Raw genomic sequence first — 72089 nt, forward strand, 5'->3', positions numbered from 1 at the left:
CCATAAGTAAACACTGAGTCTTAAATTTTGGGTATTTGTGGTAGATGAGAAGGCACTGAACAGGCGAAACAATAGTGTGTTGCCTGAGAGCTGGAGGGCCATCTGTACTGATTTATGACTCACGTGGAGCAGGCTCAGAGTCCATCCATTCCTTTGCTGAGCTGTACTGAGGTCAGATGAGTTTACCCTGCAAGGCAAGTTCGGGGGAAATCTGGAAGCAATGTCTTGCCATAGCTGGTAGTGTTGGATAGAATCTATTAAGAGATCTGAATTTTTCATGAGTTTTCACACACACACACACACACACACACACACACAAATAGATTTGAAATTGAGATTTAAAACTATTAGAAAATTTTATCAAGGAAGCCAAATGAAAACTTAGATCTTTTTCTGGTGCTGAAAGAGAGTTTTTACTGGAACCCAAGAGACAATTTCGAAAGACAGGAAGATAGTCCTCTAAAAAACTGAAAATTCATAACGTCTAGCACATCCTGATAGATGTTCTTATTTATTGTACATTTTAAGGTTAATTTTCCATCTCCTATAGTCACCTCGGATCAGCCTAGAGAGGAGGGAGTGGTGCCATACACATCCCTGCTCTTTTGCCTCCCATCTTTCATGCCTCTGTCACTAACAGAGCCAAGTGGCCAGTCCCCAAGCAAAGCAGTTCCAGGTGTTGAGTGGAAGGGAATAACTCCAAGTCTGAAATTTAGTATTCACTCACAGGTAATACAATATTTCAAATCACCACATTGCTGATCTTTGGATAATGTCTACTTATGAGATTTTGTGGGATTTTTTTATATAAAAGAAACAGTATTTTTGAAAGCTATAATATATACTCTGCAGATTTTATGTGCAATTTACCTGTCATTTTATTTCTCGTGTTATTCAAGTGCTTTATACATTTCTTGATATTTGGAAAGAAATTCCTTTCTAAGAAAGATTACCAATATTTATCGAAAGCATGATCATTTTGAAAATAAAATAGAAACAGATACTGTAAACCGTTAAGTTGTTTTAGTACTTTTAATATACTATGCTGACAAATGGAAAACTAATCCTACTGAACAAATTGAACCACTTAGGTGAGGAATATGAAAAAAGATGATTCCAGTTATATTATCAATATATTTTGTAACTATATATAATACATTGTATTATACTTTTATATCCTCACCTTTCACTAGTCATGCTCTTTTGACAGTACTACTCAGTAGAAATAAAATGAGAAAAATAGAGGTAATTTAAACTTTTCATTAAATCACATTACAGAAGAACCAACTAAATTAACTTTAATGTATATTACTTATGTCAACGTATCAAAACTTATATTTCACTACAATCCAAAAACTATGAGTGAAACAAATTGCATAGTTTTATTTCTCCTATGTCATTCTGAGCCCTTCCCTAAATCAGAATTAGCTACATCTTGTAGCTCATAGGAACAGGAAGCTGGAGGCTACCTATGAAAAAAACCAGATATAAATCATAATCACCATTCATTTCCAGTTCAATATGATTTATCAACTTTCCTAAGCGCATTATAGACTTACTTCTCTACATCCTGCTTTTTGACGTCATTTATTGCCTATAACTGCTGATCCCAGTAACTCATTTATTAGAATGAGAGGAACAATTGAATCATTTGGTCAGTGATGCCAAGAATTTCAGCAAGGGTATCGAGAGCTAAAATTGCTTCAGATGGCCTTTTAAAAAAAACTGACATTTTTCCCCCTGAAGTTGTATACCTCTTAGAGGCATCGGATTGCTGTTTCTCCCAAGCTAGTTTGAAGTTTCCAATTGATATGCTGTTGTCAAGGACATAAACCTCACAAGGTAAACTTACTTATTTTCAGGCTTATCGCAGGATTCTATTGTAGTCACAACACACATATACTATAGTGGTCTCATGCAATTATAATAGAGCAGAAAACATCTGGTCTTCTAGTGAGGTCTATGACACCACAATGTTGCATTGCAGTGTGTTACTCATGCGTTTATGGTGATGTTGATGTAATCAGGCCTGCCGTCAGGCATCTGTAGGTTGGTGTATGGACATTTTGTGATGGTTTCTCAAGGCCCGAATCTCTAAGTGACACATTTATCAGAACTTAATCCATTTTGTTCCTAGGAAATTGCACAAAATTAAGATGTTGACTTTCATAGAACTGACCAGCAGATCACAATATAAAGTGTCTTGGATAGGTTGGCAAGAATCTATTCTTTTAGGCTAATGATACTCATCAAAATTAATTGTAGAGGTGATTTTTAAATAATGAACTATAATATTGGTGAAGACAAGTATAATGATGCTCCCATGTACTCAATAAGAATCAGTAATTAATTTGATTCAAATGGTGAGCTAACATATTTGTAACACAGAATGTCACAAGTACTTGAAATGAATCCAAGAATGTCAGGATTCCACTTTCGTAAAACAAAACAAGATGATGTCATAGTCATATGTTTGTTTAGTTCTACTGCATGTTAGTATCTAAGAGGTAATGTCACTTAGACAACCATCAGTAAATATTTGTTTTAAAAATGGAAAATAAGCAACTAAAACAACCCCCAAAGATTTTTCTTCCATTGGCCTGGTAACTAACAACATATAACCCAGGTGTAAAAAACATGAAGAGATGACCTACTGTTGTTAGAAGGTAAAAGTAAAAAAAAATGTTTATTTTCAAATTGTCTTAGAAATAAGTTTCTATGTAAATGTACTCTTTGTTAAATATCTATTTATAAATCAGGTTAGCACTAGGTCATTGTCTCTGGGAAATATTGAACCTTACAGGAACAAAAATTTCCAATTTAAGAACTAGTTGTTATAGCTGGGTAATTGGTATACAACAGAATGAGGAAAATGCCACTTAAAAGTTTAGGTTAAGAGGGCAATATTTTTTTAAACAATTTTAATTAGAAGTGATTTCTCTAGGGGTAAAAAACCCAATTAGCTTCGAGTCATCTTATCCTAACTCTTAAAGTTCACACATAGATTTTTGCCATTTGGAAGGAATGAAGCAGAAGAAAAATCAAGAAAAACCCAGTCGTTTATTTAATATGTAATGTGCCTAATCATGAAACACAGTGAAGAATGGGAAAAGCTTTAAAAAAAACTATGTATGTTAAACCCATATGAAGTTCTTTCTTTTTTTTTTTTGAAGGGAGTACTTTCAATAATTTGCCAGCCTTTGTTATATTTAATTACTGAACATTTAAGTCTTTGCTGCAGCTAAGAAATTAATGGTGGTAACATACTGATCAGCTTATTTCTGATATCCTATATTTAAGTTGACATCAATATGAATTACAAAGGATATAATTGAACACTGCATATTAAATACTATATAAGAAATCCGAAGGGCTGCCTTTGGTCAAGGGAAGGATAAAAGTGGTGACAGTGATCAAAATGCATTGTATGAATAACCTGAATTACGGAACTGAAATCTTTTTGTAAAACTACATCATCATCATCATCATCATCATCATCATCATCATCATCATCATCATCCACATAACAATGCAAGGATTTTTAACAACTTTCACAGATCATTTTGAAGAATGATAATGTTCTCAGGTAAGGTTCGTTCATTGGTGTTGACAGAACTAAGCCAGTGCATGTCTATACCAAATGCAATGCTTGGAACTGGAATGCTACACATTCTCAAAAATGACTCACAAACCGACTGACACTGACTCACTTCTGTGTTCTACGACCATTGATTGGAATAAGTACAACAGGACTTGAGACTGTTTCACTTACTGATAAGCACTTTCTCACTTAATAATAAGCACATATTACCTAAGTGTAAGAAAAAAAAAAACATGAAGAGGTGACCTACTGTTGTTAGAAGGTAGATAAAGTATTTATTTTCAAATTGTCTTCGAAATAAGTTTCTAGTTAAATGCATTCTTTATTAAATATCTATTTAGGTTAGCATCGGTTAGTTGGAGAGAATTGCTATAACATGAGAAAGGGTATCAATGTATGTGAATTAATGCACCTTCTATCTGGCGAATATAATGTAACCCTTCTATTAATTACAATTAAAATATATGAAAAAAATCCCAACAATTCTGAACTGTAGAAAACATGCATATCGCAGCCGGTTTTAAAGGCATGAACTCTCTCCATGTTTTTCCAAGAACAATGGCGTAGTCCTGACCAAGATGTATCGCAAAGACAGATAAGTAGTCCTAACTTTGGGGCACACAAGGAAATTCTGTGGACATGGGTGTCCACATATATGTGTGGTATACACACTTCTGTGAAGACACTTCTGTGGTGTCAAGCAGGCAAGAACATACGATATTATCACCTTTACACAGATCTGTCTCAGCAATATTCCGGAGGAAGAAACACATGGAAAGATAATCTTTGAGATAAAGGTGATTTGTTTCCTAAGGAATAGTGCCAGTGTTCTTTAAATCAAGTATCCATAAGAAGTTTCTACATTGGCCTCAGCCTGACGGCAGACAGTCTTTCATTTTTACTTAGAACTCTTGCATCTCGTATATTTGTGTTCCAAATCTCTATCTCTTGCCTAGCCAACTCATCTTCCGAAGGCTAAACATTACTAAATGTTTTTGCCAAAGTAAATTCTCTCCATCTTCCTTCTGTAAACAACCTCTAAGTGAAATTTACATTTTTGTCTGCTTACTTGATGTCAAAGGAGGTAACCATGTGAGGAAGAAGAAGATGACTCTACCCCTGTATTCATCCTATAATCTTCACACCAGTCAAATGCACAAATCTACAGAGTACACCTTTGCTAAGGAGACCATCCATTTGGCTTTAAAGCATTCAGAAGATGTCCACCTAGGATACAATCAAAATATATCCCAACCAGTAACACCAGGTTGGGATCCAGCAAAAGATGTTACAAAACCTTGCAGCATTTTGCATTTTTGCTATTTTTCTTTGCCTAAAACTTTTATCACACTGCTATTGGCTTAGAGATTAAAAGCTTCTAGATAGTACAAGCCACAATTACACAACAGAGATTTGGAACTAGACCATGAAATTTATTTTCTCCTGGAAACTAAGAATAGTAAAGAGCTTGAGACTTTTTACTACATTCATGGAAACATATATTTTGTTAGACAATTGCTCTAAATCCTACACATATGAACTTGAGAAAATAATAATTTTGCTGACATGTTATTATAAGCATTAGTATAATAAATGCCTACAACTGATACATGTTGCTATATATTAAATATTTTATTAGCATACCATCTGTTTATAATACTGATACTTTTATAATTCATCAATGTATGAAATATTTGACATATAGAAAAAAGAAGAGCCAGATGTGAGAGTCCTGCGTTTCCCATAGTTTATTCCTTCTCAGTTTCACAATTTGAGTGTCTAAAACAAAAAAACAAAAAACAGCCCTTCTCAAGAGTTTAAAAATGCAATTGCCTCTTGCTGGGAATCCTGGCGCACTGTCCTTGGCTTGTGCTTGGAAGAAAATCAGATTAAAACTCTTTGTGTTTGAAGACATTTTTGTGACTCTCATTCTAATAAATACATTTTAATTAGAAAAAGTAATATGACAAATTCAATAAAAAGTTACTCTATTTCTAATTCAAAATATGCTTTACTGATGTGCATCAGCATTCAAATATATGCTTTGTATTTTTCTATGGAAAAAGAAATTTCCCCAGGACCAAATAAAAGACTGCAGGTGTGGTTTATTTTGTGGTGTTTATGAACTAGAATGACTTTCTAAAGCAATAGATGTAACATACAACTGCTTCTTTCTCAGTAAGATTTAAATTAAATTAAATGAAAGACAGCTTAGATTTTCATATTTCTGTGTTGCTCTTTCCTCTGTCCTGAAGTCTCCCAACTTCCAAATTTCAATCAGAGTACCAAGTTATCTGATATTAATGCAAGGAAAAACTAAGTGCCGCAACTCAATTCTTTGTTTTTGAATAAAAACAATTCTTTCCTAAGAAATTCTTCTCTGTCAGGACTAATGTATTCCAGTCATAGATTATGCCCCACACAAACTTCAAACTGTGTGAACCCCTAGTACCCAGCCAGTTTTATATTCTTAAATTGCCAATGAAATTCAAGGTTTCTGCTAATAATATCAATTAATGAGGTAAGATAAATTTCAGTAACTGAATAGTTTTATGGTTGTAAATTCTGGAACCACTTCAGGTTTTCTTGATAACTATTCAAACAGGGAATTTAGAAATTTTTATGAGATGACCTGTTAATATACTTTAGAATTCTAACATCATATTTCAGATATTGGTTCAGTAACTAGGCATTAATTAAGCATGACACTATAAACTATAAAAAACTAAGGCTGCAATCTGTAACCTGATTTCTTCCCTCCAGTTCATCTGCTATAACTGAAAACATAACAGTCTCGCCAGCAGTAAATCTGGCTCTCTGGATTTCTTAAGGCTGCCAGTAGTTTTTAAGCTCTTGGCAGTAGCTGATTTTGTAGACAGAGGTATAAACACTTCATCCTAACTTGTAACCACGATGCACATTGATGAAATAAAAATAAAAATGGATGCAGGATGGTAAAATTAAGCAGAACAAAAGCCCTTTCCTGAGGACTTCCTTAGAGACCCACTAACAGGAGAGCGGAATTGCCAGGCAGACGTCATGTCCAGGAAGAAACCACCAAGGAGAACAATTTTCTGGAATCTAACCATCTTTGCAAGGATTGCAAACTCTCAAGAATGAACCAATTTGACACTTGACCTGGACTATTCCAGTGACCTCATAACACGATGGCCACTTTTATTTCTGCTTGCTTATTGGTCCAAGGTAAACTGTGCTAAACTGAAGATTCTGACAAATGAATGGGTCTCCTTTTTAAAAAAGTTATTCCAATGTATCATTTAGTATATTAGTTGCTAATCAATACTTGTAATCATTTAAAAAGAAAAACATGATTGTTTAAAAATCTGTGTCTGGAATGATTAGTCAGGCCTGAGCACTGTCTTTGGACTTTCTTAAGCCACAACACCACTTTCAACTTTTCAATGTATGTGGTACCGAAAAATTGAACCCAGAACTTTGTGCATGCTAGGCAAGCACTCTACCACTAGGTCAAATCCCTAATGAGATAAATTTTATACATATAATATTTTATACATACAAATATTAAAAACTGGAATAATACAGAAATGAAAAGTATATTTGGTTAATTGTAATTTCAGAAATATTTGGCATATTAGAATTAATAGCAGAAGATAAAACAACTTATAATAAATGGTAATGGATTTCATCATGGTAGGAAATTTTCACAAACAAAAGCCCTCTTCAGAAAGCGTTTCAACTAAAGAAATTAAAGCAGAATTGAGGAAATGGAAAAACCTCCCAGGCTCCTGGATTGGAAGAATCAACATCGTGAAAATGGCAATCTTGCCAAGGACTATCTACAAATTCAGTGCAATACCCATCAATATCCCAATGTCATTCTTTAAAGAAATAGAAGAGGCAATCCAAAATTTCATATGGAATAATAAAAGACCCCATATAGTAAAAAACACTTCTTAGCAGAAAGAACAGAGCAGGAGGAATTTCAATACCAAACTTTAGACTCTATTTCAGAACTATAGTGACCAAAACAGCTTGGTACTGGCACAAGAACAGGCCTGAAGACCCATGGAATAGAACTGAGGACCCAGATATAAACCCACAGACCTATGGCACCTAATCTTTGCTAAGGGAGCCCAAAAAATATAATGGAAAAAGACAGCCTCTTCAACAAGTGGTGCTGGCAGAACTGGTTAAGCACCTGCAGAAACTAAAGTTGGATCCTTCTTTGTCACGCTGCATTAGGTTTAACTCCAAATGGATCAAAGACCTCGAGGTAAAAGCAAATACACTGAAAACTTTACAAGAAAGAATAGGAGATACACTAGGTCTCCTTGGCACAGGTCAAAAGTTTCTTAATAAGGACCCAGAAACACAACAAATCAGAGAAAGTCTGGATAAGTGGGATTGCAATAAACTGCAGAGCTTCTGTATGGCAAAGGACATAGCTAGCTAACTAGAAAGCCTACAGAGTGGGAGAAGATCTTCACTAACCATGCAACAGACAAAGGCCTCATATCTAACATATAGCAACAGCTCAAAAAATTGAATCACTCCAAAACTAATCGCCAAAGAAACAACCATCCTATTAAAAGATGGGCCAAAGACTTAAAGAGAGTCTTCTCTGAACAAGAAACAAAAATGGTCTATAGACACATGAAGAAATGCTCGACATCTCTGGTCATAAAAGAAATGCAAATCAAAACAACTCTAAGATTCCACCTCACTCCAGTTAGAATGGCCATTATCAAGAAATCTAATAACAACAGATGCTGGAGGGAATGTGGCCAGGAGGGATCACTACTACACTGTTGGTGGGAGTGCAAACTCGTTCAACCACTATGGAAAGAAGTATGGCGGTTCCTCAAAAGAGTAAACATAGAGCTCCCCTATGACCCAGCACTTCCACTACATGGCATTTACCTAATCGTCCAGAAACAAGTACATACTAAATTCATTAGCACAATGATATTCATTGCAGCACTATTTACCATAGCAAAGATATGGAACCAACCTAGATGTCCCTCAGTTGATGAGTGGATCAACAAGATGTGGTATTTATACACAATGGAATTCTATGCTGCTGTCAGAAAGAATGACATCGCCCCATTTGTAAGGAAATGGAAAGACTTAGAAAAAATCATATTAAGTGAAGTAAGCCAGACTCAAAGGAACATAGGCTCAGTGGTTTCCCTCATTTGTCATAATCAGTAGAAATCTTGGTCTCTCCTAGCAGAGATTTACAATAGAGAAAAACCTAGATACATAAGCTAAATGAAAGGACCTCCAGGATATAGAAATCAGATAGGGAAGGGGGGAAAACAAGATGAGGGGCTCGGGTGGAGGGAGGGAAATGGGGACCAAGATATGAGAAATGGTATCAATGTATGTGAAGTAATGCACCCTTTATCTGGTGAATATAATGTAACCCTTCTATTAATTGCAATAACAAATATGGAAAAAAATGATTTTTTAAAATCTTGTCTAGAGTGATTAGTCATTCTGGTAGACAAAGCTGCTAGCACCATTAGTTTTTGGAAGGAGTTATGATTTCAATTTATATTTCCTAGGACAAAAGAAACATGTAATTAAACTTTATTGCAACAGATTTTTAATAATTAGGAAATCTTCCAACTCCAATCTTAAAGGTTTGCTAACACTATATATATATGTATATATGTATACATACATATATATGTATATATATATATATAGTTTTATAGAATGTTCAGGTTTGAACATTCAGACAGAGGGATGGGAAAGAATGAGATCTTATGGTTGCTTTTGGTTAAACAGTATTTTCAAATCTAAGGGGATTTCTGCTATAATTAGTAACTGTCTTAACCATCTTATTCAAAAGAGAGGCCTCTAATAAACCCAACCCTCCTCTAATGAATATGTACTAACTCTTATGCAACAGATAACTTTCTAAACACTTCAAAAATGACTCAATATTTGCATGCCCAATGCTATGGACATGGTGTTGTAAATATAAACACAACTACATAGACATAAAAATTTATGACTATAGACATGATGTTTTATTACATAGATTAACATGTATCTATGACATGCAAACCTTCAGCCTAGTTTTAATTATGTTCTAAAATCTAAGCGCCAGTGATTGTATATAGAGATTCCCTTCTTGAGTACTTGTTTGTTAAAAACATCATTTGAAATATAATGTAAAAATCAACGTTAATAAATTCTTTAATAAAAAAATCATCTAAGACAGAGTTGCATTTCACTTTTTGATTTTGGGAGACATTTAGGTAAATGAAATATTTTCCCATTTTAATTCATCTTACTTCTGTTCCCATTACCATCTGTTTACTCTTATCAGTATTTTCATTTTGTTACTATTTGCCTCTATTTGTATCAGTGCCATATTTAAAATCAAAGCCTCACTCTTGCTCGACAAGCGCTCCACCAGTCTTTGCCTCCTGGTTCCATAGCTTTTTTCTAAACTAAGCCACAGTAGTTTACCTTTAGACCACTGTGGGCGGGCTGAAGCCCATCTTCTCTCCCATTAGAAAGGAACTCATGCCACCTTGAGAGCTTGATTTTCAGGGCAGTCTTCCACATAGGGCATTCCCTTTTTTGCTTTGTCACTCTTGTCTTTATGTATATAGTAATGAGCTCGTTTTCATTATCTTGATAAAGTATGGATCATTGTTTTGCCTATAGTTATGAATACAATTCTTCTTAGGCTTTCCTTTTGAGGTAAGTTTTGGCAGGTCGGTTAAACTGTTACAATGATTAGAGCTGGAGGAAAAGAAAGAAAAAACCTATTTGGCTTGAGCATTTGTCCTGCATAATTACACAGTCAGGATGATCAGAAATATTACCGTCAGCAAGCATAGGAAATCCATAAGGTTTATAAATATTCTGATGATGTTTTAAGTGTCCAGCGCCCACAAATAACAGCTGATCAATAGACTTCTAGGATATTACAAATTGATCAATAATATGTCACTGCACTTCGGATGGCAGCGAGTTTATTTCCTGAAATATGCCATATGAATAAGACCTCTTTCACTCAATCCCCTATGATGTTTCAAGCCAGGAAACAAAGCAAGCAGTTCCTCCAATTGAACTAAACAATAATTGGGTAAAGACCTGTCAGAGTTCCAAGTATACCGGAAAGGAGTGGAATTTTTTTATCTGCCATTTTTTTCCTCTTGACCATTTTCATTCCTCATTATAATTCCATCCAACCTTATTGAGAGTGACTCACTAAATTAATGGAGGAAGTATGACTTCCTTCCAGTTACATTTCTTTTGTAAGAATCTCAACAAAAAACATCAGTGGCAATCAACACATCTCATTTTAATAAGATCTATTGTATATGTTTTTAATATTTACATTTTATTTCTTTTCATATTTTCAGAAATCACTTTACATTTATTTTTATTTAGTTTCTATTTCTCTCTATCTATACACATATATTAAAAACCACAGCTAGATTTCATCCTGGCCATAATCACACGATAATGAAGAACAAGACATAAATACCATGCATGTAAAAGGTCAAATATGAAGAAGACCAGCTTGATTCCTGAAGCTTCCTGCAGTATTTTGCCTGTAGCTACAAAACACAGTTTTTGATCAGGATCAGTTATAAGGACACAGAAAGCCAGATTGTCTGTTTTAATTGAGCATCATGTGGTTTTATGCCTTCGGGGCTGGTTTACATGGGCCTTGATGGGTTTACCCACCAGGCAGTGAGCTTCCAAGTGCTGGGAAGCCTTGAGTCACTCGATCCAGTCACTAGAGGGCTCTTAATGAAATCCTTGCCTTCTTTCCTCTTATTGAGGCAGCCCTAAGGACATAGGAGTCTGAGTCTTGCTATCATCCCTCAGGAGGTCATAAAGCATGACAAAGGGGAGACAATGTAAGAACAGGGCATGAGGGCAGAGAAGACCATTTCGGGCAAAATACTGCATTTTCCTTTTCTTACATAGACTCATCTATGAGAACCCAGGGATTCTTTTCTTTTTCCTTAGCTACTCCAGAGCCTGCTGTCCCGAGGGTCAAGTTTTGAACCTAGCTCTGTCACAGAGGTCTGAGAACCACCTCCCCATCCCCTGCTCCATATGACAAAGTAATTAGCAAAAATACCAGCTGAGCAGTCCAGATCCCTAAGTTCAAACGTTGGAAACAGAAATAATCCAGTGAAGGAGGAAGAGGAGGAGGAGGAGGAGGAAGAAATCATAAAGAAAATAATCAGATTTAAACAATTATCTTAAGTAACATACCAGAGTGATTTTATAACTGGGGGTATCCACAGAAAAATATACATGAGTAAGATCAAATAACAGTAGGCTCTTTTCTTTCCACTTGAATATAAACTCCAAACCATTTTGCCACAGAATTCTTGCTAATACAAAAATGTTTTTTGTGATTCAAAGAATTTTACTGATCACAATATTACTTTGTTATCAGAAAAGTTATATATACTCATGTCTACGACCAAAAGATTCTAAGGGTTGAAATTTTATTTGAATTGATTTTTTTCATCACCATTGTTCATTGATACAAGACTTTAACATAATACTCTCACAAATTAAAACACAAAACCATTTACAATATACCATTATGAATTAAAACTATCCTAATATCATTTATTAGCTTTGTGTTTGAAAATGATACATCCTAAAATTGCAATTCCTCCTATAACCATTTTACTTTTAGACATAGGAAAAATCACTGTGTTTGAAGACTCATACAAAAGAAAAGCTTCTCTACTGAAAAAAATGTATCTTAGAAAACATATCTTGACATTTAGAAGACTTCCTTCTCTCTTGTTTTTAATCTGTGATTTAACCTCTGGCGATATGACAAGGAAATCGCATGAAATGCTTTGGTATTATTTTAATCACATTAACATTGTTTGCATTTCCACACTGAACAGAATATTTTATTAAATTATCAAATGAGTGTTCTAGTATTGTTACAGTCTAAAAATGAAAACTATTGAAAAAGAAAGAGGAAAATGAACCTAAGCAGTTGCTTGATGCATTTAGTAGGGTATTACATGATAGTTTTATATTCTCAAAAGAAAAAAAAAATCACTTCTTGGATTTTTATTATTTCTCAAGATAGCTGGGAAAGCCTCACATTTTCCATAATGGAACATTTTATTTCTTTCTAAGTTCAGATTCATTACACATTTCTAAGAATAAGAATTGTTGTATCTCCACTTCCTTTCCTCCTTGTTTTTCTCCCGTATTTGTCATCTGCCAACTCATTCTACATTTTTAAAAAAAAAGCAAACAACAACACAACAAAAAACATGTTTAAGCTAAAGTATATGACTGTGTGGTGAAACTTAAAGTCTTTCCCAACAACTTCAATCCCCCAGAAAGTCTTCATATTTATATTTTTTATAAAAAATCATGAAAATGTCAATCAAGCTCTTTATTGAGTGTATGTGCATTAAGAGAAGTAATTTAATAGCAAATTGTTTGCTTTGAATCACATAAAATCTTTTATCGAATGAGTTACAGATGTTGAAATTTGCTAAGTGCATTTGCATAAATCTGCCTCATACTGACAACAAGTTACTCTCAGATGACGAATATAAAACTTAAATTACCACTATTCAGAGTCATATTTTAATGATAACTTTTTTATTGAAACAAAATATTTGAACTAAGTGGTATCCTTCAGCAGCTTTCCTTAAAATGATTTCATAGCATTTTAAAACTTCTAAACAACAATATTAATTATTATTTTTTTTTTGCCAGTCCTGGGCTTGGACTCAGGGCCGGAGCACTGTCCTTGGACTTTCTCAAGGCTTAGCACTCCACCACTTGAGCCTCAACACACTTCCAGCTTTTTTCTATGTATGTGGTACCGAGGACTCAAACCCGGGTCTTCGTGCATGCTAGGCAAGCACTCTACCACTAGGCCAAACTCCCAGCCCCAATATTAATTATTTTTACAAACATTAGCGCCAACATTTTACCCCTAAATTCTACAGTTATGTGTGCAAGCTTTATTTTAGCAGCCTTATTTTAATTTATCCATATAATAGTTTATAGTTGTTAGGAATGATATATATATATTATTGTGCTATCTAGAATATATATTGCATATCGGATATATAGCCTACATATGAATACATATATATATGTTACATACTTTAACAATATGGGCTTTGTGTTGGAGGTGTGTCTCAATTGGTAGAGTGCTAGCCAATGAGAAAAAGCTGAGTTTGAGTCCTGGTATTGAACCTGTTGGTTTTTTTTTAAGAGTATAGATTTGCAAATTAGCCTTAAATTGCTATTGCACCCTTATTAACATGTAACACCAAATTTATTATTTATTCTGCATCAGCTTTATTTTCACATCATTAAGCTGATGATAGTAAATAATTGAGGTAATTCCTATGGTTAATGAAGGATTGAATAAGAAAATTCTAATCAATCATATGATTCACATCTTGTTCCCCAAACTACTAGTAGGTATTACAAAATTTGTTTAGTAGAGATTTTTCTCTGGGAAATTAGTATTAGTGTACTAGAACTTGAAACACACCACTGATTATGATGGAATTATTTTCTTGGACTCATCTGCCATCACCACCACATATAAAAGTAGACCTGATATACAATGTCTTTTTTCAGGCATGGTCACTGTAAGGCATGGAATATGAGTATGAAGAGATGAACTCGGGGCCATCCTGGTCCTCCACATTCTTCAAGTTTCCTAAAGGGTACAGAAAGTCAACAGAACATTGAAGAATACTAACTCCATTGTGGAGAGAATTCAGACAGCACAGCTTGGGGCAGTTGGGGTTTGTGAAACACAAGTCAAGGAGTATAAGGAGGTAATGGAACAACCTACCAAAGGGCTCTTATAAAATTCTTGTTTAATTAACTCTGCTTCCTAAATCGAACAGTACCCAAAGGGCTATAAGATATCAAATGTTCTCTTTCCTCCACATATAGGCACAGCAGTGAAGGAATTTTAAGTGTCTGTGGATTGTATATATACATATATATATAATACAGATATATGTATTCTTACTAAAATCAAAGGCAGTGAAATGAGGTGAAGGCAACTGGAAGGGGTAAAGTATACAAGAAGCCATGTGTATTTTGCACAATGGATAAACAGTTAATGGTTCAATGATTTTTTGAAAACGATTCGCAAAACTGCTGTAGGGGAAAGATAACATATAATGCTGATTGATTCATTGAGGGATTCTGGCTCCAGCTGAAATGAATGACTGGAAAGGTGCACTCTGGAGTTCTATTTGTTGGTGTCGTTGTTCCACACTTAATTTGCTGCTCCTGAGGCAAGCTATTTCCCTTCAGCATGGGCCCAATACCTTCTTACATGGATTTCACCTCATTTGTTAGTGAGGCTTAAGCTGGCTAAAGCACAAACCACGTAAGAACAAGGTGAAACTGGCAATCAAGTGGGAAAGAATTGGATAAAGCGGTCAAGTGCATGCTGGCGATACAGGCTGGCTGTGTTTCACTGAAATGGTATGAGCTGCAGATGGATAGATATTATTACTCTACAGTCCACAGCAGTGCCGTCTGCAGGTCTCCAGGGGACAGCGAGTTCTCTCTGGGTGTTCTAGTCTAAGATGATGACAAGGGCAAACTTTGTGTCCCGGTCAGCAGGCTCAAATTGCTTCTCCCCTTACCTTTATCTTGGGGCTGTGGATGGGAGTGAATTCCAGCCTTACTCAAAAGAACTTCCAAGCTGTCCAAGAAAGACCTCAGTTCAAATCATCTGAATCACCCAGGCCATGCAATTTGTGCTGCTTTCCCTGCACACACACACACACACATACATGTCTCAGTTCCACTCCAATCACATCTTCCTATACTCAGTGATGCCCACATTGGTTGCTGCTCCATGAGCAAAAATGTTGTCTGTCTTCATCCCTGGAGTCTTGTGTCTTCTGCTAGCCTCCAGGATTGCAGAGGCCATCCATGTTCATTACAGCTCGGGGAACATCTCAGACATGTCTCGCATCTCGACATCCACAATGGGTACTAGCCTGTGTTTGTGTCTCCAGAACAGTCAGATGTGCAGCTGGATGCAAATGAACTAATACCCACCACGAGTCCTGAGCACTAAGCTTCCCATGAATGTCTTTGTAAAAATGGAAGATGGCATGATGGATGCATTTAGGCACGGGGAATATTAAAAATCCTTCACTTTAAACATCTGTATCTTCATGTACGAACTGAAAAATCACTCTAATCACACCAAAGGCACTTCTGGGACTATTCAATACATGAGAGTAATATTCAGTTCATAATAATTCTGCTTCACTGTGATGTGTGAGCTGATCAGTAGTCAAACAAGTCGTATAGATACTAATATTTTATGGGAAGAAGAGAGATTTTTTTATAGATGGACTGACAGAGAGATAAATACATGTGTGTGTGTAAAGACATGTATTTACATGTATATTAATATGGAGCAATTCTTCTGAATGAAGAATTGATAGCAAAACAGAAGTCTGTTAACTTAAGTCACTGAAGAGATTTTCTTTCCTTTTGATAACCTCAAGGGCAGTTATTTCTCCACTTATTGTAATTACTTTTATTCTGAATAGACTATACATTTCATAAATCAATTCATTCAGGGAATCATTAATTCCCATAGTATCTGATTTTCTTCTATTTACCCAACAAGTCATTGGCCCACATCTCTTCTCAGTCTTCCCATTTTTTCCCATTCATCATTTTCTCGATAACTTCACAGGGACCCTCAAAGCAAGTCACTTGGTAGTATACTTCATATGAACAGAGCTTTGAGTAAATGAACATGTTTTATTTAAGACTTGATATCTGAGACTCTTCTTAGAGCCTTTTTCTTTTTGTTCTATGTTCGTGTCAAGCCAGACACCAGCTCTGTGGCTAAGTTGAGAACTGGAGAAAGATGGTTTCAAGGACAGCCTGTTCAGAAATGCTCAAGAGATTGTTCTGACATAAGAAAGTACAATGACAAGATTAAATAGGAGGCTTCTGTGCAGATGTTTGTGGGGACAGGCCGAGAGACCTAGCTCAAAAATAACCAACTCAAAAGGAAAAAAAGAACGAGATATGGCTTAGTAACAGAGCTCCTGTCTATCAAAGAAAACTATATTGAATCCTCATTGCCACAAAAAGAGTTAATGACGGCGACTTGGTAAGAAGGAAATAAACTTTGACACAGCAGAGCCAGTGTCCATGTAAAGAACTGGAAGAAGCGGTGAGAAACACAGCAGCTTCCCTGTGCCAGAAAGTCCTGCTCCAAAACCACTCCACGTGAATGGATAATTTAATTAAAACGAGAGACTTTTCTATTCAAATAATTCATCCGTAAAATGACTCCCTTAGGCCTCTTCTTTGTAGAACCTTTGGAACCATTCATTCATTCATTGCCTTACAGTGAGAGAATGGTGTAAAAGATAACAGCAGCCAGAGCATAGATGAAAATTGAACTTTGACCCAAAGACTAGGAAGCAGTCAGCCAAGAAGAGACAGGGCTGGATTGAGAACGGACAGCTTCCATCATTCTTCACCCTTGCTTTCAACTTATGATCAAGTGAAGGATACCAAACATGCTTCCCCAGTCTTGCAGTGACCCCAAGTTTGCCGAGGCCAGCAGCTTCTCATCAGAAGCACATCTGAAGCCTTGGCTTTGCCCATAATTTCCTCACTCTCCTACTTACTTTTGATTTCTGAACACCACCACTGCTTCTACCTTTTGGAAGTTAGTTTGTCTTCATTCCTTTCTGCATACTCATTTCCACAGAACATAAAAAGGATGAGTTATTAATGGTTTCAAATAAAAAAATAATAATCCCCGCTCACTGAGGTCTGCCAAATTGCTCCCGTGAAACGTGTGCACAAATGCAAATTAGGACAGAGCATTCTTTCCATGCATTTACATGTCTGCTATTGCAATAAAGAGTGCAAAAATAAAGTGAAAAATCCTACGGGAACCAACCATGTAAGTACCGATTGAGAAAAATCTCACTCTTCCTCTGGATCTTCATTCTCTTTGTGGACTAGATCTCCATCCACCTCTGTCTGTGAACAGCCTTTTGGAAGGAGCTGGGAGCCCCACATGGACTTTTAACCCTAACCCCCTCCCCAGCATTTGAACCTTCATTATTCTACACACAGGTAGCTTGGCTCTTTTTGTACCCCTGTGTGTTTGCATTTGTCTTAAGTAGTAGGCTTGATTGCTGTAGAAGTTCATAATCCTTATCTACAATTCTGGTATCCAAAATGCAGGAGGAAAAAGGGAAAGTTTCATTTTCTTCATAACTCACGTTTCAGCCCAGTTACTATTAACCCGAGCTCTATGTAGTCCAGATTCACCGCTGCCTAAAGCCAGGCCATTGGCTGCAGAAGCCTCAGTGCCTTTGTGATGTGGAGCTGCCCTCTCATCCTATTGACAGCCCACAATCCACTCTGCTGTGACACATTGCCTTTCACAAATCCAAGAAACAATGACAATCTGAATGGTGAAACACAGAAAACTACCCGAGTTTTGGCTAAGACCTTAGTTGGCCATTGGCCTGCTGGATTTTACCTGTGAGTGAGGCTCTAGTGCAAAGAGTACCTAACCTAGTTAGGTTCCCATTTTGAATAGGGAATAACCTAGGTTCCCATTTTCAACAGGGAAACAGAGACCTAAGATGGCTTCCAAACTACACTTACTACATCTTCCCATGTATGGAGTTGGAAAATCTGCCAATTTCTTCATCAAAGGCAGACACTAAAATAAAATAAAATAATAACCATATTGATTAATAGTATAGCTATGCTAAATATCATCCACAAAAAGACATATTATACAACAACAGAAAAATGAGTCAAACCTTTCATGTAGAGATTGTTCCCAATAGGTTTGGCTAACTTTTTTGATATGTGATATTGTTATTTAGAGGTGATATACAGAGGGGTTGCAGTTACATATGTCAGATGAGTACATTTCCCTTCTTTTTTTGGCCAGTTCTGGGAATTGAACTCAGGGCCTGGGCACTGTCCTTGGGCTTTCTTAAGAATACCACTTCTGGCTTTTTTTGTGTATGTGGCACTGAGGAATCAAACCCAGGGCTTTGTGCATGCTAAGCAAGCACTTTACCACTAGGCCACACTCCCAGCCTGAGTACATTTCTTTTTGTACCATTTCATCCCTTCCCTCTCTCAGTTTTGGTTAATATTTTGTCCATGATATTTCCTTAGGAGGTTAACATGGAAGAAATCCTACCTCCTAAAAGAAATTTCCAATTCAAGTAGATAACAAATAAAATTTCTTTCATCAAAAGTTTCTTGTAATTTGGAAGTGGCCCTGTGGCTCAAGGGGTAGGGCAGTAGCCTTGAGCTGAAGAGCTCAGAGACAACATCCAGACCCAGAGTTCAATCCTCACAACCAACAAAAAAATTCTTGTAATTTGTCTTGCACAAGTTATTCATGCAAGGACCCCAAAGTCAAAGCAGAAAATAAGATCATTGCTTCCTTCATTTGGAATAATATGATAAAAATCACCTAATGTTCATCTCTAGAAAATGTGAAAAGAACATCTGATTTAGCCATTTACTTTGATTAGGAAATCAAGGGCTGGACTTTCAGTTCTTCAGTAAGATTTTTCTGCTCCAAAGCGCCATCCACCAAAAATAAAAAGATCCTTTTTCTGCATTCTAAAGATAATAATAATACTAACCAGTAATTTGAGCCAAGCAATGGGCATTTTATCAACATTTATGTATTCATCATTATACCTCAAGTCTATATCTCGATGGACTGCTTTTGGCCAAATTGAAATTTGAAAATGATAGCACCAGTCTTATCAATTGGATGTCCAGAAACTTTCAAAGCAAACCGTATTCTAAAATTGTATTAGGTAAGTCATTTTTCTATTCAAAGCATTTGACTGGCCTTTTTTATTGAGCATTTTCCAATTAAAACACATCAAATTTATTTTGTGGCTAAACTATTACCTCCTTTTTCATTGAAAAAAAAATGTAATCCATAGGTAAAATCAGGTAAACAAGGCCAGGTCTTAAAGAATAGTTTAGTTTTCCAGAAATTCTACTTTACTTATTCCTCACATTTGCAACCAATCTATTTTGTTACTTTCAGCATTAATTATTATTTGCAGTCCTTGAGACAACCTCCACACTATTTGATATTCTTATCAAGAAAAACTCATATAAATTACAAAATAAATAACAATTTTAAAGTCTATGGCTGTCATCAACTTTCCGTTGTTTTAATTTAATCACAAAGTGAATTGGTGGATTGTATATTCATTTTGGATTTAAGCTTATTTCTTTTTGACAGTATTGAAGCTTGGACTAAGAACTTTACATAAGGCCCTGCTCCAAGTCCTCAAACTTCCTTTTTTTGCCATAATGTAATGGCGTAGTTTAATGTCAACATCTATTTTTTTAATAGCAGCATATATTTCCATTAGCCTCGGGCCAGAAAATAGAAGCTAAGTCATTCCTTTAAGTATGATATTTGTTGATTCATTAGGAAATATCTTCATACTATCAACCAAATGTTTGAAAAACAAAATGGCTCTGTATTTTTCAGTGTTACAGAAACAGCCAGAGGCAGGAAAAGATACATTTGGCAAAATGACTGTTCACAGCTAGAAATTCCAAGATGGAAAGAGATCACCTTCTCTCAGAAAAACATCATTTCTCTGAAAAGACAGAAGGTTTTTATAGAGATAAGTCTCCAAAGATAAGCATTTGCTGAGCAGTGTTGATTGTAATAGATGGCCCTGAAATTATAATTACTGGGCTGAAATGAATTTATCGGTGACACAGTGTAGCAAAGTGTTGATAGGCGCAGTTACTTGAGCAAGGCTCTTCTTCAGCTTCTTCCTTGGTGGTGATTTCAGTTGAAGGTCAAGGATTCCAAGTTTCTCAGCTAGGAAAAGAGAACATGAGCCAGAAAGCTTTAAGGTCTTTTTCAGTTCAAAACCTCACATTATGTATGACGGCTCTATCACGATTCTAACACAATTATTACAGTTTTTATGGTCATAGTTTTAAATGTTAGTATCAATAAATCATTGTATGTTAGGTGCACTAAGAACTCATAAAGAAAAAAATTAGCATTTTCTGTATTTCAGCTTGTGCTAAATATAAAATAGGTTGTTGCGCCCTCTGTTGGTAATGCTGTCCTCTAATGAGGAGACTGCAGTCTCTCACTTTTGGGGTATTTCATTTGCTTTCTTTTTTATTGTAATTAATAGAAGGGTTACAGTTATATTCTCCAGGTAGAAGGTGCATTTCTTAGCCTAAAACATTTCAAGTTGTTTTCTGACCTCTAAATGAGATAAATAGCAATATCAATAGCTATATCATGCTTGAAAAATAATGTGAAATTGTGAGCCTTAAGTTATACATTTTAATATAGATTTCTTCAAAGGACCACTGATACATATGCTTTATTTGAATATGTTGGACCTGTACAGTTTATTGTTAAAAATAAGTGGTGAGTTAGCTCACTGACAACATGATATTTAAAATGGAATCCCTCCCCTCCTCTCTGAATTCACTCCAGGAAACTAAAAGCTTCAAAACGAAGTAGATTCCTTGGCTACAAAAATCTAACTTTCCTTTTTCCCCTAGGCATACTAACAGAGTCTTTCCTAAAATGACACTTCATGATGTGTCATAAATATGCATGACTTCCTTGTGCCAAGGAGCAAGAAACAACGTGAGTAGTTTGTGAAAGGGATAATTTGGTTCAAAGTTATGATGAGTAAAAGTATGTTAATGAACAAAGAACAAAGACAGTACCTTTGTAGTTTAAAAAGATGGTTTCTTTCAGTAGAAGATCAAAGAAATAAAGAAATATTCCATCATTTCCCACTTTAAAAGTTCCTCAAACTATGCTTTATTGAGCCTAGACATGAATTTGAAGATATTCTATTTATGTTGCTAGAAAGAATTGGACTATTTGTCTCATTTAGGGTAAACAAAAAGGTAATATAGTTTCAGTGACATTTTATAGTTCTAATACAGAAAACAAATAGTTGTACTCTTCTGTCAAATAGCTGTACTCTTCCATATAAGGCAAGATTCCATGAAGGCCTTCTGGAAAGGTGGTAGAGATTTTGTAATGGCTCCCTCAGACTTGGTGAGAAGGGGTCCAGGAGACAACATGAGAACCAGGAAGGCAGTTTTAAATTCTGAATTCAAGAATATGTCCTTGAAATTCTCTTAAGTGTTCTATAACCATGTTGTAATATTGGGAAATAATTAGGTAACTAGAAACTAGACTGGCTGATGTCAGGATCATAGGACCATAATGACCCACGAACGAAAGTAGCCTAAACCAAATCCACATTTAGCCCATGAAATCTGGTGACATATCATTGAGAGTTTTGCCAAAACAGTTTGGGCTAGAAGGCCCAGCCTTACTGATTCAAACTCTTTCTGGATCCAGACCATTCTATGATTCATTCCAAAGAAAAGCAAGGTTGCTTGTGCTTCTGGAAATGCAAAAACAATTTTTACCCATGCCTGTAATAGCTTCTTAGCCCAAATAAGGTTATGCAATTTGGCTTGACTTCACCCATCACTTGCTCCCCCCCCCTTTCCTCATTCTTCCCTTCTACCACACCCTCTACCTAGCAACAGTAAACCAACCAGAACAGGGCTACGCAACTGAAGGAAAGATCATAAATAGAATGATGTGTTAAAGGACCTCTATTGCTCAAGGTGTGCTACTTATTAGCCTGTATACCATGCACCCTGAAATTAACAAAAGACACTTCTCTGCCAGGACAATCAAATGAAGTACACAGCAATATTTCTCCATCCACAAATGAGTCAGTGAGTCATCAATTTTGAGTGTTTCCTTCTTGGCTGTTTTTGAGCCTTTGGCAATTACACAGGAAAATACTTAATTGACTTAAAATGGTGAGAGGCTTAAATATTTACATCTAATGTGTGTTGAGTTCTTTGTTTAAAAAAATCCTGACCTCTAAATTTCATCTAGTTTAAAACTATGATGATTGGCTAATAAAAGAATAAAATAAAGATGTCAGGTAGAACATAATCAAATCCAATCAACTGGTGACTGTACTTGCCAAGCCTTATTAAATAAGACAGCAGGCACAAAGACACTGGAATCTCCTGGTTCTAACTCAGTTCATCTTTGCTCCCACAAAGGAGAAATCTGAAAGAATGGATTTAAGCATGGGCAGCTTCTACCTTAATCAAATGAAGGATTATCCCAAATTAAAATTTGCAAGGGTCAATGCCAGTCAGTGATCCTACCTACTCAAGAAACTAAGTTCTGAAGATAAGGTTCAAATCTAACCTGCGCAGAGTCTTAGCTTCAATTAGCCACCAAAATGTCTCAAGTGGAGCTTTGCCTCAAGTGGTAGAGCATTAGCCTTGAGCAATAAAGCGTAGGAACTGTGACCAGGACCTGAGTTAAAACTCCAGGACCTTCCCCCAACCAAAAAAGTAATACCCTACAGATAATCTAAATGATCTTAATAGTATCTGTGAAGTGGCATAGTTTTAATATCTTAGGAATCTATTATTATTTTACTTTTATACTATTATATTTTACTATTTTATATGTATACTATTTTATACTATTATATTTTACTTTACAGAAGACAAAATCAATTTATACATCCTTACCACACCAAATATCAGCTTCAATTTCTCAATTCCATGTTCAGTATTGCTAACTGAGAATATTATCACCAGGAAATAGTCCTACCATTATTAGGTGTTTCTTTTTTGTGTGGAAACAACAATATAGCCGAATATATTTCCATTTTAAAAATTTTATAGAATTTACCAAGTCATGTACTAGAAGCAAATTATATACTTATGCATAAGCCTAAGTAAAAGGAGAAACATGTATTGCATCCATCACACTATCCTCTCACATTATGGAGATTCCTGTGGGCTTGTTGCATTGTGCTCCCACATCCTTGGGAAGCCATGTGGGGAAATAATAAAATGTATCTCTCAGTCTGGAAACATGCAGTGCCCATTGCCTGGTGAAAAGGAATTGTGCCAACACTTTGCAGTTCCCCAAATGTGATCAGTTAGTCTCACAGTTAGTCCTGGTCAGACCAGGAAACACTTGTCAACAAGGAAAGTAAATAATAGGCCCTTTAACAATTCAAGATTTTCACAAAATAATCCTTCAAAACAGTCAACATAACTTGAGACAAAAACTGAAACACAACTTGTCCAGTCCTATTGTCTCCTGTTCAGAGACAAGACCAGAAAATAGACATATGACTTCTGTTTCCAGAAATGCATTGATTTTTTTTTGCTTTGTTCAGATTTGCGGTTTTTGATCTGTAACACTAAATCCTGCCTATGGTGGTGATAATTATTGACAGTAATGAGAAAATCTCAGTATCAGACCTACATACATACTGGCTTTCAAAGATCTCTTTCCCAGAAATTCCCAGAAACATAAACATATGCCTAAGGATTGAGCTCCATCTACAGGAAGCAGGAAGTAAAACAAATTCTTTGCAAATGCTAACTTCACACATATCTATTAGGATGAAATTGGTTTTGCTTCTTGGAATGATGTTTTGTCTAAGAAAGTTTCAAACAAAAAGGAGACGAAACAGAGTTGGCTATAAGCCTGACATCCTTTGTGGAGGCTTTGAATTAGTTTTATTCTCTCCTTTCTTTAAAAAGTTTTATCTTTGACCAATAAAACATATGCCTTAGAGAAACACAAAGAAAACTCTTCCCAAGATTCTTTAAGAGTTCATCAAATGAGAAGAATTCCTGAATGTTAAAATTTCAAGAACTTCTGTTAAGATATGAGCTTCAATATTTCCCTTCACTTCCTGGTAAGCCATGTTTTCCTCTATAGATATTTCTCCTCCATTCCAAGGTTCAGTATTTGTGAGCCAAATATGATGAGGAAGAGAAAAGAAGGTGAACAGAAGGCCTACTCATACCCTAATACCTGACAGAAATCTGACCATACCATCTTATCAGTTCCAGGCTAATTGACAACATAGGCATATACTATAGAAGAAATTGTCCACTCCCTCCAAAGGTGGCTTGTTCATCAGAAAGTAGGAATAAAACAATAAAACTGCCCATTATTCCCAAAAGACATATGCATTCATTCCTTTGTAGGTCTTCGGAGAATGAGTTATTGATGTGAGCTCACCAAAGTTTTGTTATGGAATTCACTCCCAAAAGTGTCAAGTGGAGATAATGTCCACAAACCATTCACACAAAGCACAGCGCCTGAATTTCCAAGGCCACCTGACTGATTATTAAATAGTTGAAAGCTAAAATTAAGTAGCATGCTCCAGGTTACTGAGACAATGTCTGTTGACATAACTATTTCCATCTCTAAGAAAAACAAAGCACCACACAATGAAGACACTGCCTTTGTGCAAATCCCCTGTGCTAAGAATGATGAGTAAGTGCCATGCTCAGCCCCATGGAAATTTTTTTGTATGTAAAATACGTTTCATTGTTCTTTAAAAGGGTTCAGGGTTTGATTTAATCTGCTGTACATGGAAGCTGTACTGTATGCATGAAATGAAAGCCAATCAACTACTTCATCCCAGAACAAGAAGAACGTCCACACAAAAAGAAATACCAATCTCTACCCTAGGAACATAAGCCTCTTAAACTCCATACATTTGAGAGATTTTTTTCATCCTGAGATCTTTTAAGATGTAGCTTTCTTTAAGTTTCCATTAATCAAGCTTCGTTTCTATTAAATCATACACTTTAGATACCATCTATTTACCAAGTAAGTAAGCTACCTAACACCTCTAAACAAATTCACTGAGAAATGTCTAGTTCCATAGAGTAAATTCAACATATAACTCACCTATGGCCAATCTGATGAAAGGAGAGTAAATATTAATCTACAGACAGGAGAGGCTGTGCTGGATGTGAAACATTAACAAGTATTTGGACTTTCAGAAAGCAGAGAATCAGTAGAAACTGGCTTGACTTAGCAAGACAGAGTAAGGTGACCATCCTGTGGATTTTTCTCAGAAGTTCCTATTTCAGGACAGAACTGAGGCCCACACTGCACATTTACAAAGCCACCTCTCCAATGTGTGTGGTCAATGTTCTGTATTGCCTTCGTGAGTGCCCTCTTTTCTCAGACAAACTTCCTGAAGTCTCTTCTGTGTTCATCACAGGAAATACTGTTGAGCGTTACCACTGTGCTACAATTCTGCCTGTAAAGCTTCTTTACGTAGAAGTGGCATTTCTTTTAAGGTTCATGAGACATTCTGGGAAGATAAATGCAAGCAAAGCATGCCTGATTTCTGTTTTCATAATTGTTACTTAAAAACTGCTTTGTCTAAAGAAGCATCCTTGCTCCTGAAAGTATCTAAAGAAGAACTAAGGGCAGGATTTAAAAAAGCAAATTGGCATCTCCACCTCTGTTCTGTAGCTATATCGTTCATTCTGGTCATCTGGACACATCTTGCAGCCATTTTGGACTCCAGGATAGACAGGACTGATGGATGAGCACCTTGTGATTGGAATCAAAGCTACCTTCAGACAATGGTGACAATGGTGACATCCAGCTCCACGGGAGGTGACAATGAACATCTGAACACTAGACCACACCGTTGACCAGAACTGCTGAATTATACGTACCATTCGCCCTCCTGACCAAATGCTATCTAAACCTAAAGCTTGTCTCTGTACCCTGAGGATAGAGTTTTTATTTTGCCTCCCTCCATTATTGCAGCCACGCCATACAAGAAATCTATTTTCTCTGCTTCTTCCTGCCATTTGTTTCTTTATGTGGTGTACTGTGGGAAAAGGAAGAAGGGAAGAGGGGAGGAGGGGAGGAGGGGATGAAGGAAAGATGGAAAGGAAGGAAAGGAGGAAGAGAAGGAGGAAGGGAGGAAGGGAGGGAGGGAGGGAAAGAGGGTGGAAAGGAGAAAGAAAAATGTGTTATTCCATGTTTGATTTAATCATCTTCTCTGGGACATTGCACTTCAACAATTATGAGATACAATAAATTTTATTCTATGTAGTGAACAACAAAAAAGGAGGACTGTCTTAGAGAATGGTCACAATAAGGGAAGGGAGCCAATGTAGAAAGAAGGGAGATATGAAAACCATATACATATATACATGCATATGAAGATATATGTATATATATATATATAAATATATCAAGGTATCATAGAAACCCACCAGATACTGTTTGTGAAAAGTGGAGTCAAGGGGAATATTTAAGGGGAATAGCTATGGGGTAGTGGGAGGTCCTGAAAAACTATGTCACTCAGGAAACATGATGCAGTCTAGATGTGGTATTCTAGATGGGCTGCTCTAGCCCCCCAAACAAGACAGAAGTGACATTTTAATAAAGGTACTTTAAATTAAGTATGGAATCCAGTCAGTGTCCTTAGATCTGGTGATGGGACAGGAAACTGAACATGACCTTCTGAATTCTCTTCATGATTTTGTTCAGTGGCAAGGCCACACTAATTTTTTTACTCATACAAAAATCTAGTGGTTGAACTCTCTTAACTAGGTAAAAGCTAATTTTTCTTTCTGTTTTAGTCATTTGACATTTAATAAACAGTAATATTTTGTAACAAGAAGTTGGTAGCTCTTAAAAAATCACTGACTCAAAGTTAGTTACTATAATATCACTAAGGATATTACAATACTAAAATATCATACTATAATATATACTATAATATCATACTATAATATACTATAATATTACTAAGGATCTTTTCTGGAACACATCTCTTGATCTTAGAAAAATATTTTATAATCCAGTATTCTAAAATATGTTGATAATATCCAATATTTCTAAAAGTAAATGCCAATGTTATAACCTTATTGGCATTATCCCCATGTCTATGTCTAATTTTGAAGGAATTAGCTCAGTTGATTCTTCCTTCCATGGAGCTCTCCCTCAACAGAAAACCCTGGGATTGAATGCCAAAGGGTTACCTTATTCTTTTCTCCACTCCATAAATAAGAATAACAGAATAGGTACCCAACTAACATTTTCGTCCCAACACATACATAAATGAGAGAGATTTCTAAGAATCATCTAAATAATAAATGATCATATAGTTCGCCAGTAAATGTGTTAGTATCTAAACAATCACTTGACTTTTAGAGCCTGTAAGGAAATCAGCACACTAAACAATGTTTCAGCTTTTAAAATAAATAAATTAATAAAAAGTCCTGAAACAACACCTGAGATTTCAGTTGTCTAAATGTCTTGTTATTTGGATTCAAGTTTTCATCTACCACAATGTTAGCATTACAATTGAATGCACACTGCTAGATTTGGTGCTAAAGGAGACAATAAATGGTTCAATGAATTTTCATGTTTCAAGTCCTGACTTGAATCCTTCTGTGATGAATATAACATCTTACACTCATCCATCCCAGAGAGCAAAATAAAATAAAATATCTTGGATAATCTTGAGCCTGGATTTCTTCTTAATACTTTAACATTATTTCCCTCTCTTTCAAACCTGCAATCATAGATTTCACTTAGGAATAATTTCTGAGTCTAGTCACATATGACACTAAGCCGGCGGTGAGAGTTCTAAGAAAAACTGAATTCAAATTAAGAAGACAATAGTATTTGAAATTAACTGGCTAAATTGTCGTATTTTGAAAGACTAACTACCTTCCTGGGTACATCTTTATTTTTCAACAGAGTTATACCTTCCAGAACAATGAACATAGTCTATTTATATTCACATACACTATACCTTCTTGTTAAATTGTAATCTAAACATAGACCACAATAGAATTGCATGGATCTTGTGAGAAATCGCCTTCGTGTCCTAAAGTCGAAGTCTACTGTATCAGAATGTGCATTTAACAAAATCTGGGGAAAGTGCTTGCAGAGAATCAAGAAAACTGTTCCCCGTTGCTGCTGTTATTTGAACAATGTTTTTTAAATCAGACTTCTCTATAAAAAAATTCAAACTAGAGTTATTTTTATTATTACTTCTTACTCATTTATTTCATATATTCTTTCCAAATTACTATTTTCCATGGTGCCAAAAGCTTCTGCCTCTGTATTGGTTTCTGTCTTGTCTTTGTTAGATCATGGTCCCAGTGGGCTGGCTACTCAAAAGGCCTATGAGGTGTGGAATTATATTTGCATAGTTTTAGTCGATGATTAGTAAATCTTTTCATGTGATTTGAGGAACAAGCTTTCATTCAATAACTCTAGTCATATTTTCAAAACTGCTATTGTGAAGCTAGGTGAGAGGTATTCAAGTGGATAAAAATTTCCTCAAAAATGTACAATATCTAAAACACAGAGCAAAATAATTCATATTGGGACATTGAACCCCACCCAATAGGAGAAGTTTTTCCTGCATATACGCATGTGTATTTTTAGAAATCCTTATTACAATTTTAATTTGCTGTCAAGAGCAAGTTCCATGAAGATGAAACTATTTTATGATGCATTTGCCAAGTGTGACTCTGACAGCTAAGACTAATTTAATCTGGGCTTTTCATTCATTAGTATTCCAAGAGAATCTGAAGCAGAGAGGAGTAACTCGTTTTGTTTTATTTTTAGGATGAAGGCAATGGTTTCCAGCTTCTCTGGGTTTGCTTTTGGTTTGTTTTTATTTGTGTAGGGGGTTAACTACAATGTGCTGGTAGATTAAGGGACTTTTACGATTCAACATAAAGAGCAATTACAAATGAAGGTGAATTCCAAGATTTCAGTCCTTTAGCCCTGTGCACCAATGACACACTGTCACAAGAGGCAGTAACATTTACCCTAGAAAAGAAATGTTTACTTCAAGCAGCGGTTGACATTTCAGGGCTTCTTGTGTGAATGTCAAGTAGTGTTTCAAACCACTTTACCACATCCTCCTTGCAGCTCGGCTTTGGGGCTCGGGCCCAAATCAGATTACAGAGCTTAGCTTGACCCTGGCTTCTTTTACTTTTTAGAAATGCTTAGTCAGGTCAGTGGGATGATGGCCGAGTGCATAAGAGACAGAGTTTTCTAGAAAGCAGAATACATTGTGGAAGTTAGGGTGCTGCTTTCTGAGGGCTAAGCCATCTCAAGGTGCCGCAGCAGAGGGGTTTGTCCTGTCTACAAGTCTGCACCTGCTGTTGCTATAGAAGATGTTCCTGGCTAGTGGTTGGTCACAACATCCTTTTCCTTCTCCACATCAGTGGAAGCTGCTCTTTCCTTTATTCTGCATGACTGTATGCACATAATACACCATCCTCGTTACGTATAAAAATATCTATTCATCTTCTTCCTTTTCTGCCATCATGGGACATGCTTCACATTCTCTTATCATAATCCCTGCAATAATATTGCTAGAATATTCGTCTGATGCCACTTGCCATTTTCATTTCTTTCACCTCTCAATTCTAGTCTAGGGAATTATTACATACACACAGAAACACACACATGCACGCACGCACACATGCACGCACACACATGCACACGCATGCACCTTGTTTTTTTCCACTGAGAAGAATTATGAGTCCTGAGAGTTTATCATATGTTGAACATGTAAAATCTTCCGGACAGCTCCAACAATTCTCCATGAGCTGTAATGGAAGGAAAGTACGGCACTACTCTGTGCCATGAATTTCACATTTTTAATCACATGATGATGTTAGTGTCACGTATATAGCCATTCTGGTCTTTTCACTAAGCTGTGCATTTCTTATAATTGGTGTCCTATTGCATATAATAGGCTCAGAATAAATATAAAAAGTTGTTAGAAAAATTTGCATTTTAAAGCTTAAAATGAACAAATACATATAAAATATATAAGAATGTCTTCTCTCTTGCCTCTAAAAAACAGACACAAAAATCCCCAAATTATCATTTACTAGAAGCCAGACTCAGAGCCCTTAGATATACAAACATATGACACTATTTTTCCTTAATTGCAAGTTTCTTGTAGCTATTAATAGCAGCCAAGAATCCCCCAAAGGGCATCTCAGATCATCATTTCTTGTTTAATTCTGCATTTTGTAATTAAATGACAAGTTCACATTTAATGCCTGGATAATTGACATCTCAGACTCCATGCAAGCCTCTCCTCTACCTGTCCATAGCCTGGAAAACCTGCAGTTATGTCTGCAGCAACAGAAGTCACAACACAGAAAGTGGGGTGTTGCAAGTGCCTGTACCACAGCCTATAGATCATATATGAGTATCTGTAATGAACAACACCACTCCGCTGGGTTCTGCAGGGTGTCTTGTCAGCCTGCTGTTAGCAGCCAGTTACTCCCGTCACCAGTAGGCCTCTTCCTGAGTCTTGCTATCCACAGAGCCATCTTTGCTTGAGATCTCAAGGTCAAGTGTCAAGATCAAGGGCACGTGACCTGGAGGTCACATGTCAGCCTATATCGCCTAGTTTATAGCCACTTGAGGTTCTCAACCCTGAGTAGCTTTTTTGGGGAAAAATATTTGCTCTTAACAATGGCTAAGACGCTCCAGCTCTCTAATTCTGCACAGATAAGGATAACTGGAACAAGTTACCTAAAAAAAATAGAAATGGAAGGCATCTTGGAAATAAACATCTTCTCTTTCATTGGGTTGGCCAGTTGCTGGGATGTCAGTAGAAAAAAAAAGAGTAAGCAATAAGAATCTTCCAGAAAATCTAAGCCCTGGATATATCTCTGACTTTTATATCTTCATAATATCTGGGTCATATCCATGGAGACAAAATTCAATTGCTCCTTCCGAGTGTATAAATATATGTGCTGTATTTTGGAGCCATGTATACATTATAAAATGGAACTGGAATGTTAAGTAGAGCTGAAAAACTATCTTTCAGGGGTTTTTTTTCCTTTTTCTCATTGAAATGGACTCTATAAATATTAGTTGTTGATGAAACTGCTTACTGCATTCAGAATTAAGAAATGAAGTAGCTTGGGGAAAGTAATGATATTTCTGTAGGCTCTGCTTAGATGTGAACACATGCACGCCTAATGGTTATGACTTTAAAATAAAATTGCCTGTATCACATTTAGTTTAGAGCCCAGGTAACAGTTGTAAAATGTGCTTCCTACCAGCATTCTGCTCGCTCTCCCTCTCTCTCTTTCTCTCTCTCACTCTTCTTCTCTCTCCTGTAATGAATTATTAAACATAACATTGAAATTTCATACAGATAATACTGTAGCAACCAGCTGTCAAACCTGATGCCATATCTTTTATGAATGATCTGGAAAAGGTAATGCTGTGAGTGGTTCATTGTAAATTCACCAGGCTTAAACTTAACAGCTATAACAACTCTTATTCCCAAACTGGGTAGAACAGCGACAATATGTTTGTGTTCTGCTCTCTACCCTTTAGCTATTTCTACTTGCCACACTTCATGCTCAGATTTGGAACAGAAAATATATATATATATATTTGTATATATATATATATATATATATATGTGGCAGTCAGTAGTCCAGCTTGATTCTCCTTTTTTTCCAGGCAAATATAGTTCTTTAGAGCATCCTCATTCCACAAAGCTAAGGGACTCTGATCTACCCTTCATGACGTCAGTAGATGCACTGTGGGCTGACGAAAACCACACGTTATAAAGTTAGAGATTTCCCACAATAAAAATCAGAGTGTCCTTAGGTAGCAAGCACTTACTAAATGTTAAGCCATCACTGTTGTTGTTCCACACCATTTACAGTTATAGGTCTGTTAGGCCAAAGAGCAAGATTGCAATTCCATTTGAAGAGTAATAAGTTACATGAGAACACGGAAATTATAAAACGGGACCACAACAGGGCTCCTGCTGGGGATACCTTCCTTCCTAAAGGGCCTAAAACGTGACTCATACTCCTGAAGAGATGGGACCCAAACCAACAATCGTGTGGATAATACATGGGGATATAAAGTTTCATTTCTAAATTCTGATGTCTGTGTCAGTTCATCATCTACTGTTTTGTGCCTGAACACTTAGGAGTGGATGCATTACCATTTGGGTCTACTGCCAGCCATCTTCACCTTATTTTTAATAGGATCTCGTGCATAAGGCCAAGAGAGCCAGACTGTCATCCTTCTGTTTACGCCTCCCTCTCAGCTAAGCTGTCAGGTGCACACCCCCCTGTTCTGCTTTCCTTGGTTAAGGTGAGGTCTTGCGGACATATTGTCTGGGCTGACCCTCAAACACAATTCTTGTCGTGTCTGCCACGCAAGCAGATCATAAAATTATACACCACACCCGGTAGATTGTAGATTTTTTTGATGGGATATCGAGATAAATGTAAATGTAAGCATGGATGGATATTTAGTTCATCAGATTAAAGAAAAGGTGATTAAAGAAATAATTATCACTGAAAAGTTACTTTCCAAGAGCCTTTGAAGAATGTGGTGAATTTTGAACCTCGCCCTACACACTGGGCAATTATAACTTGCTTTTAAAGCCACTAGGTTTTTTTTCTTCCTAAGACAAACTTTTAATACAGTATTTGATTTTCATGCTTGCTTAGCTAAACTTCTGACACTACTGTGACTCACATGCACACTGTTGTACATCATGTGGCCTCAAATAAAATAGTCTAGGGTTCGAGATAACCCTGCAACATGCAATTGAGAATCTGATGACATTCTGCATTGTCAGATAAAATTTTTCTGTCTAGGGAGATGTTTTCTCTGTAACACAGATGTGTTTCTCAACGCCTGGGAACTTCCTCTTTCTGAAAATGTGTTGAGCCAACTGAATTTTTGAAGGAAATAATTATATCCTGCCTTTAGCTTTGCTGAAAAAGCAGGCAAAACTTGCAATCATGGTCTTTGTAAATGTGTTTTAAAGTCTGCCTGAAGTTTATCATGTGAGGATGAATTGTAAAGCAACACAGTGCACAGGTTACCACTGACTTTGATTTATTAAAGAATTCAAAAATGCATAAAGATTTAAAGCAAGCATCTATACCAACGTGGACATTATCATTAAAACCCAGAATTTGAAATTACTCATTTAAAGAAAAATATTCCCTTTTCCATTGGTTATTATTTGTACCATGTACATCCTTAAACTATTCCTAGTGAAATAAAACTTGGGAGTACATAAATGGGTGACTCTGGTAAGAATATTTCTATTCATATTCATATCTACAGTAGATGAGAGTTCTGTTTGCTCAGCATGTTTTTCCTTGTGTGGTCTGTTTCTCTGTTGATGTTGGCAGTCCAAACAGAAGTTGTGTCTCATTGGGATTTAAATTGAATTTCTCTCCTAATGAAAAATGTTGAGCACTTTTTCTTGTACCATTTGCTATCTTAAATCTTGCATAGTATAGTGCCTACTCAAATAATTTGCTCCAGTTTCTTTTTTCATTATTAAATTTTGAGGTTTGTTATACATTCTGAACGCAAATGACGTAATCGTACGGTTGGCTAGCATTTCATTTTAATATATGAACTATTTCTTTTTTTGGTGGGGAGGGGCAATATGGAGACTTCCACTTTGTGTGTGTGTGTGTGTGTGTGTGTGTGTGTGTGTGTGTGTGTGTGCCAGTCCTAGGCTTGGGCTCAGGGCCTGAGTGCTATCCTTGGACTTTCTCAAGGCTAGAGCTCTACCACTTGAGCCACAGCACCACTTCCAGCTTTTTTCTATGTATGCGGTACAAGGGAATCAAACCTGGACCTAGGTGCATGCACTCTACCGCTAGGCCAAACTCTCCGCCCCTGGGGACTTCCACGTTGAGCTACATCCCAACCTTCTGTTGGGTTTTGAGAAAGAACTCCCTCCTGAATAGCTGTTGGGTTAACAAATGTGCACTGCCACACCCAGCTTTTTATTGTACTTTGAGATGGGTTTCTTACTAACTTTTCTGACTGAGCTGGCCTTGAACCTGGATCCTCCTAATTTCTAGCTAGGATTCCAGGCCTCTCAGATCTCTGAAAATTCGAGTGTGATACACACATCTAGGTAATAAAGTCTCTTCATCTGCCTTTGTTCACATTATACGGTCTGGCCACAAGGTGGCAAGAAAAACCAAGTTATAGAGACCATGTGTATTTGAAAAAGAGTGAAGTATAACATCATACGGAATTTTCCCCCATATTAAGATCACTATTTTAATCATACAATTATTTTCCTTTAATTATACTTTTCAATAAATGAGCTCATCTTTACTCAAAGTATTTCCAAAGCTCAGGTGAAGTGCATTCTACATAATTATACACACTGTAAAGTTTCTCATATCTAACAACTTTATTAATTCCTCAGTAACTAACAATGAAAATATCACATTTTGGACTGTCAAATGGAATATAAAATGTCTTTTCTAGAGGAGCTCTGTAGCATTTCTTTTAAAGTTCCTTTTGCTCTGTCAAAGAAATATTGTTCAGATTCTATAAGCGGATATTGCTGCGTGTAATATTATGGTATTTCCTTGGAGCTTAATTTAGCCTTTTTAGCTTTCTCATTAGACAAAATAGGCTACCCTGACTTCTAAACAGCTTATTGATTGCTCATTTTGTTAAAAAAAACTGCATATTTCCCATTAGGAAATCTGACTTTGACAGAACAGAAAAAGAAAGTATTTTGGATTGAAACAACTCTGGTTAGTAGCCTTCAGGGAGACTTTTGCATAAGCCAAGTCCTTTGGCTGTGGGGGAGGATAGTCGAGTCAATCTTTGGAGCCAGGAGAGGTGTTTGAAACAATGCATTTTGTCTGTTTTTTGTTGTTCTTGTTGTTTTTTGATACTTGCCTTCTAAGCAAAGAGAATCAATTCCTAGTTTCCTGACTCAATGGCATTGTTAAAACAAATGACTCAAAGCAAGCATTAAAAACCCAAGGGTTTATTTTGAGATAAGCCTAGCATAGCTGCCATCAGCGGAACAATTTTGGTTTGTCTGGAGCTTCAACGAATGCTGCCAGTTTTGTTATCTAGGTGTGCCTCTCTCCACTTCAGGGGACTCCCTTTTCTCTTTCCAGGGCCTACCTGTCTGTCCAGACACAATGGAGCAGGAACTGCTCCAGTGTTTCTGCATTTCTCTTCCCTTCATCACCCCTAAACATGGGACAAATGCAGTGAAACTGCATCTTTTCCTCTTTGGTTCTGGAAAGTGTGTGATTCCTGAATCCTGGGTTTGCTGAGGTGACACTGAACAAATTGCATTGCCATGACAGACAGCCAGGAACAAGCTGCAGCAGGGCTGCAAGTGAACAGTGGAACAAATGGCAGCAATACTCCAAGTCAAGCCTATGGAAGCTCCTGGGCAGGGAACGTCTACAGTCAGCCTAAAGTATTCACTGTCTGTTTTAACCTTCTCTATCTTGACAGCCAGGTAACAATCAAAATGCGCTTCTTTTCTCTCCAAAATTGTGCGAACAACATTTTGTGCATTTCTCCACAGCCTCACAGAGTTGGAAACAAAGTTGGTGGAGCAGCAGAAAAGAATACCTCTGACTTCTTTTTTTTTTTTTTCAGTGTTTCTTAAGTATACAAAGGAGAGCTTCATGGTGGTATTTCTATATCTGAGTATACTTTGAACAAGTTCATCCCTTCTATTATGCAGAATTACCTTCCTCTCGCCTCCTCTTTCTAACAGTATTTACCACCTTTCATTGTGTTTATATATGTGTGTGACCTATGTGCCAAATATATATATATATATATATATATATCGTGCAAATCTGAGATACGTGTGTAATTAATGTGAAATGGGAGATATATCGCATACAAAATACTAGATACAACACACATATATATATATCAGAAAATATATGTAGAATGGAATATCCTATGGGATTGAGCAAGGATTCTATATATGAATATATATATATATTATGTTGATCATATAGTAAGTGTGTAGTGCCGTGGTCTAGTCAACCTCCAGGGCCCGCTTCCTCCCTCTGCCCTTGGCCCTGAAATCTCACCTACATTCAAGGCGCGCTGCAGCTCCGCGCTCCTCCCCTGGGCCGCATCCCGGGGAGCCGGGAGGCGGACGGCACCGCCCCACACCGGGACGCCAACCAATCACAGAGCCGTCCATTCTTTTGCCCAACCCACCAGGGGGCGCTCCCTTCCAGCCAATCGGCGCTCTCTCCGCCGGCAGTCCCACCAATCAGGAGCCCGCATCGCCGCGCTTCCGGGAACGTCGCCCCGGCGGTCTCGGTGGTGGACTGCGCGGCGCGGGGACGCGGGGCGCCATGGGGGACATCCCGGCTGTGGGCCTGGGCACCTGGAAGGTGACGCGGGCGTTGCGGCCGGGAGGGAGGGAGGGAGAGAGGCACGCCGGCGCGGGGGGCCCTCTCGGGGTGCCCAGGCCTGGGATGCGCTCCGGGTCTGACTCGGCCCGCGCTGTCCAGCTGCAAACCCAGCTGTGCCGGGGGCTCGGGGCGCAGAGGGCACCCTGGGGAGGGGGGCGCAGGGGTCACCCTGGGGAGGGGGGCGCAGGGGTCACCCTGGGGAGGGCAGGGGCACCCAGGGGAGGGGGGCAGAGGGCACCCTGGGGAGGGCAGAGGACACCCTGGGGAGGGCAGGGGTCACCCTGGGGAGGGGGGCGCAGGGGTCACCCTGGGGAGGGCAGAGGGCACCCTGGGGAGGGCAGTGGGCACCCTGGGGAGGGGGGCAGAGGGCACCCTGGGGAGGGGGGCGCAGGGGCCCAAATTGTTGACATAGAGTTACTATTATTATTATTATTATCATCATCATCATCATCACTGGAGATTGAACATGGTGGATTCTAGACAAACGCTGCATCACTTAGGCCATGCTACCTGCTGAGCCCCTTTGGTTTTTGAGATAGGGTGTCAGGGATGACTTTTCCTGGATTGACCTTGAATTCTTGATTCTCCTTCCTCTGCCTTCAGAATAGCTATGGTCATAGATGCTCTGTTATTATTGATAACACATTTTAAAATTCTTTTGATCATGCAGGAAGCATGGCATCTAGCACAATTTTCTGTAGGTACTAAGAGTAACTATAGTTCCCGCCCCCCAAAAAAATTTATGTTAAAGATCAGTAACATAGATTATCAATAAACTACTTTCTGGCTTTGATATACCCTAAGGTGGGGAGTGGTTATGACCAGTACCAACTTGATGACTTCTGTTAGTTGATTCCCCTTCCTTGGGTGGAAAGGGAAGGGGGATGGGAATGGGGACACCCCCACTGAAGGAGGGACACTTAGGTTTTGTTGGCTTTACAGGCCTGTCCGGGAGAAGTGACCAGAGCTGTGGAGGTGGCCATTGACGCTGGGTACCGGCACATTGATTGTGCTTATCTATACCACAATGAGAAAGAGATTGGAGAGGCAATCTCCTCCAAGATCCAGGAAGGGGTTGTGAAACGAGAAGAACTGTTCGTGGTCAGTAAGGTAGGGCCTTTGCAGTTGAGGACAGTGGCACCTTAGCTTCCTCTGTCTTGGGACAGGTAAAGTAACCCAGCATGAAGGATTTGACAGTTTTCTTATAGCAATTGATGACTCTGTTTTGTACTTGAACCAGAATTGACAAGGACTTTTCACAGCCTCATGAGCAAGTCTTACAAATAAAATTTCCTCATTAGTTTAATTTTTAGTTGTAGCTCTGGCACCATTAAGATAAACATAGTAGGGAAAATAATGAAGGAAAGAGCAATTTAAAATTTTTCTTCTTATTCAGGAATGTGGAAGGAAATATAACTAAATTAATATAAAACAATGTAAGTTATATACATTATATATATTAAGTTACCTGGTTTAACATGCATGATTATAATATCTTAGAATCACAGAGAACTTAGAATATAAAGTCTATATAACTGAAAAAATGATAGAAAAATTTTTCTGATTTTTATTCATACCTTTTCTGCCTCCAGGCATTCTTTTTTCATTTTGTGGTCGCAGTGGACCCAAATAAGCAAAAACCCTCCCATTCATAACTTCTCCTTCAAGGTAGCACTTTTGCACCTGAACCACACTTGCGCTTCCAGCTTTTCGCTGGCTCACTGGCGATAAGCGTCTCTTGGATTTGTCTGCTTGCACTGGCTTCAAACCAAGATCTTCTTATCTCAGCCTCCTGGGAGTAGCTCGGATTATAGGCATGAGCCACTCACCCAACTCCAGTGACATTTTTTAAAAATAGTGTCACCACCCTCCCCTGAGAACCTCCGTTGCCTTTCTTGTCATGTCATCACAAATGTTTTGGGTCTTCCCCACGAGAGCTCTGTGGGGCTTCGGGGCTGCTGTATAAGCACTGAGTTGTGGTTTGTCACAGTGGCCTCCCTTCTTTACTGTAGCTATGGTGCACCTACCACAAGAAGTCCTTAGTGAAATCGGCCTGCCTGGAGAGTCTGAACGCCTTAAAGTTGGATTACCTGGATCTCTACCTCATTCACTGGCCCATGGGTTTCAAGGTACTGGTTCATCGGTGGTTAGATTTGCATGAGAGACTGGATGAATGTCGAGATGGGAGGTGGTTTTGATGCAAAATAGATAGAACAGCTCATGGTGAAAAATTCCCCCCCCAATTATGAAACAGGCTGGAACTTTTGACACTTAATATTATTGTAGGTGCTATTAGGTGTGTAGCGTGACCGTGCCTGCGTAAAGATGATAGATGGACATGGAAACCTGAAATTTCTCAGGAGAGCTTGATTTTTTATCCCCGCAGGGTATCTGTCTCCGCCTTCTGCAGTGTTGTGCATCTTTGCTCTGTTACTTCATTTTTCTCTCCTTAGGCTTGGAATTCCCAGAAGAGATAATCAGAATAATTGAGTTGGGGGACGGTTTGTGTTCTTAAGCCACAAAGAGCCAACTCCTCCGTTCTTGAAATCACTGCATTTACTTAGCAGTTAGCAGAGATTGGAAGTCATCCCTCCTTATCTGTGGGAGAGACAATGAACTTCGAGGCCATCCAGTTCCCGTCCTAGGAAAATGGAGATTAAGAAGTCAGGACCAGGCAGGAGTTGGGCCTACTGGTGGAGTGCTTGCCTCGCATGCACAAAGTCCTGGTTTATCACATACACAGAAAAAGCTGGAAGTGGTGCTGTGGCTCAAGTGTTAGAGTGTTAACCTCGAGAAAGCCCGAGGCCTTGAGTTCCTGTCCCAGGACTGGCAAAAAAAAAAAAAATCAGGACCAAAGATTAGACCCCGTTCTGCTGACTAGAGCTTCCCCCCATATTTTTGGATTTTTTTCCTTGTCTGTCTCTCCTTCAAGAATGACCACAAAGCTCAATAAGCTTGTATTCTTCCAATTCTGGCAGTCTGGAGACCAAGACTTACCTTTGGGTGACAATGGCATGGTTATACCCAGTGACACGAACTTCCTGGATACTTGGGAGGTAAGCTGAGAGACACCATCTCCAAACTTCATCCCTGCTTAGAGATATCCAGGTAGGAAATACCGGGAGACCTTTTAAGCTTTCCGTGTTTGAGTGTCTCAGTCTAGACCATCTTGGGCCAAAACGAGAAATCGTGTCTCAAAATTAACCAGAACAAAATGGCCTGAAAGCCTGAGTCAAGTCATATACTTCCTTATTACTAAGGGAGGCTAAGATGTGAGGATCACGGTTTAACGCTGGGCCGAGTAGGAAAGTCTAATTAATGACTAAAAAAGCTGGAAGTGTAGCTGTGGCTCAAGTGGTAGAGTGGTGGAGCAAAAAGGCTCCAGACAGCACCCAGGCTCTGAGTTCAAAGCTCCCAGGATTGAAAAAAAAAATTCACCCTGTAATATGGACAAATTATTCCCACTCTGGGTTCCGTGAGGTTCTAGAACGTGCCCAGTGGGGCCCCCGCCCCCCCCCCCCACACTACTGTGTGGCTGTGGAAATTCCCTTTCGTGCTTTCAGGTAAAATATCATACATTTATTTTCTGGGACGGTTTTTCCAAACCTTCTGTGAAGTTGCTGAAGGTCACGCCTGGCCGACAGCGTGCAGACAGAGGTCAGGCACCCAGCAGAATTCCTGGATCTCTTCTAGGCCATGGAGGACCTGGTGGTCCTAGGCCTGGTCAAGGCCATTGGGGTGTCAAACTTCAACAGTGACCAACTCGACAGGCTCTTGAAGAAGCCTGATTTGAGGATCAAGCCATTAACCAACCAGGTGAGTGGGTGAGTGGCCTTGATTTGTGCAGGGAGAGGGTGGCCTGGGGTGGGGTTATCATGTGTGGCTCTGAGCTGGCACTGGCGTGTTCAGAAGGACGGAAGCCTCAGCAGACAGACCCCTTACTCCCATTGCAGGGAATGAGGTTCTTCCTGTGCCTCTTCCAGAAAAGGACTAGGCGTGGGGGGATGTAGTACCCACCCAGGCCCTCAGACTGCCAAGACAGGGCTTCCTGTTCTTTTTGTTTTTGTAATGCAGAGGAAATATTCATGAATATTCATTTTCCCCAATGAATAAGATTATAAGCTTTAAAATAGAATACAACACATCGATCCACCATGAAGAATAAAGGACACAATTGGATGAATTTTCACAAGTGGCTATTCCCACAAAACTCTGGCTCAGGAGCAGGAAACCATATGCTCAGCCTTCCAGAATCTCCTGTGTCCTGTCCTTGTCACCAGCACACAGCACAGCCAGCAACCTGACTGTAACATAGTTTCGTGTAGCATCATTTAAAACTTTTATGCCCAGAATCTGTTCATAAGCAACAGTATCTTTCCTATGATTAGGAATGGTTGCTGCCAGATCTTGAAGAAACAGGTACCCAATAAATGAATATGACATAGAAGGCATCAACTGCCAGAATACGTCCTAAAGGGTAATCAAGGGCACAGGAGAGGTGGGAGCTATGGACTGGGTGTGGAAGGAAGGCTTCGCCGTACAGTGATGCTGGAGCATTCCAGTGACGTCCACTCTAAACAGCAGACCTTCATCTTACAGATGGTTGAGCCCAACCTGCTCACACAGGGACGAAAACTCCCAAGTCTGATAAGCAACTGCCAAGACCTTGCTACACGTCGTCTCTTGTGGAGAGCTGCGGGTCTGAACTTTCATGGTATCCGCTGCTTCTTTTGCAGATTGAATGCAATCCTTACCTCACACAGGAGAAACTGATTGGTTTCTGCCAAGACAGAGGTGTAACTGTGACTGCATACCGCCCTCTTGGTGGGCCCAGGTGAGAGTGCGTGGAAAGCTGGGTCCGCGCAGGGCAGAGACGTCCTGTTTGGGAGATCCTCGCTGTGGAGGTGTTGAAAGGGCATCGAGGGTGTCCATTCCTGAGCTGTAGGCAGCTGCACTGGGTGGCAGACCATTACTCTGGGCCGTCCTGTACCAGACAGTGTCACCCGCCCTGAAAGGCTGGCTTTGTGGAACTCCAGGCTAGAGCATCAGTCAGCTGCTGCTCACTCTCAGGGCAGATGGCAGGCAGATAAACCCCACCTCACGTTCATCCAAGAACATGGAATTTGTACTTCAGTCTTGCTAGCAGCTCTGGAGCCCCACCTAAGCCGGAGCTGAAACAGACTCCACCCTCACCCTCCCAAGCCAGCCCAGCTCCAAGAGCCACAGATTCTTGTGCCAGGAGAAGCTGGAATCTGCCCTTTGGTCTCTTCTATCACCATTTCTGTTTGTGAAGCATTCCCCGAGGAACCCTGCAAGTCTCTTTAAAGGGTCACGTTTTGGCTGGCCCCTGGGTGAAGCTGACCTGGCCTCTGTCGACCCCGAAGACCTCTAGCCTCACATCTCCCCAGTCCCACAAACCCCAGCACATTCATCAAGTGAAATGACCTGTGGTTGCTTGCATAGAATGTTCTTTTTGGTCCCTGTGACTTTGCATGAAGTCTTTCACTCTGAAAATCTATTGGTTAAAACCTAGTTACAGCCTATTTCTGTTTTCAGCTTGAGCTCGCAGAGCCTCCCAAGGAGCCCTCCCAGAGCCCCTTCGTTGAGTTTTGTGACTAGTCCTTGTCCCACCAGCTGGTCATTGCCCTCTTCTCAGGCCCGCCCGCTAATGCTTCTTGATGGCTGGGGCCATGTGCCAGCCAGGAGGTGGAGAGGGACTGAAATCCCTGTCTTGTCATCTGTGTGTTTGCCCTGGGAAGTGAGGCGTGCATGTTTGGATTTTGGCAAAAGCTAGGTTGGCCCCCAAAGGCTGGGTCACAGCCCCTGGGTGGGGCACGCTCAAGATTCCCCTGCCTCTGCCAGAAAGAGTGCCCAGCTTAGTTCATGCCAGGCGCTTGAAGGAGTGCTTGGAACCTGGTCGCTGCTTCATAGATTTTTGTTTTTTAATGAAGAAGTCTCTTCCTAATGACCAGAACTTGCCCTTTTTCCAGGTCATAGGTGTCCACACGAATCAGACCGTATGGTAATGTGTAGACGCTGTGTATCCATGGAGTCTATGGTGAACATAGATTTTTTTTAAAAAAATTTTAAGGCTCCAGCAATTCACTCAACCACCATTTCCATGGTGTTTGTTCACGCCCCGGTGGAGGTTTTCTGACCTGGAAAGCACTCGACCCAGGCGCGTGCCCAGTGCCTCCCCGGGGCTCCCCTGGCCAGGCTGCCCTGACCTGGCCCCCCTCCCCGGGCTCCTCCCCTCTCCGAGCTCCCCTCCCCGGGCTTCCTCAGGTTCTGGTCTCAGGGCTCTGTGTCTCTCTAGCCAAGGGGTGGACTTGATGGACGACCCGGTGATTCAGAGGATTGCCTCTGCGCACCAGAAGTCCCCTGCGCAGGTGCGGGGGGCCGGGGGCGGAGGCCTAGATGCGGGGAGCCCGGGTGTGGGGGTCCTGGGTGTTGGGATCCGGGGAGCCGGGGTGCGGAGGTCCTGGGTGCGGGGGGCCAGGGTGCGGGGCTGGCAGGGTGTCGGGGTGCGGGGAGCCGGGGTGCGGGGGTCCTGGGTGCGGGGGGGGGGGCAGGGTGTCAGGGTGCGGGGTCAAGGGAGCCGGGGCGCGGAGCTCTGGGGTGCAGGGCGGCCTGGGTGTGGGGGGCTGGGGAGCCGGGGTGCAGGGGTCTTGGGTGCAGGGGGGCCGGGGTGCGGGGGGGCAAGGGTGTGGGGTGCGGGGGGCCGGGGTGTGGGGGCCTGGGTGTGGGGTGCGGGGGGCCTGGGTGACAGGGCCTGGGTGTGGGGTGCGGGGGGCCGGGGTGTGGGGTGCGGGGGGCCGGGTATGGGCGGCCGCCCCGCCCCGAGGCCTCCCCGTAGACACGCGTGTCCCCCGCGGTCGGCTCCCCGCAGGTTCTGGTCCGGTTTCAGATGCAGCGGAACGTGGTGGTGATCCCTAAGTCCGTCACCCCAAGTCGGATTCAAGAGAACATCCAGGTAGGCGGGCCCGGCCTCCCCCGCCCCCGAGCACGGTCTCCGCGGGGTCACCTCCGGCCCCCCGGCCCCCCAGCCCGGACACGCGGGCCCCGGTCTCCGTGGGGTCACCTCCGGCCCCCCGGCCCCCGGGAGGTGGGGAGCCAGCCCACACCACCCCGAGCTTCTGAGGTGGCACTGGACGAGGCGGGCAGGGTGGAAGCCTGCGTGAGCCAGGCCGCGTCCGGTGCTGTGGCTCTGCTGCCCCTGTGTCCCCGGAGGCCTGGCCCAGGCCGGGGACCGAGCCCAGGCCCGGGGGTGGGGAGGAAGGGGTGGAGCCCGTTTCTTACCCACACTTTCTTTTTGTTCCAGGTGTTTGATTTTGAATTAACAGAGCAAGATATGAAGGACCTCTTGGCTTTAGACAGGAATCTCCGACAGGCCACCCTGCCGGCGTAAATATGCGTCCCTCCCTGTCCTTCCTCTTTAAAATGCAAGGCACCGCGTAAGGGTGGACTGATTCCTGAATGGGCCAGGTTAACTCACCCTGCCTGTACTCGGAGGGGACACCACCGCGGAAAACACAAAACTACATGCGGTGTGTCTGTGTGTCTGTATCCATGTACCTGTATCTGTGTGTCCGCGTACCAAGGCCTGGGCACTTGACACTTAACATTTTTGCCATAGTACTTGAGCCACAGCTCCACTCCTGTTTTTTTGTTTTTTTGTTTTTTAATTTATTATTCACTATGGGGTTTATTTGGTTTTTGGTTGGTTGGTTTGGGTGGTTAATTGGAGAGAAGAGTCTCACAGATTTTCCTGCCAGGGCAGACTTCAAACCTCAGTCCTCAGATCTCAGCCGCCAACCCCCCCCACCTCATTCCCCCCCCCCCCCAATCTAGGATTACGATCTTGAGCTGCTCTAGGATTACAGTTGTGAGCTGTTGGAGCCCAGCCCCAGATTAATGTATCTGTTAGCATTAAAATGAGTCTATTATTCACTTGGTTTCTGTTGGGGTTTTTTTTTTGGGGGGGGGGATGTTGTTTTAAAGTTGTTGTTCTGTTTTTCAGAACTAAAAATCATAAAGATTATCCTTTCCACATTGAGTTCTGAAGACTGCTGCCGCCCTCCTCCTTTTTGCTCAGCGCAGAGGAGATAACATTGAACATCTCTGTGAAGACCCCTGGTGGCGGTCCTGGGGGCAGCCGTGCCAGGGGTGGAGGCCGCCAGTAGAGGGGGTACTGAAGAGCTGTAGCTAAGAATAAAGAGCTGAAGCTGAGACGCTGTAACTAGTCAGAATCCATCTTGTTGAAACTACCTCCATCTTGCAGACAGCTGGGAAATGACTTTCGCTAACCCCTTCTCAGAAGGATTCCAAAGCGCCGTGGGCCAGCACCCAAGCAACATCTGGAATTTGTCCTCGAGTCAGCAGCTGTGGTTCACAACTGTTTATGGTAAAATTGTAATAATAGAAAGGGGTTAAGGAGTCCATCAATGTAAAGGTTAACTAACTGTAATATGGTGAGAATGGAAATCCCCCGGACTTGTTTGTTCTGTACTATAAAAACTGTGCTGACTCTGTGCTCGGGGCCTCCAAGGGACTCTGACTTTCCTGGGCGCGGAGGACCAAGCTCAAGCTTGCTAATAAACGGCTCTTTGCGGCTTGCATTGGTCGTGGTCTTTCGGGGGGATGTCGAATTTAGGGTACAACAGTATATTCCTGCCTGGAACAGAAGCCTAGTTCTCTAACAAACCCAAAGCACCAACTGTGTTCTAAGTGTTAGGAAGAAATCCAGGGGTCTGCAGAGGTATAAAGTCTGTGAAACCCAGAGGAAGGATGGGTTTCCATGAGTCCATCCATGCAGCTACTAGTCTGAGAAAGAATATCGGTGACTGATTAATTAAATTTGCCTGATGGAATTATACAAGAGTGCAGAAGAAAAATCAAGATCCCTTCACTTCAACAATCTATCCATCTATGACCATTATGTCCTGGGCTCCCCCCCTCACACACACACTGCCAGTGACTCTTAAATGACCTTAAATCTAGGGGCTGGAATGTAGCTCAGGGCAAAGTGCTTGTCTAGCAAGTGCAACGTCCTGGGTTCAATCCCCAGTACCAAAAAAAGAAAAGATAAGAAAACAAAAAGTTTAAACAACAACAACAACAACAGGGATTTAAATCTACCTGCACACCTCAAAAGGAAAGCTGTGACTGCCACTTCAAAGTGCTGTTAATGGCACAGGAACTGACATGAGAAGCCCTGTAGAACTCAGATTTCTCAACCATTCCAGCCAGGTCCTGAATGATCACGGAAGCACCTGAATAGTGTTTCAAGGTCAAAAATGATGACTTTGAATGAGTAGGCAAATTTGAAAGCATGGACTCCTGTGTAACAGATCATTTTATGGATTTTCTCAACCTGCAGGAAAACTGTCATCTAGCTTGACAGCTGAGGATACACTGGAGGACCTACTATCATCAAAGGCACCTGTGTTAAGCTGACAAGAGGCCATTTGAAAGTTTCTCACTGTGACATCATTGTAAAGAAAGAGTCAACAGATAGCAAAATCAGGGAAACTTAGAGTTCCATGGAGTCTTTACAATCACACTTTTCATCAGTAGTTCCTCATTCCCTTTGGGAATGGTAATGTAATGCTGAGTATCTTCATTGAATTCTGAGATTGGAGCTCACAAAGGTCTTCTCTCCCTTGGTCTCTGGGTGATGTGATTTTTATGTATGTTCCTCTTCCTGTTCGAGGGCCTGCAGGAGCACATTCCACAAGGAAAGACAGCCAACTGGAACCCTTTTAAGGCACTCCTGTTCACTGACTTGTTCACTGACTTGTTTTTCTGATGACTTGAAGACTGGCAGTTATTCATCTTCATAAATACTTATCCCCTACTGGGCACTTTATTACTTTACAAGTATAAAACTACAAAGATTAAATAGAAAATAAGGCATAAAAATCATGGAAGAGAGCAACTTAAATTTAGGGGGTGTGAATTGATGTGATTTATTCAGGTATCTGTGTGGAGATATTGATACAAGCTACAGTCTTGTCTGCCTGCCTTATATTTGTGATGAAACTCTGGGCATTTCAAGTTTCTAGTTCATAATTCAGTCTTGTGTGCTTCCTGCTCTGGAAAATATTATCTGAGGAAATTAGGATCATGTAGGCGTGGACTCCTGGATGAAGTTAATCAAATGATTTCTCCCAGTACTATTATCAAAACTAAAAGCAAGAAATGAGCTGTCTTGTAAAGAACTTATCTCTCTTACAAGACCTAGCACAGGGACTAGCTGGTGATAAAGTATACTTCATACTCCCAGAATCCTTGAAGGGTCCCCTGGTAGTTTCCTAGGGCTGTTGTAGCATTGGCTAACACAGCACTTTTGTTTACTAGCTGTGGGGATCGAAGGCTGAACTTTGGTTATTTACAAGGTGTGTCCTACTTTATTTTTTCTGGTTTGTGGATGTGACCAGCCTTCTTGCTCAGTCAAATCTTTGCTATTAAGATAAAACTATGAAACAAACTTCATAACACAGACAGTATAGAGTCTATAACATTTCTTAGATTTTTCCTTTATCACTAGGGTGACTTTTATATTTACTCTGGAAACTGGCCAGTTGCAAGTTTTCCCTGTGAATGTACAAGGTCTTGAACATTACCAAACATTAAAAAACATGTAAGGCTATTTACCCCCAAACAGCAAAAGATCAAGTATATTGTTATGTAAATATATGACAACCCTAAATTCCTTAAATGGAAGCAAATTCCTTAAACTCTCCTGTGAACTCTCTACCCTGACTAATTACACCCCTAGCACTCACTTTCTTGGTTTTCGTATGTTCATCATATCCCAGAAACTTAACAAGAGTAGTGTTTACTTCTAGCAATATTCAATTGTTTAGTTGTTCATTTGTTCGATTGTAATTTTCATTTGTTGTAATTGCTTTTTGGTATAATAGTTTTATGATGACTGCTATAAAATCATGTGCAAATAATGATGCACATAAGCCTATGTGACTGCTGCTATTTCATTCATTTTGAGATTTTTTTTCCCCATGTTCTCGATATAATAAGCAAGGTTTAATTGAAATCTGGATATTTAGGCATTGTATATTCACTCACTGTTCTGTATTAGTTAAACTTTGAATCTGTGTTATTATGTCATAAAACGTATGTCACAAATGTTTACAGGAAAACTAATCCAAGAACTACAGGTAAGTGAAAAGCTGGACTGAAAGCTTAAAGGTAGACCAAGGGCTTAGCATTTTTCACATTCACCTTACTTCTGATCACTTCCAGGTATGTGGGCATTTCAAATTCATTGAAATAGGAAAATAAATAACATTAAAGTCCAAGAACAAATGATAATGCTTCAAGCGGCTAGGGTGTTTAGAATGCATGTTTATTTCGGGGTTGGGGGATACGGTGGGAATATGAGATTCAGAAACTTGCATTTCCTCATATAGGAACTCAGCAAAATTAAGCTGACTCAGCAACATGGAGTAAACCAGCTTCTTATCCTTGATTTGTTCTTGGCTCACCAACTAAAGTGAAAGAACTTTGAAGCACCCATAGAATCTGCTGTTCATTCATTATCAGAAAATGGATAATTTGGATGAGGAGAAAACCTGAAAAGGAAAAGGAGACTCTTGGCCAATTAATTATATATAGGTTGGCCCTAGAGAAATTGAACTATTAATCTGGTATGACCTTAGAAGTTAATATAGTTTCCTTCTTTTATTTTCTTTTTGTGCCCGTCCTAGGGCTTGAACTCAGGGCCTGAGCATTTTTCCTTAAGGCTTGTACTAGTCATTTGAGCCACAGCACCTCTTCTGGCTCTTTGGTGGTTAGAGATAAAAATCTTCCTGCCCAGGCTGAAAGACTTCCCTATCTAGGCTGGCTTTGAACTGGCTCTTAAGTAGTTAGGATTACAAGGCATGAGACACCAGGGCCCAGATTCGGTAGTTTTTAATACAGATTTCAAAAAGTACTTTCTGAACTGAAAAACAAACCACTTTACTCAAACCCCAAAGCTTAGAGATGAGGTGACAAGGGGACATCTAATGCAGAGTGGGACAGTGGGGTGAGGATGGGATACTTGTACTTAGTACAATGCCGCTACATAACAGCCCTAAACAGGACTGTGAGCCTTAGAGTACATCTAGTCTCAGGACTGAGGGGAAAAGAAACGTCCACAAACTTTTCAAAGCAAGCAATTCTCCCTTCTGTGGATTATAATAAATGGAATTTCCAACTACCTGCTCCTCTGCCTCTTCAACAGAACAAACTACTTACCAAGAATCTTCAAAATAGCGGATATTTCTGTTTAGCCCTTGGAGAGTTTTCATATCCTCTGGTGTCAACTGGAAGTCAAAAACCTATCAAACACAAATGTCAGCCCTGAGTTCCCAAGGCAGTTACTGCTTTCCTTCCTTCCCCACAAATACAAATATATGTGGAAATTTCTGCAGGCTATGTAAGACAATGTTCCTGTGAGATTCATTTAGTGGTGAAAATCCAGGGACTTTGCAAAGAAACTGACCCCATTTCTCATTTTCCTTCAGAGACTTTAGGTAGATAGAATCCTTCAGATTTCTAGTTTTTTTAAAATCCAAATCAGATTGTTCCATCTTATGCTCTGGGTGTACTTTTTCTTCTTCTGATCTCAGATTCTGCCTCTGTGAAGTGATGCGTGCTAATCATATGCGATGGGGTTAATTCTGGAAGCAGACACTGGCTGTTCGATATCCTGTGACTAGATTACTTACCAAATGAATAGGTGGTTAAAAAGTGAACCTGCTCTCAGAGTTTTGTCCTTGTATGCACCAGCTCATACCTCTTTCCACCCTGCTAACAGCCCTGACCAGATACACTTACCCACTGTCCAACTGCCCAGCCACCGTCACTGAGAGCTATATAAACTTTGTTATTAATTACCCAGACTCTAGTCGCTGTTATAGCAAGAGAAAATAAATGGAGATACAATGGATCAAAGGCGATCTGATCAGAATTCAGGGTTAGCCCTGATCTTTTATTTACTATTCCTTCCAGTCACTACAATTCCTTCTTTGTAATAGCTGGGAGACCATTAAATAAAGTGCTTGAATGCGTAGAATGTACAAGGAGATGAGCTGTGGGCACATGTGCTTTGAGAGTCTCATACATTTCCACCTGCTGGTGAGACATGAAGTGGCTCATCGGGTCCCTGTAACCGAAATCTTGTGAGGTGCAGTACCTGAAAGTTCTCTTGCATTCTCTTCTCATTGAAGCTCTTAGCAAGAACAGATAACCCTCGCTGCACTTGGTAGCGCAGAGCCACCTGGGCGGGGGTTCGCCCGTGCTTTTCAGCAATGCCATTGAGAACTGTGTCCTCTAAGAGAACAGGGTTGTCCTTGTTTACCCTGGGAAGAAAGGCAGAGAGGTCCAAGAACGAATATATTTTTCTCAGGGTTACACATCCAGGCTGGTGACAAAGAAAGAGGGGGGAAACTCGGGTACTTCTTAATTTCAGAGGAATATAGTAAGTGAATATATCAGAAAGACAACCATTTGTCCCAAGTTAGACTCAATGGCCTTGCAATTTGGAAGATGGCTTACTGCAATTTTGAAGAAGGCTTACTGCAATTTCGTTTTTCAATGCTGTTTTTAGTGAGTCTTTTCAGTGTGAACTAGTCCATCATCCACAATTTCCCCTACACCGCTGAGCAGTGACTTCAGAAGGTACAATATCTAAGGTTAAACATCTTCATCACAATCCTTACCATTCCTTGTCTGTCTTGGAACCCAAGGCAGCATATGCGACCATGACAATGTCTCTGGACTTGCAGAACTCCAGCAGCTTACTCTGGTTGAGGTAAGGGTGACATTCCACCTGAAGAGAGCCAAAGGCTAATGTCAGTCACCATGCCAGCTCACAGGACCACTGGTGGTAAATTTATAGGCTGTCAAGTGGCTGTCAGTCAGTTGTTAGCTCTAACTTTTGGGTAAAACCAAATGCTAGTCGAGAGTGCCTTAACTGAGGCGTAGATGTTTTACCTACATGCTTTGCAGCACTCGTGTCTCTGTATTTGAAATACATCTAGGTCGTGTGATGTTCAAGGAGGGAACTGAGGAGCAGGGGATAAAGAGGCTGGTGGGACGCGCTGATACGGCTCACCTGGTTACAGACAGGTTTGTGCCGGAGTCCTGGCATGTTCAGGATCCTCTCCAGCTGTCTGCGGTTAAAGTTGGACACGCCGATGGACTTGACCAACCCTGCATCCTTACACTTCTCCATGGCCTGCAAGGAGAAGTAAGCTGAGAGTCTAAAGAAGAGTAATCTGTGTGAACGTGTTAGAAGTGGGAGAGAGAGATGCAGATATCTATCCATTAACAGGAATTCACCAAGTCAGAGGAAAAAAAAAAAACTAGGAAAGAATCTTAAAATCAATAAGATACAAAAGAATCCAGGGAAGTGGCGCTGTGGCTCAAGGGGTAGGGTGGTAGTCTTGAGCTGAAGAGCTCAATGCCCAGGCCTAGAACTCAAGCCCCACAACCGACAAGAAAAAAAAATTAATTAAAAGAATCCAAGACAAAGATGAAAGGCTAGTACCCTCTTTACTGAATGCCATGGCACAATGTGCACCAGATAAAAAAGAAGTGAAACCAAGTGCTACACATACAATACACATCCAAGTAACACAGTAAGCAACCATACCACGAGCCAGAGGAGCAGCTTTATTTCCTGCAAGTAGCCACCTCAAGTACTCTGCCCCGGCACGCAGGCCTCCTTGAGATTCTTTGAACGTAGTGAAGTCTCAGTCTTGGCATCTGTTTGCTCATCTCCCTCCTTTCTAGGTACGTAACTCTCTCATCTATGGAACTTCTTTGTGATTTCTCTGCAGTGCACTCACCTCCCATGTGCTGCAGAGATTCACAGCATCAAAAATGAGTTTCCCCTGAGAATCCTTTGGGAAAACCTCCTCTCCAGGCTGAAACAGAGAAAGGAAAGGAAGCCTGGCGTACAGGTCTCTCCAAGCTCTTCTGGACACATACACCCAGAGGCCATGGAATGATGTGTTCTTAGTTTTGAGAGGATTGATAAAGTTCATCCAGAGGCCAAGAAGGGAATTCTAGAGATGTTTTGATGAATATAAACAAATGACTAGAACGTTTGGGGGAAGTGGTAAGAACTCTTTATCAAGTAGTTCTACAGTTTACTTGCTTGCATGTCAAAAGAAAAATGGATAGTGTGGTGTCAAGCCTCACTCAAGATAACCACAAGCCTGTCTGACCTAGATAAAACCCAAGGTAGCAGCCTACACAGCAGGCCCCTTCATCACGGAACACTGAGGAAGTATCCGGGCCTTTCCCTGTCAGTGAATTGTCACCATCTCAAACGCTGAGCTCACTAGATTTTCCGCAGCATTCCCCAGATGTCCGTGGACGTAGGCAGAAGAGATTCAGAAGTATGGGGAATGTAAATACAGGCAGTGTGCCCACAGGGGTCAAGACATGCGCACGGAGACCAAGGAATTCCTATGGCTCCAGGACAGGAATAGTGAAATAAGGGATGTGCAGTTTCAGAAAGAGGAAGATGATAATATATGCTTCTTATCCATACTGTGTGTGTTCATTTCGATGCTGATTTTCAAAGGACCCCCAACACCAAATACATGAGAAGGAATTTTCTGCTCACCTTCAGAGGAACTGGGAAGTGAATAAGGTACAGATCCACATAGCTCAACTGAAGGCTCTTCAGGGACCTTTCCAGGCCTACTTGCACCAATTCTGGACGACAAAAGGTACTCCACAGCTGTGGTGATGGAGAGAGAAAGTGAGTATGGGATTCAGGGACGAAGCTGCCGTCGTACTCATGTCCTACTTTGTTGAATGACAGCTCCTTTGCACAGCCACTTACAGGTAAAAACAATTCTAAGAAGAAGCATCTTTGGGAACAATTACTAATGTAGCAAGCAAGGAGTATTCATAAGGACAAAAATAAGCACCAGGTCCTTTGGTGCTTTGCCAGAGGGAATAATAAATACATCAAACCAACGAGAAAAGAAGAAACAAAGCAATCTATTCCACCGACAGTAAGTTTTTTCCCTGCAGCAAATAGAGCATGTGCAACTGCACACGGCACCTTGGAGGTGTAAAACACGTCATCCCTCTTCACAGAGCCATCAGCAATCTTCTTCCGGATGGCAGATCCAATCGCCTCTTCATTTTGGTACAAAAATGCAGAGTCAATATGGCGGTAGCCTATGTCAATGGCCCTCTGAATGGCCTCTTTTATCGTACTCTTGGAGACCTAGAAACACAAAAACAGGTAAAAGATGCCCCACACTCAGCAACAGCTGACTGCGTCCATAAGCAGAGCAATGCAACAGAATCTCTAATGGTTCTCCTTTTTTATGATTTGCTAGGATGAGAAACACAATTTCTTGTGAGGAAAGATAGCTGTGATGTATCCAGTAAAACACAAGAAATGAAAGATCATAAGATCATAAGCCTTCTATTCGGAACATAATGTGCAATTATACAGTTAAACTGCATGGTCTTTCCCATGTGTTTAAAAAATAGATAACTACCTAGATGTTGGGTCCCTATAATGTTAAAAACTGAAGTTTAAAAAATAGATAACTACCTAGATGTTGGGTCCCTATAATGTTAAAAACTGAAGTTTACAGTGTTTGCTGATTGCTATGGTGTAAATATTTCTTACCACGGCCAATTTTAACCTTCCCAAATGGTAAACAATGCATTGGTCTCAACCAAGAACAATGCTGGGTTTAACTCTATCTCTGAGATTTACCCTAACTGTATGATATATAGGATTTCATGATCTATAGGTTTACATTCTTCAAGCACTTTATAAGAGATTATTAAACTGGTGGCAGCCTAAATGTATTATTGCCTATTAGCTCAAAAGAGCCTAACTTTATCCCAAATAAGTTGATCATTTAGCAATCTAAGCTTGGAAAAATACTTCAGGAACATTTCAGGGAGAATAAAAATGTGAAAGAAAGTAAGCTTTTTCCCCCACTCCTACATATCTCATTGCCAATTCCTTTTGCTGTGGCTGCTATCAAGCGAGTAAGGCTTTCTGTGACACCTTCAAAGCTTGGATATCTTTCATAGCTGCCTGCTGTTCTACTGGGCCACAAAGATGGACTCTTGAAGTCATCCTTATGTTTTTCTTCATCTATCATCATTCGCTATACTTCACTACATGATTAAATGTCTCTTTGATATGCTTTTTCACTTCCAATTCCTTATGAGTTAACTGGACCTTATGAACAACTCTACCTGACTGTCCTTGATTCAAGACACTCCTGAATAAAACACACCAATCACCCATCTTGTCAAATCATCAGCCCCATGACTTCAACAGCCATCATCATGAAAGCACCAGTAGACGTCCTTGCAATAGAGGACCTAGAAATCTCTAAGAACTTCAGTCTTCCAAACAGAAGGGAAACCTCCAAGTACCTGGCTTTCCTCATGGCCTCAGCCATCTAGCCACCCAAACTCAAATTCCTACCCCAGACCTTCAGAACACTCTTGAATCATTTTCTCCAGGTCTCTTGGCCACAGTGGTTTTGCTTCATTTCTGAATACCGGTGCATGAGGAGACAATGAACCTTAAAAATTACTAAGAAACTCTTTCTCAAGTAAGCTTTGGTTGTTTCATCTGCTGTCCAATTTTAGCTATTTTACAACCTATGAGAATAAGTGAAAGCTACTTATCACGATTCCCATAGGTCAGAAATTCATGGTAGGCTTACTTGAGCATCACCAACTTAGTAGACGTACTGTTACCTTATTAGGAGTATAGGTGCCCAGTCCTAGCACAGGCATTAAATATCCATCACTCAACTTTACAGAAAGGAGTTTGTTCATCTTTTACTCTTCCAGACAAACACAGATCGATTTCTTCTTGATTTGTAGAAACCTGTAAGAGAAGAGTTTGCTTTGGAAGAGCCTTAAGAAGATATAATTCAACTATTATGAACGTACTCCCTTTAAATCCACAGTTTAACTGAGCACGCAGGCCCATGACTATAAGCTCAGCTGCTCCAGAATAAGGGACAGGTAGGTTGTGGCTAGTGATAGCCTAGGCAAAGTCATCTAGACCATTTCTTGAGGGGGGGAGGGAGGGAAGGAGGGAGGGAGACAGAGAGAGAGAGAGAGAGAGAGAGAGAGAGAGAGAGAGAGAGAGAGAGAGAGAGAGAGAGAGAGAGAAAGAGAAAGAGAGAGAGAGTGTCTTGGAGCATGGCCTAGAGGTAGAATGTTTGCCTAACATGCACAAAATTCTGGGTTCAATTCCTCCATACCACATACACAGAAAAAGTCAGAAGTGGTGCTGTGGCTCAAGTGGTAGAGTGCTAGCTTTGAAAAGGCTCAAGGACAGTGCCCAGGCCCTGAGTTCAAGCCCCAGACTAGCAAAATACCTTAAAGACCTCATGTTGCAACATTCAGCATCAAAAAATGGGTGTTTGTTTAGCATAATCATAGCAACTTCAATGCCTTGTCCTACTAATTGCCCCAGATAGAACTTGAAGTGCAATATTTCATAGAAAAAGTCAAAGTAGGCCTTATCATCTTCTTCGTTTAAAAGTATTTGCAAAAGATTACACAAAAATACCAATGGCATGGAATACAGACTTTTGAATTACCATTTATTTATTTGAGCACATAAGGTATTATTTAAGAGGTAATACAACTTAGAGGGGGAAAATGGACTGTTAATTAGACATAACTATAACAAATCATGTTTGTTCACCTCAAGAAAAATAAGATTGAAAATCCCCTTGTATTCTGTATACAAAAAGGAAGCTCAGTATATAAGTGATATAAAATATAATAAAGAAGAAATAAATACATTTAAAAAGGACCTTAAGGGCCGGGAGTTTGGCCTAGTGGTTAAAGTGCTTGCCTACTATGCACGAAGACCCAGGTTCGATTCCTTGGTACCACATACAAAGAAAAAAAGCCAGAAGTGGTACTAAGGCTCAAGTGGTAGAGCTCTAGCCTTGAGAAAGGCCATGGACAATGCTCAGGCCCTGAGGTCAAGCCCAGGGCTGACAAAAAAAAAGGGACCTTAAGACACAGTCTAAAGCACAGCCTTGGGTATGAAACAGCCCTGACAAGCAGACCAAAAGAATCAATTTCTATGAAAAAAGGCCTAGAAATATTTCAATGCATTAAAAGTAATGCTATTATATAAACATAATTAACAAACAAATCAATAGATTTGGAAAACATTTATAAACAAGATGAAGGTGATTAATATTTATATCCTAAAACATATTAAATATTGATCTATAAATAACAAATTTCCAATAAAACATCTAGGATGCAGAAAAGTTTCCCAGAGAATGGAGATGCATGGCCAGAAGCATAGTAAAGGCTGACTACTTTAATAAACAGCCCAGGGAACGCAAATTAAACTAACAGAGATTTCTTTTTAGGGCTAAATAAATGACAAAAATTAAAGACTCATTTGATCTCTTGTGGGCTGGAATGTGGATAAGAAATTCATATGTGCATGATGGAAATGTGAAAATCAACTGAAAAGTCAATCTATCAATAGCTACTAAGACTCAGTTTTATATGCCATGTGATCATGAATCCTGCTTTCACACAAATGAAACCTTCTGTATAATTATACATATGTGCATATGCACACACAAATATATCACATTTGTTCAGTGCCAACAGCTGACTTACGGGAAAATCACTGAATAACTATAATGCTTTGAATCCATAAACTATTTACTATATAGAAAAATTGAAAAGCCCTCTATGTGCTGGAGACAAAGCAGTGAATCAGAAAATAATTTTAATAAACCTGGCCAAATACTTTCCATATTTTGACTTATAAATCTGAGCATGTATTTAATCACACTCCGTGGCCATAGATGAACATGGAAAGTGCCTGAAGGAGATGCTGATGAGTTACTGAATAGAGAAAGAAAGGGCATGATGGCCAGGCAAAATGAAAACAAATCAAAAGCAGATGTGCATAAAATTGTGCTTGTATATTTAGGAAACTTTACATTTGTTATATTTATGGAAATTAATTTTTAGTGACATTGAATTAGAGAGATAGCCAACCACAAAGCCCTCAGTATAGCCACTTAAAGGACAATTTACAATTTATAGCCAAATAAGTAGGAATGTACATACATGAGTAGAGGAAGAATTCTTGACTTTATAGAGTTGTTTTCTGTATATAAGGATTCAGGTGCTTACCTAGCAGTGAGTACCTAGTGCATGTCAAACCGTGAAAAGGAAAATTCTGGACTTCACAGGAAGAGGAGAAACAGCCTGCTACCCAATGAACACTGGAAAGATTGCTAACATTTATCTGCTTATTGATCTCCCAATGCCAAGCTTACCAAACAAGTTAGTATTGATTGTCAACTGTTCTTCTGTTTCCAAGCCCCTTTCCCATGCTACATTTAAAGTTACAGGTTAAATTATGTTTTCATTTGGTGGGGGGGGCAGCATATTAGGGCTCAAACTCAGGACCTCTTGCTCTTAAGCAACATTTTTATTCATGGCTGACTGTGCTACCACTTGTTTAATTTTTTATTTGTCGCTTGTGGGGCTTGAACTCTAGACCTGGGCACTGTCCCTGAGCTCTTCAGCTTAAGGCTAGTGCTCTTACTTTAAGCCACAGTGGCACTTCTGGATTTCTGATGGTTAATTGGAGAAAAGGGTCTCATGGACTTCCCTGCCTGGGCTGGCTTTGAACCATAGACATGAACCCCCATCACCGGCCTTACTTGTTCACTTTAGTTGTGGATTAGAGTTAGACTTTTCTGCCCTGTATGACTTCATATTTTGATCCTCAAATACCAGTCTCTTGAATAATCCCGGAATCTTTAAGAGTACTTCTACAAAGGTTGGGAAATGCATAAGTTAGAATAAAGGTAGTTTTAGTAATAGCTCCTGGGAGATACAGTGTATGCCAAGAAACCATGCATCTGAAATGAGAGAGAAAGAGATGGACAGACACAGACAGAGACAGATGAAGAGAGAGAAAAAAAGAGAGAGGGAAGGAGGGAGGGAGGGAGGGAGAGTGAGGGGGAGAGAGACAGAGACAGAGACAGAGAGACAGAGAGAGACAGAGAGACAGAGACAGAGAGAGAAATAGAGACAGAGAGAGAAACAGAGAGAGAGAGACAGAGAGGCTCAAAGGCCAGCATATTTATTGAAGTCCAGGATACAATCCAAACAGGTTTTAACTAAGTTGAAATCAGTAAGGCAAAGTTCAACAAGATTACAGAGTAAGTGAGAGCTGACAGGATCGCTAGGGTCCCTTCACAGTGGAGCTGGTCAGGCAGCCTGCCTCCAGTGATGCCTTCAGTGATCAGCTGACCATCACAAGCATCTTGAAATAGGTATACATCTACCTGGCATCTGTTTCTAGATAACCGAGTCCTGCTTCTGGCATCAGGAAGGAAAACATCTTATTTAAATAGGCATCAAGACAACATAAGACTATAGAAATCACTGCATATAAATGTAACAAATATAAAGTAAGCATCATTTTCAATATTAGAGAAAAGTATACAACTCTGAGGACTTTCATGCCAAAAACATTTCCTCAAATTTGAAAACCTAGCCATGTAACATTCTTTCAGGAACTGGCCTGAATCTGAAATGGAAATTCAGAATTTACCTAGACAAGCAAATTTACTAGAAAGCCTACAGAGTGGGAGAAGATCTTCACTAACCATACAACAGACAAAGGCCTCATATCTAACATATAGCAACAGCTCAAAAAATTGAATCACTCCAAAACTAATCTCCAAAGTAACAACCATCCCATTAAAAGATAGGTCAAAGACTTAAAGAGAGTCTTCTCTGAAGAAGAAACAAAAATGGCCTATAGACACATGAAGAAATGCTCAACATCTCTGGTCATAAAAGAAATGCAAATCAAAACAACTCTAAGATTCCACCTTACTCCAGTTAGAATGGCCAGGATCAGGAAAATGAATAACAACAGATGCTGGAGGGGATGTGGCCAGGAGGGATCACTACTACACTGTTGGTGGGAGTGCAAACTCGTTCAACCACTATGGAAAACAGTATGGCAGTTCCTCAAAAGGCTAAACATAGAGCTCCCCTATGACCCAGCAATTCCACTACTAGGCATTTACCCAATTGTCCAGAAACAAGGGCATACTAAATCCACCAGCACAACAATGTTCATTGCAGCATTATTCACCATAGCAAAGATATGGAACCAACCCAGATGTCCCTCAGTTGATGAGTGGATCAGCAAGATGAATGGAAGTCTATGCTGCTGTCAGAAAGAACGACATCGCCCCATTTGTAAGGAAATGGAAAGACTTAGAAAAAATCATATTAAGTGAAGTAAGCCAGACTCAAAGGAACATAGGCTCAAGGTTTCCCTAATTTGTCATAATCAGTAGAAACCTTGGGCTCTCCTAGCAGAGATTTACAATAAAGCAAAACCTTGAAACATAGGCCATATAGTACGACACTAAATGAATGGACCTCCAAGATATAGAAAGAAAGCCATATAACGAGTGATTGTAGTCCTTAATGTACTATGTTATCTCTCATCTCTTTTGCTCTCCCTTGGCTATCTCATATTGTTACAGTATTTCACCTTGTTATCTGATATATTGGATATATTTGTATTTGGTTATTTGAAATCAGATAGGGAAGGGGGGAAACAAGATGAGGGGTGGGGACAGGGGGAGGGAAATGGGGACCAAGACATGAAAAAGGGTATCAATGTATGTGAAGTAATGCCCCCTCTGTCTGATGAATATAATGTAACCATTCTATTAATTACAATAAAAATGCATGGAAAAAAAGAATTTATCTACACAATGAATTTTCTAGATATCATGGACAATTCTATTATAGACACAAGAAGGCAGTCATTTTTTTAGAATTAAGATGTGGACATCTTCAAATTAATAAGTACATGAAGAATGGTGAGACAGTTTATTTTTGTTGGTTAATTTTCATCCTTAACCTTTAAGAAGGGAAATTTCACTGAAGAACATTCCCACTCACTTTCTTACTTCCCAATTTTAGTTCATAAATATGATGCTGGGTTGTAATACATTGGGATGGAGGTTGCTGCCTTCCTCACGGTAGTGAGACAGAGACAAGTGCACAACTGAACTATATTGTATTACTTTTTCGAACCGTTACCAAGTAAGACTGAAGTGGATGGAGCAATAGTCCCAACAGTCACAGTACATGAAAACAGTTCTGGGTTTGTTCAGGTTTTGTAAGACGAAACCACAGTAAATATTTATTTGTCCTCATAGTAGACCTATGGCCTACCTTGTCCAATAAACTTGATTGCAGTGTTAGAAAAGGCAACATATCTGTTCCTGGTAAACATTTCCAGTGCAGAGGCCTGACCTGAGTCTGGAGGGGGAGCCAGCCTGAAGCATGCAGGTTTAAGACTGCACCCTGTCCGTATTTCTCATACCTATGCCGATCCGGAGTTGATATTCTTGACAATTACAGAGCTTTCTCATCGATGTGCTTACAGCTCCCTGAGGAAACAAGGACTTCCTGGCCTGGTATTTCTGCTAGTCAACCTTACCTCGTTGCTCCTCCTTTATTGTACCTCAAAAGAATCATTTGCTGCCAGTGCTATAATCCCTTGCCTTGGGTATCATGGTAAAAGCAGACATAAATTAAGAGAGGTTAAAGGTTTCTGTTTTGTTTTATGGGGGGGAAGTTAGGAATGATAACATTCTTCACTCTTCTTTTCTCGTAGTGAGTGTTCAACCATGAATATACTGTATTCATATACATAGGAAATAGTTGAACTTATTCATATTAGGGAGGGTAAAAAAGGAAGAAACCAATTTATTGAACACTAATTCTTTCCCTCCCTTCCACCCCTCCCACCACGGCCTCCATTTTCTTGCGTGTGTGTGTGTGTGTGTGTGTGTGTGTGTGTGTGTGTGTGTGTATCTGACTTGGGGAGAGGAAGGGGAATCACAGAAAATGTGGGACAAAGGGTAAACGAACCCATGCAACAGTGACACTCACTATACGCTGGGGTGGAGATGAACTTTACAACTGGTGAGGGGAGCAAAATGAGGGAGGGGTGACATTGCTAGGAAAGAGATGCCACTTACTTACATACCTGCAACCCCTCTTGAGGAGTCACTCCAGCTCCTTCTCACCAGAGATTTGGGGTCCTAACATGCTCTTCTCCCCAAATGTCCAACAACAAGCAGAGTCACTGGAGCTGAAAAATTCTCATAACTTCAACACACAAGGACAGAGAACAGTGAGAAACCCTCCCCCATGCCTCTATCCTCCACATCCTCAGCATTTGAGCTGGCAGCACCCCAACACTGGACTGGATGGCACAGTGCAGAGATGGAGGCTCAGATCCCAGAGGCTTTTCCACATCCCCCATCAACCGTGCCCCACAGCTCACCAGACAGGAATGGCCTGGCGTCCAAGCAGGAGTTCTGATTTTAGAGCTAAAGGTTTGTTGAGTTTGTCTTATTTGGGGACTTAAAGCCAAGGTTTGCTACCCCACCTCTTCCAGTCTCCTTTCTTGTTCCACCAGTGCCAGGGTTTCATTAAGAATTGGAGTCTATGTTCATTAGAGGTATTGAACTCTAATTTTCTCTTCTCCAATAGTCTAGGATACAATAGAACTAACTGCAGAGAGACCAGTTTAGGAAATTAGATGGTAGTTCCTTAAGGAGAAAAATCTCCTGACATGTAAGTACAAGTCAGTCTTGTCACAGCTGCAGTGATGTTGCTATTTTCAAATGGAGATGTGCTTAGTCATCTGGGAGTCCGTATTCTGCTCAAAGACTTTGAGTCTTTGTCCTCTAGTCTACTTAGGGTGACAAAGGTTATCTGCGGAGTCAGTTGCAGATGATTTTATACCCACTGACAGACTGCAGTAATGTGTACTAACTTCCCGACATCATCCCGGCTTTGGTGCTGTGAAGAACTAGTGTTGAAATGGGAGAGAAATAAGAAGGAGGAACATTCAGTGAGACCAGCTGTTGGCTTTCTAATGAAGACACCTAATTTGACCTTTCAAAAAAGAAAAAAAACATCATTGTGCTAGTGGATTTAGTATGCCCTTGTTTCTGGTTGGTTGGGTAAATGCCAAGTAGTCCAACCCAGATGTCCCTCAGTTGATAGTGAATCAACAAGGTATGGTATTTATACACAATGGAATTCTATGCTGCTGTCAGAAAGAATGACATCGCCCCATTTGTTAGGAAATGGAAAGACTTAGAAAAAATCATATTAAGTGAAGTAAGCCAGACTCAAAGGAACATAGGCTCAATGGTTTCCCTCATTTGTCATAATCAGTAGAAACCTTGGGCTCTCCTAGCAGAGATTTGCAATAGAGCAAAACCTAGATACATAAGGCCATACAGTGTGACGCTAAATGAAAGGACCTCTAGGATATAGAAACAAAAGCCATAGAATGAGTGATTGTTGTCCTTAATGTACTATGTTATCTCTCATCTCTTTTGCTGTCTCTTGATTATCTCATATTGTTACAGTATCTCACTTTGTTACCTGATATATTGGATATATGCGTATTTGGTTATTTGAAATTGGATACGGAAGGGGGGAAAACAAGTTGAGGGGTGGGGATTAGGGGGGAGGGAAACGGGGACCAAGACATGAGAAAGGGTATTAATGTATGAGAAGTAATGTACCTTCTATCTGGCAAATATAATGTAACCCTTGTATTAATTACAATAAAAATATATGAAATAAAAGAAAAAAAGCGATTCCTTTTTCCTATTTTGGTTTTGGTTTTGGGTTTGTTTGGTTTTTTCTTTTTTTTTGTTTTTTGGGGTTTTTTGGCAGTCCTGAAGCTTGAACTCCGGGCCTGGGCACTGCCCTTGGCTTTCTCAAAGCTATTGCCCTGCCACTGGAGCCAGAGCACCACTTCTAGTCTTTTCTGTATATGAGGTCATCAAGGAATCAAACCCAGGGTTTCATGCATGCTAGGCATGTATTCTACTGCTAGGCCACACTCCCAGCCCAAGAAAATACATTCTTTAGAATTGGTCTAATAAATGGACTAAGAGCACCATATATGCTAAGACATCGGTCTTATCTTTATAGTCATTGTAGCCAATGTAAAGGGCCTGAGGTCCCAATATGTGTTGACATTTGACACATTCATGTCATCTGCACTTCACCCACAACACTGTCTATTGGCTCTATTGAAAAGGATTTTGTCTTCCAAATACTCTTTCTCGAAAGAGTATTTTCCAGATTTTCCCACAAGGAAATATATATTCACCAGTTCCCTCCTCCGTCATCCCACATCTCTCTCCCCAGGACCTTTTCAGGTTGGTTCTGCTTTTATCTTTCTGATGATATTCACATCAAAAAGATCTCATTCTCTACTTTTGTTCAACGCTGATTCTTGTGCTGCTCAGAAATCTGGAAATGTGGCTTGCATTTCCCATGTGTGGAAGGGTCACGTGTAGTGATTTCCTTGTTCTTTGAAGGGCTGGAAAAATCCTGATTGAGAAATACCAGCTAAATATGTCCTCCATGCAGGCTAAGAAATCTACCTACCTCCACCCGAGAAGTGTTGATTAATTTTGGTCATTTCTCATCCTTGCACATTCTTAGCCAAACTAGTCCTAGCCTAGCATTGAAGCTCAGGATTCTTAATGAGTTTAAAAAAATCAGACACTCAGGCAATATAGACGGACTATGTAACTGCTGAGACAAACTGACATTTTATTTCCTTTGAGAAAAACTGAACATTTTGATTTCTGAGATAAGCATTTAGTTTCATCAGAGTGCCAGTTGCTAGGTAGCATGGGTCAGAGAGGAGGTGTTCAATTATCAACAGCAGAAGATTCTCTCCTGCCTCCTGATCTGCATACAGAAACTTCTAGCAGAAGACATGCAGAGGTCTGAAGGCTAGTATTCATCAGCAAATGGATAATTAGGGTGACCAACAAAACTAAAAAAAAAATAGTAACAGAAGTGCACAATTCATTCAGTGGTTCTGTTTCTAGTAGAAATGCTTCCTTTGAAGCTAATATAATAGTAGAATTTTAACAAACTTCTTTCTGGTAAGTAGTAATAATTTCTCTTTGTTATTCTCATGCACACGACTTATAATAGATTTTTTTAAATAAATGGTTCACTATTGTCCTTTCCCTGAAAACATTCAAAGAATCTAGAGTCAGGTATTCAAATACATGTATGTATTCATTGGTTAGCAATGATATTAATATACCTAGCAGTTTTTGATCGCATGAATTTTGTATTGCCCCGAACTTTTTCACATATACTGCTTATTTTTATCTTGAATTCAATTTCCCAAAGCAAGATCTCTCCCCCCCCTTCATGTTCTTTACAATATAGGTCCTTTCTTAAATTTTGCACTTTTTCATAGAATGAAGCAAGTGTACATATCCGGTGCCTATTCATTCTCCATGCATGGCGCCTTTTCTTGGACGCATCATATTTAATCTCTTTTCTCTAAGACTTCCTCATCCTCTGCACCAAAATCTGCGTATTGTGAAAGTCAGTGCCAGCTCTGTTTCGGGCCACCTCAAATTAGCTTTTCTTGGGGGTGGGGATTGAGGAGTGATTGTTGGTTCTCGGGGCCTAGGCGCTACCACTCTCTCACGGGTGGCACTCTACCACTTGAGCCGCAGTTCCACTTCTGACTCTTTGAGTAGTTAATTGGGGATGAGTCTCTCGGATTTATCTTTCCAAGTGGTGGCCTTGAAGTGTGATCCTCAGATCTAAGCCTCCAAGTTACCAGAGGTACAAACATGAGCCAGCAGTGCCAAGCAGGCAGCCATTCTCCAGAAAATGTGATGCTTATGGTTTCTGAGCAAACATGCAATGGTTGAAAAAGCAAAGTATATGAAACTGAATGCATCGAATTGACAAGACGTCATAACGACTCTATTTAGAGATCAGAATTTCTCAGTTGAACACAATGTGTGGGGATTACTTTGAGGGGATAGAAATGGAACAAGTTTGGGAAATGAAAATTAAAATTTATTTCGGATTTTCTTTTTGGCAGTCCTGGGATTTGAACTGAGGGCCTCATGCCCCCTTTTTCTTTATCTTTGGGTTAGTTTTTCTCACATTTTGCCTGGACCACTCTAATCCAGTATCTCCCTCTTTGGCATAGCCATTGTAACAGGTATACCATACCACTCTCACTCAGCTATTGGGTGAAATGAGGTAATGCTAGCCTTGAACTAGGGTTTTTTAAAATCTTTAACTGCTGCTGGAACTGTAAGCATGAGTTACCAGAGCCTGACCTTAAATATCTAATAAGTTAGCTAGAATTCCAAGAATTTTGGGAAACTGAGATTCCCTGAACTCTACTGTCCTTTGGTTGGCTCAATATTTAATAGCCATATTATCTTCCACTTTAGAAAAGAAAACAGATGAAATAGACTTAATAATGATACTTACGTATCAATGTATCGCAAATTTCTATTCAGACTATCTAAGATTTTCATATCCTCCGAAGTCAACTGGAATTCAAAAACCTGTCATATAAAAAGACAACTTTGATTGCCTAACAAGAGCATATTTTCTCATCAGTAATCTGCAGAAAAGTGACAATGAATGATATAAAGGCAAGACAGAAAAGCCCTGAGACGCAACAAAAGTCATTAAACGTATTAAGCAAACACGTGTGAATAAGGAATACAAAGTGAAAACCCAATGGAAATCCATTCCTCCATGTAATAGCATGAACTGGCAAGATTTCAAAGACAGCCTAAGAAGAACCAAAGTTGGAACAGCTCAGAGAATGGCAGCATATCCTTAGATGTTCCAGGAAAACCCAGAGCCAAATATTTGAAGCACGAAGATTATTCTAATAATCTTCTAATAATAATTCTATGATGATAGATGGATTTACATATCCCAAGCAATCAACAATTTATATGCAAAAAATGTCCTCTTCAACATCATTTCAAAACAATTCAATGCAGGCGACTCATTACATATACCACAGAATTGAAAAACTTAAAGGAGGGGTGGGTCAAAGGTGGAGAAAAATTTATGGTGACGACACCAATCAAGATGCATTGTACTCTGCCTTGTTAAATGATCAAACAAATCAACATATAACCTAAAATTAAGATAATTATGAGAAGAGGTAGGTTGTGAGGTGTGGGTGAGAATATTAACAAGATGCACTGTGTTCAGTTTCTTTGTACAACTATTTAAAGATAATAAAAATATTGAAAAATTATTAAACACTAATGATGTCATTTTCAAAGGACAAAGACATTGGCCTAGAGAAGATCATATTGTGAGAATGTTGGTCATTTTAACAGTTGAAAGACTGGTCTTGCTAACACCTTGAAACCAATGTGTTTATATAAATATTTACTTATACTGTAAATTGATGACAAAGAAAGGGAGAAAAATGTCAAGTGTTTAACCATTACCACATAAATGTTGGTTTATTGAATAATTCCTAAAATGCATTTGACATTTGGAAATTTGCAACAACAAAAAGGAAACTTTATCATGAACAATACTGTTTTATAAATAAATATAGAAGACGTGGAAGAAACCTAAAAGATGATAGAAATGTAGTAAAAGATTACTTAAAGAACTTAGGCTCAATGGTTTCCCTCATTCGTCATAATTAGTAGAAACCTTGGGCTCTACTAGCAGAGATCTGCAATAGAGCAAAATCTTGATACATAAGGCCATATAATGTGAAGCTAATTGACAGGACCTCCAGGATAGTGAAACAAAAGCCATATAATGAATGATTGTTGTCCTTAATGTACTATGTTGTCTCTCATCTCCTTTGCTGTCCCTTGGTTATCTCATATTGGTATAGTATCTCACTTTGTTATCTGATATATTGAATTTATTTGTATTTGGATATTTGAAATTTGATAGGGAAGGGGGGAAAACCAAGACGGGTGGGGGGTGTGGGGGGGGAGGGAAATGGGTACCAAGACATGTGAAAGGGTATCAATGTATGTGAATTAATGCACCTTCTATCTGGCAAATATCATGTAACCCTTTTACTAATTACAATAAAAAATAAATAAAAAAAACAAAAAAACAACAACAAAAAGATTACTTAAATTGGGTTTAACATTACTTAAACTGATATGGTTCTGTGGTAGAGTTCTTGTCTAGCATGCATGAAGCCTTGGGTTCATTTCGTCAGTGCCACATAAACAGAAAACGCTGGAAGTGGTGTAGATGCTCACGTGGTAGAGTGCTAACCTTGAGCAAAAGAAGTTCAGGGACAATGCCCAGGCCCTAAGTCCATGCCCAGGACTGGCAACAAAAAGCAATTACTTAGTCAAGGAAACCCATATTAGTTTCTTAGTGAGAATATTTAGTAGTGCAAAAGCCAACTGCCAGCTAAAGTCTGGACAGTATCAAAATCATTAGGTAAATGCCTAATAGCTTAATCTAGGAAGATTTTAGTAAAATGATCCTAAGAATTATAGAAAATTCACTTAGTGCACGTTCACAGAATTATGATTCTGGGCAGCTAGACTCAATTTCCTAAGTAATTAAGACAGTCAAGAAAAAGTAAAGTTAATTGATAATAACAGCATACTTATTAATACTGGAAAACTTCTTTGCTGAAAACATGCATACTGATTAATCCATATTTAATAGTATTAGGAGAAATTCTAGTTAAGAACAAACTTGGAAGAAAAGACTAATACTTTAAAATAGAATGTAGAAGAATCTTGCTCTGTTTTAAAAAGAATCGTGTGCCACTCATCACCCCCCGAGGAATGAAATGAACGATGTAGCTCCATTAGCAGAAGAAATTGCTGCTCAGGACAAGATGCAGTGTAAGCATGGTCAAGGTCTCCCTCATCACCTTCATGTTCTCTTTGATCCGATTCTCTCTAAAACTCTTGACCAGAACCACAACCCCTCGCTGCAGCAGGTAGCGGAGAGAAATCAGGGCTGGAGTTCGATTGTACTTTTTTGCCATGTCCTCAAGAACTGGCTCATCCAAGAGAAATGGGGAATTCTGGTCCACACTGAAAGAAAAAACAGAAATGGTTGTTTCTTTAGGCTAATTATTTTGTTTGTTAGCAGATTTCAAAAACAAGAAAGTATGATTTCAGGGATTTTCAAATGTGACTCCTATGCTAGCATCATCAACAGGATCTGAGAATCTTCTCAGAACACAGGTTTCACCCAGCTTCCAGAGCCATTTGACAGTGAACTCCAGAAAATAGTGTTGGGGCGATCATACTGTTCCTTCAACTAGGGTTTCTTAGATGTGACTCTCTTTGTCCTTATTACACAGGTTTATATCGTTGAGTTCCCAGAGCGCCATAGGCCACCAGAACGATGTCTTTTGACTTGCAGAAATCCAGCAGCTTGCTTTGATTCAGGTAAAGATGACATTCTACCTGTAGAGGAACAAGATGAAAAAGACTAATTATCTTCTTCCTCTCTGAGAGACAAAAGAATTTCATAAGTGAAATAGGAAAGGGTCTGGTTGAGCTTTAAACATTAGAGTATAAAGCCAAGCAAAACAATTTTGTAAAAGGATGAATTATGTAAAATTGAAAGGGCCAAAGGAACCAGTTGCACGGTTGGTTAGCGATAACTGAGCAAACTTTGAATTTCCAAGGATAAAGACTAAAAGCAATCCTAATACTTACAGTAGTTAGAAGTTGACGGCTCCCGAACAATGGGGGAAGGTCTGAGATGAAGCTGGGAATAATATGTGTTCCTACTGAACGTGGTTATTAAAACTGATAACTAAAGAATGTCAGTAAAGTTTATCCTTTCTGCTAGAAATAATTTCAATTCGTATGGCTTTATAAGCAAAGTTTCTGCAGTAAAATATCACATTAGAAATATATAAACAGAATTCGTCAAACATGATATAAAATAACTCACTCAGGAAAAAAAATAGTCATTGATGGATTCTTGATATTGATGGATTTTTTTTCCAAAATGCACAGAAAACAAGTCATGGAAGAGTAATCCTATATTAAAATTATTAGCTACCAGATGATAAGGAATTGCAACGCACGAAAACTTAAGTTTACAAAAAAGACACTTGACTAGAACAAGATTCATCAAGTGGTCAAAATTAACATTACACATAAGGAAATAGCCAAATACTACACACAGTGCCTAGTGACATGTAATTTGAGAGGTATAGCCTGGGAAGAATCTTTTCTTTTTTCTAAGATATTTTCTTGACTAAAGAGCTTAATGTTAGGTTTTTAGTATAAGAACTTATTTATTTATTTATTTTTATCGTACATTTCTTTTGGGACAATGTCATCCCTTCCCTTGCTCCCTCCCACACTTTTTCCTCCCAGCCCCACCCACCAGTTGTAGAGTTCATTTTCACCACAATGTCTAGTATCATTGTTTCGTTTGTTCACTCTTTGTTCCACCATTTTCCCATATACTCTCAGAGACACAGTAATGAACAATCAGAACAAAAAGAAAAGTAAAACAACAAAGAAAAATAAACTCTTGTTTCCCTTTCCTGGAGTTCATTTGCTTAATATTATTTAATAAATATTTAGAGCTAAATTCTAACTTAAGAGTAATTTGAAATAGAGAGACAAATATCTCTCATGAAAAGCTAAAAATCTAATAAATCTAGTCTACTTAACACATCCTCTTGGACAGCATCGGTGATTAAGACTGGTTATCATGGAGCTTAAATGTTCCCAAGAAACCTAGCCATATGCCGGTGGCTCCTCTCTGTAATCCTAGCTGCTAGGCAGACTCAGATCCTCAAAATTACAGTTTAATGACACCCTGAAGGGGTGAGGATCCTACAAGGTTCCATTTCCAACATAACCAGCAAAAAGCCATGCTGGGGGCATTTCTCAGATGTTAGGATGTAGTCGTTGTTAATCTTCTTTTCTTTAATCTGTCCTTGCACACCACCTTATCCATTTCATATGCTTTTCCCCCTATCCATAGCTCTTTACACGGTATCTTCAACCATCCAGTCTCTCACACTTCATGGATCAAGTACTAGTGGATCTTCCCTTTAAGATAACGTGACTAATTAAACTTCAGCCCACCTGGATGGGACTTATGGTGTCAAATTCCTACACATAGCATAACACTACAGTCCTTCAAAATGTTTTTGTCCTTTCCAAAGAAAGTTATGACTAAGATTCCTCCATATTCTGTATTCTTAGCAATTCCTGCTCTACAAAAAGGGGAGGGGACAGCAGTGGTTAACTATAACACACACAGTGGTGTACTATAACACTTGGGTATATTACAGGAAGAAAGAAATGGAGAATAAGAGGGAGAGTGGGGGAGATTACCTGATTACAGACGGGCTTATATTTGAGCCCTGGTTTGTTTAGGATCATCTCCAGCTGCCTGCGGTTGAAGTTGGATACCCCAATGGACTTAGCCAATCCTGCATCCTTACATTTCTCCATGGCCTTGAGAAAAAAAAAAAAAGAACAATAATTTATCAACTTGGCTGGGTACCAACTTAACTGCAATACTCTGTGATTAAAAGAAAGACTGCCACAAAATTAAAGTTTATTGGCCTTGCCTGGTGAGAAGGGAAACGATAGCAGCGTCGGTAAGAAAAATAATTCTGTGTTTAGCGGTGTATATGGAGCTAGAGATAACTGTCACCATTTTCTCCCAAAGTGTCTGCCTCACTTCTCCCTGTATACTTAAATATAGAAATCATTTTTTTCTAGTTCAGCAAATCGGCCTTAAAAACAAGATGAGGGGAGGAGGTGGGATAGGAAAATGGGAACAAAAACATGAGAAGGGGTAGCAATGATTTTGAAGGAATGCACCGTCTATCTTGTGAATATAATGTAACACTTCTATTAATTACAATAAAATTTTTTTAAAAACTCATGGATTTCTCGAGTGCACATTCCAATGTATGTATAAAGCTGGGACCCAAACTCTTCCTTTCTCCATTTCCTTCATTCTATCCAAGCAATACTCACTTGCCATGTGGTGCAAAGATCCACTGTGTCAAATATTAATTTTCCATTCTCATCCAAGGGAAAATCATCCTCTCCTGGCTGCAATAGAAGTCGTCGATAAAACAATCTTACCAAATTCATCTCTCCACCAATAAGCAATTCCCCTAGGTAGCTATAGGGTTAAGAAATAAATCTGTATAACAGGAATTGGAACCTTTTCATGTTTCTATGTTTTCTTGAGTTGTAGAGAATGACTTTGGGTAACGGTTGTTAAAAAATGGTTCAGGAAGTTGGTGTGCCACATAGGAATGAGATCCCCAACTTGACAGGAACTTTGAATGATAAAAATTATTTTTGCAGACGCATGTACCATTAGCCAAAACCCTGGTAAGCAAGCAGGTGAGCAGGAAGGCTGCTTCGTTTTCCCCCTTCCCCAGCAGGCCCTGCCGCTCTGCTCATATTGGCTGAGCTCAGGATTACAATCTGCAGAAGTATGTGGCTTAATTAACAGGATATAATTAAAATTCAAGGAGTTTCCAACAGGATGTCAAAGTGCTCAAGAAAAAGATGCCTTTAACTAAAATATAGTTAATAAGGGCCAAACCCCTGGTCAACGGAGGAAACCTGCAGAAAAACAATTCTCTGAAAATTCAAAAAAAGAGAGGGGACGCAAACTACTTTGATGGAAAGGAGATGCTTTTCCCACGTGGCCAGTTTCAATATTCTCACGCCAATTATTTGTGATAAAAACATGCGTGCAGGCCTTTAGAGAGAATATAATCTTGATGTGTTTTATACCCCTTTAATTTCCTCTGTCTCTTTTTAACTGAAAAAAAAACAGTAAATATATTATTCATTTCCAGCAACAATCAATCGCAATATTAATTAAAGTTTAAAAAAATCAATTCTCCACATCCCCTTGAGGAAATGAACAGCCCAAACTCAGGCATGTTTAAAAGAAATAACAGATTGTCAATCAAGTATTCTTTCAAAATCAATTCTATACCAGGAGATAGAGAAACTGTCGAATATTAATGGCCATGACTTATGAATCATCTCTTGATCATGTATGACATCCATAGAAATGGCTGAGATATAAAGCTCTAAAAAAAAATAGGAGTAAGGAATGGATAAACAGAAATTCCTGAAAACCTCTCTTACTATGTAAGTCTACTAGTTTATTGAATTATTTTATACAAAGTCTTTTGAGTAATTCTACCACTTACATAAGTTTAAATAAATATTAAGACTAATATTAGAAATATTCTAATCATCTATAAAAATGAGTCATATTGCATGTGGAAATTAAACAGATTTGATGATATAAATTTTCTACCTTCAAAGCAATTGGAAAATGAACAAGATATAGGTCAACATAGTCCAAATGAAGCTTTTTCAGGGACCTTTCCAAGCATGACCTCACCAGC

The 72089-nt window shown here is 39.5% G+C and overlaps 3 protein-coding genes across 7 annotated transcripts in view; 1 reads left to right on the top strand and 2 right to left on the bottom strand.

Annotated features, from left to right (window-relative positions):
• The first annotated feature begins 2524 nt into the window (after positions 1-2524).
• Akr1e2 (aldo-keto reductase family 1 member E2) lies at positions 2525-44186 on the top strand. 2 transcript variants are annotated; one of them, XM_090318818.1, is made up of 10 exons: positions 2525-2666; positions 21197-21284; positions 37694-37861; positions 38764-38880; positions 39730-39807; positions 40445-40567; positions 41488-41585; positions 43068-43140; positions 43641-43724; positions 44073-44186. In XM_090318818.1, the coding sequence occupies exons 2-10, from the start codon at positions 21252-21254 to the stop codon at positions 44157-44159; spliced, it is 861 nt and encodes a 286-aa protein (XP_090174944.1). In that variant the 5' UTR covers positions 2525-2666; positions 21197-21251; the 3' UTR covers positions 44160-44186. The 2 variants fall into 2 exon arrangements, with proteins under 2 accessions (XP_090174944.1, XP_090174943.1); XM_090318817.1 differs by lacking the exons at positions 2525-2666; positions 21197-21284 and adding an exon at positions 36637-36730.
• Positions 44187-48082: 3896 nt separating this feature from the next.
• LOC150045869 (aldo-keto reductase family 1 member C3-like) lies at positions 48083-57591 on the bottom strand. 4 transcript variants are annotated; one of them, XM_090318814.1, is made up of 10 exons: positions 57493-57591; positions 54521-54653; positions 52842-53009; positions 52395-52511; positions 51610-51687; positions 50874-50996; positions 50479-50588; positions 49953-50118; positions 49013-49095; positions 48083-48345 (listed from the first exon to the last, which is right to left on the bottom strand). In XM_090318814.1, exons 2-10 carry the CDS (start codon positions 54599-54601, stop codon positions 48303-48305), a joined length of 969 nt encoding a protein of 322 aa, XP_090174940.1. In that variant the 5' UTR covers positions 54602-54653; positions 57493-57591; the 3' UTR covers positions 48083-48302. The 4 variants fall into 4 exon arrangements, with proteins under 4 accessions (XP_090174940.1, XP_090174939.1, XP_090174941.1 ...); XM_090318813.1 differs by lacking the exon at positions 57493-57591 and adding an exon at positions 56957-57043; XM_090318815.1 differs by lacking the exon at positions 57493-57591 and adding an exon at positions 56891-56911.
• A 5862-nt stretch (positions 57592-63453) lies between these two features.
• LOC150045870 (aldo-keto reductase family 1 member C1-like) overlaps positions 63454-72089 on the bottom strand; it is a 12415-nt gene continuing 3779 nt past the window's right edge. Inside the window, exons 3-9 of the mRNA XM_090318824.1 lie at positions 71999-72089; positions 70684-70761; positions 70030-70152; positions 68018-68127; positions 67584-67749; positions 65177-65253; positions 63454-63695 (exon numbers count right to left, since the gene is read on the bottom strand). The exon at positions 71999-72089 is cut by the window's right edge and continues 26 nt beyond it. Coding sequence (XP_090174950.1) covers positions 63653-63695; positions 65177-65253; positions 67584-67749; positions 68018-68127; positions 70030-70152; positions 70684-70761; positions 71999-72089 — 688 coding nt within the window. The 3' untranslated portion in view covers positions 63454-63652. The remainder of the gene's footprint in view (positions 63696-65176; positions 65254-67583; positions 67750-68017; positions 68128-70029; positions 70153-70683; positions 70762-71998) is intronic.

The sequence above is a fragment of the Megascapheus bottae genome, chromosome 26 (genome assembly GCF_031878675.1).
Source record: "Megascapheus bottae isolate mThoBot1 chromosome 26, mThoBot2.hap1, whole genome shotgun sequence".
Classification (NCBI taxonomy): domain Eukaryota; kingdom Metazoa; phylum Chordata; class Mammalia; order Rodentia; family Geomyidae; genus Megascapheus; species Megascapheus bottae.

What these genes read in the sequence shown, in the direction of transcription:
- LOC150045869 (XM_090318814.1), bottom strand. Translation starts at nt 54,601, where the DNA reads ATGAACAAACTCCTTTCTGTAAAGTTGAGTGATGGATATTTAATGCCT. An exon ending in GCACCTATACTCCTAATAAG is followed by an intron (nt 53,010 to 54,520) that starts GTAACAGTACGT and finishes TTGTGTTTCTAG; the next exon opens with GTCTCCAAGAGTACGATAAA. An exon ending in GAATGCAAGAGAACTTTCAG is followed by an intron (nt 49,096 to 49,952) that starts GTACTGCACCTC and finishes TGTGTTTGATAG; the next exon opens with GTTTTTGACTTCCAGTTGAC.
- Akr1e2 (XM_090318817.1), top strand. Translation starts at nt 36,692, where the DNA reads ATGGGGGACATCCCGGCTGTGGGCCTGGGCACCTGGAAG. An exon ending in TCAAGCCATTAACCAACCAG is followed by an intron (nt 40,568 to 41,487) that starts GTGAGTGGGTGA and finishes CTTCTTTTGCAG; the next exon opens with ATTGAATGCAATCCTTACCT. An exon ending in CGCCCTCTTGGTGGGCCCAG is followed by an intron (nt 41,586 to 43,067) that starts GTGAGAGTGCGT and finishes GTGTCTCTCTAG; the next exon opens with CCAAGGGGTGGACTTGATGG.